The following is a 72,089-nucleotide window of genomic DNA, read 5'->3' on the forward strand; positions in this document are numbered from 1 at the left end:
ATGCTCCCGGGACCAAATTATCGTATTTTATAATTGTTTGAATGCAGCAGAAGCCAGAAGTCTTGCTAAAAATGTTATTGCTAAAACTACGAAATGGCGTTCCTGTGCTTATCAATTAATTAATACAAAATTAATTAAATAGGCTACTGGTAGTATTCTCAGCAGCAATAATATGTAAGTAAAATAATAATAATAATGTAAATGTATAATTGATTTTTTTTTTCAATTCATTACTATCCTCTTGAATATAAAATAGGTACATTTTAAAAACCATTTAGGGCTTGCAGGACTCCTAGGATTTGCACATGGAACACATTTTAGCCTAGAAATGTTGACCTATCATATGCCAGTCGTGAGAGTCAACATGTATAGTTAGCTTATCATCATCACTGCAGAGATAGGTTGCTATGCATACAACGAATGTCCTGACAACAATGGAAATAGTGTGACACTGGTTTCATTACGAACGTGCTTGTAACTGCAGATTACTACCCTGGAACAATAAAGTATCGCAAAACATAGCAACATGAAAACAAAGTAATTGAGGTAAACAAATAACGTATGACATGTATTGCTTTATCGGTATATCACTATAATAAGAAATTGTGGACCTGAAAGGACGTGATAAGAACGCACATATGGATAAGCATTATTTAGAAATAAACGAAATGGAACAACAGAAGCGTTCAACTCCAAATACATCCAAGAAAAAAGATCGTGTGTTACGTATAGTACCTGAAACTGATCAGTGTGTCCAAACTAAGGTTTCGTCAGATAAGAAAACTCGTGGATTGCGTAAAATAGTCCCCAAGAATAACGAGTTTTCGGATATAGATACCGTAACAACAAGCAGCGAAGATGCGAAACTTCAGAATATTCAGGTACAAATTATATCTTCATTCGAAATAGATATATTTGTAATAGTTCACGATTTGTTAAATACGTACACATATTGAAGTAAGTATTGGGTTGACTCTCTCTATAAGCTAATTTGAATTCTGTTAGGCCTAGGCATAGACTTTGGTTGTTTGTGTTGTCTGAGAAGTTGGTTTGGCATTGACTATGCCACGGAATTTTGTCATTTTCCATCGAATAAGCCAAAAAATGGGCTATGGGTAAATCCTTGATAGGCCAATGCTGTGTAGCTGTTTGTTTTGTCGACATTCATTAGGTAACCAATTGATAGCTTATTTTGTTGCATATTAATTATCGGTACCGTAATAACTTGATAATTGTAAACTACATATCATTTCAAATTCAAATTTCTTGAAGCTCATCTATAATAGATTAAGCTAGTACCGTAACTTGTTACAGTACCAAAAAACTGCATTTGTGATGGACTTTAGTGGCGTGGCTCAGTCGGTTAAGGTGCTTGCCTGTCTGAAGTTGCGGTCGGGCGCGGGTTTGATCCCCGCTTGGGCTGATTACTTGGTTGGGTTTTTTCCGAGGTTTTCTTCAATCATAAGGTGAATGCCAGGTAATCTATGGCGAATCCTCGGCCTCATCTTGCCAAATACCATCTTGCTATCACCAATCTCATCGACACTAAATAACCTAGTAGTTGATATAGCGTCGTTACATAACCAACTTAAAAAAAATAAACGAAGTGGCTGTGTGATAGTTTATTGTCCTATTCCGCTATATCGGTTACTTGTGTACAAACCGAGAAAAAATTTTAATTTGGAAAATTCAGATGGCCCATATTTTGTTTCTGTGTCTGTACAATGATTGTGTTAATTAAAAAAGACTTGTTTTTTTATTGATGGTACAAGGTTAAATAAATAAGTACATAAAAATGAGATTCCTTGCACCAAAAATAAATAATTCAATAATGCAATAACAACATAAATGTATTACTTACCTAAGCGATAGGCCTATTCTGAAGTTGTTCCGTCTTACTTTTCTTTGTTATAGTTTAGACCATTTAGGCTGTGTCTCAAAGCTACATTTTCAGCTGAAGTGAACTAGATTGTTGACTAAATAGCCGGATGTGACGTCAGAAGTCATGATCCAAAGCTACATAGTGCATAGCAATCAAGTCCGTAGTAGCTAGTAAACGAAAATGCTTGCTTGATTGATGACTTGTTCACTAAACAAACATGGATACCTAATCAGCAATTGGGGTTATGACATTTGAAAATGCTTTGGAAGTGAAATAATGTAAATATAATGTAGAATAACACATTAACTTTGAACACTGACATTGTTAGTACCTTCTGTACAATGTTTTAAACATTACTGTAATATATTAAGCCCTTATCTTTTCCACATAACTCGTAATGAAACTGCATTAGGACACTGCCTTCTTAATTTAGTGCTGCACCGTGATGTCATGGTTTTTAGAAAAATAATCTATGAAGAAGGCCGTGTTTCAAGCATACATGTCCAAAGCTGCCTAGTGTGTAGTTTACAAGTCACCTAGTTGCTAGTCACTAGTGTGTAGTATGGACTTGAGCTTTGAGACACAGCCTAAGTCTACTGGTATTAAGATTTCAGAAGGTTTTTACTTATTATATCCGTTTTGATATGAGAATGCTCTGGATCTGTATCCTATTAGCCCAATTTATAAATTAAAATTATTTTTGAAACAATCTTGAAGATTGTCAGTAGTTTCAATGTCCCATAGTAGCGTTATAAAGACTATGCAGGGTATGTTTGTTCATGCTGTATATCCTAGATGTGACTATGGCAAACTAGTTCACTTCACTTCACTTCCGGTTTAACGACACTAGTGCCTACTTAAAAGGCTACTGTGTTATAAATTCAATATTAAAAGGATCCTTGTTGAATAACGTAATGCTTGATACTATTGAACATATTTGGATAATTAAAACTTCCAAACAATTAAAAATCTAATAAGTTGAAAAAAATCTAATGTAGTATTTCTTAAATCTAATGCAGTACTGTTCCTCACTCGAACTTCACTGAAACGGAGAGGAAACTCAGCAAACTAATTAACCTATACTTTTCTGAAATGGTCCTCTGATTCATTGAGCACTGAGCACTCCTACCAAGGTTATTTCCGAGCACTTTAATTTACCCTAACCACTATTGCCCCAAAGCAATGTATGCTTGAGTAACTGTTACACCATAGATATGGGTTTCGAGTAACGGCAATGTAGCCCACCACTTTGGAATAATGATTAAACCTCAGGCTCATTTCACCTTCATATTTCAATAGTTTCAAGTCGACAGAGAATGCAGCAGGATGTAGTATCGTGACTTGCTTACAGATGACATCAATCTGAGGAAACTGTCAAAGTTGGCAGATGGAGTGGCCTTTGTAGCGGACTCCATCAGAACTGGGTTGTGTAGTTGGATCAGTAGAGGGCACTAAATAGTGAATCACAATGCCTACAAAAACGCAGTCTTCAGATCAATAGAGGATGCACCAAGATGTAGTACCGTGACATTGATATAAATGACATCAATATGAGGAAGCTGCATAAGACCCAGGGGGACTGAGGGCTCTCGTAGCAGACTTCGTTGGAACTGGGTGATGTGTAGCTGAATCTATGGATAGTACTAAACAGTGAATCATGATACTTTCAGGAATGCTGTTCTACTGGCTTAAATCAATCATCCCTATTACAGGAGGTAAGCACAATAAGCCTTGGGCTGCAGTATAAGTCTTCGAACCCTCCTACTTCTCCATAATAATAATAATAATAATAATAATAATAATAATAATAATTGTGACACGAAGTGACATTAACTCGCACTCATCATCATCTGAACATAATATTCTTGAGAGAATAAAATGTAGCTTCTAGCAGGGGCGAATGCTAGTCACAAATGTTAGGCTTGCTCTTTTATTCATAGGGGAAGATGGAAGGATATAATAATTCATAATTAATAAAAGTAATCAGACCCACATAGCCTAAATAATTTATTTTATAATTATGAAATCATTATGAGTCATGGATCATATTCGCTTATCAGATGTAGAAGTTCGATATGATATAACAAACATGGCCAACAAAACAGTTTAGTTTTTCGGACCCTGCCAACCCTGCATATTGTTGTATTGAGCTGCACTGAACGAGCGCACATATTCTCTATAATGTCTATCTTCCCTTGAATAGTCCTTAAGGAAAATGGATTTAATAATAAGGTTTCAATAACACACAATTCCGAACTTATTGCAATACTTCAAATTAATGTTTAAGAATTAATAATACATGCATTCCGCTCATACAATTACATTGCACTCACAAATCGCAGCACATTCCCGCTGCCAATACTGCTCTGTGTAACATTGGTGTAGCTCTCGGACCAGAGCTTCAAACAACACATAACAGAAGCATGTGCACCTAGGACGGACTAAGGAGGAAGGCACTTGCGCGCGCATCATATTCTCGCTATTTCTACGTCTTTCCTGTAGCTCCGAGAAATGAGCAAGCGTTGCGATACTTGTGGTATGCAACCTGCGGATGGTATTACGCCTATACAATGTTACAAAAATCAAAATAAAGTTTAATGTACGTAATCCCATTTTGAGAAATACACATTCTACGAAAATATTGGGCTTGCACAGCAAGCATAGCATGCCCTGAGAAATCGCCCCTGGCTTCTAGTTACTTTTTTAACTGGTAGTAGACTTAATGGATATAGTTTACAATAGAATGATGGCCGGGGAAACAGGAATATTATTAGAATATGTAATCCACTACCGGTACGTTTTTATTCATTATTAATGTCTTGTTAGTCACTCTGCACAGTCTGCTCCTATGCTTGTTTATGCACTAGCTGAATTGACTTCACTATAAATTTCGGATGTTCATGAATATAGTAATCATAGTAATTTTGAATATGAGACTAAAAGGGAAGAAGCACTGCTCACATTTCCTAACTAAAGACTTGTATATAATTAGTTTCATAGAAAATATTTCCAAAAAGTACCAGCACTAGTAATGTTTGCTTTCAGTGTTTTGTTTTATTTTTATACTAAGTTTTTTTTTTTTTCTGGAAAGTTAATAGATAATAAATGTATAGGGCTTAGACTATTGTTGTCGCAAGTTAACTTGAACTACATGAGCAGGGTCAGAGAGGCAGAGGGAAGGAAGCGGGTGATGGGGTGGAGCCAACAGAGCAGTATGCGCATTCTCTACATCATAATCTCTTGTCAAGAAATGTACGTACCTGTAGCATTTTAACATTGAAGATCGAGTAGCAACCACAGTGTAGCGATTATGGTGAAATCACACCACTGCATAGAAAAAGTAATTCTGTTATCCACAACGAAAAAAGAGAGAGATTATCGAAACTATAATTAAATGTTGTGAGGAGAAAATTTAAATAAATACATCTTGATTACACAAGAAAGTTCTTATCATACATATTCCGAAGTTTAAATAAATGTTTGCTGGAATCTCTTGGTAAGGATATCAGACAGCGGCTAAATACTCTGGCAAAAGTATTAGTTGTGTGAAGAGAATTAGGAAGATTGAATTGCAACCAAATAAACATCACACTACTCCGAGAAAGAATAGATTTGTAACGTTCAGAAGTATAACTGTTGCAATGGTTATGTTCGACAGTTTGTATACTGAGAACGACGTTATTATTTTAAGTAATTGATTAACTAGCGGACTTACTCGTGTTAATTATGTAAGTCTGTGCGGCTTACAGCTGTTTCGGTGCTTCATCATACCATGCCTTAAGCCATGACCGAAGCACTGAAACAGCTGTAAGCCGCACAGACTTACATAATTAACACGAGTAAGTCCGCTAGTTAATCAATTACTTATATTCAAGTGTTAAAAGCACTGTATGCAAGATTCAAAATGGGTTATTATTTTGTTATAGTTCTGCGAGTTTGATCAACGTGTCATTCAGGAAACAATCGAAAAATTCCATTTGGTTAAGCAGTAGTACTAACGGTTAGGAAAATGATTCTGGTTTTGTAATAAGGAATAGAGTGATAGTGCAGTTACCGGTATTCATTCCGTAATGTATTAAAAACCATGGGGGTTGTGCGAAAAGCACCAAGAATAGATGAAGTTCCTCATTGAAAGGGCAGACATTGTGGACTGGCGCACAAGATACATTGTTCCCATGCAGCAGTTTAGGCAGAAGAACAAAACTTTATTTTGCAGGACGAAACGTAGATTGACAGCAATATTACATTTCGTAAATGCTGGCAGAAGGAAGGTGATGTAGAAAGTGTAACAGAGTCGGGAAGTGCGTAGGGCAGATTGATGGTTGTAGGTCTACATGTGGGGTCAGAAAATAGTTTATAAAGTGGGCAGCACTTATGCAGATGAATTCAAGTAATTTTGAAAAATGGACTCAAAATCAAGTTCTGCCCAATTTGAACGAAGAATCTGTCATTTTAATGGACAACGCCTCATACCATTGCAAACAACTAGACAAACCAACCACCAAGTATACCATTAGGAGAGAAAGGGTTGCTTAGTTGCAAAGAAGAGGGGTGAAGTATAATGCCGCTACGAGCAGGGTCACACTTCAGGATTTATTAATGTGTAGGTACAACTTTTAGTAATTTTTTATTTGTTTCGGATATCTGACTCGAGACCTCGCAGACAGGTTGACTGCGAAGTATTGGTACAATGATGATCATGGTGAAAGGAAATGGAAAAACCCCGAGACGAACCCTTTGTCCCACTTTGTCCATTACATATTCCTCCATGACTCAGATGAGTCGGGCAAAGTGATTCTCGATAAACCGAAGACAAGCTTTTCAAATCACATGGTCATTGAGTCCTTCATTTACCTCCTTACAACTGTCACCTCATTGCGATTAAGTTGATCTGGGATAAAGTGAAACGCTATATTTGAACACATCATATGACGGGAGACATTTCTTTGTCTAACTTATAAATCTTGAAAATGAAATGACTTTGTGCTGTGGCTGCAGAGGATTGGAGTAGGTATTATAGACACGTCACTGCATTAGAGGAACAGTACTACAGAAGACCGAATGAATGGATGATGTCATTGACGAAATAATTAATTATAGACCATGTGACAATGATAACAACGATGCCAGTAACCCTAATGATAGCAATATGGATTTTGCCCAATTGCATATTAATATAGGCTAACTTGAAATAAGCCTGTAAAATATGGTTATAAGAATTTTACATAATACGTCTAAGTAATATACATATATATATATATATATATATATATATATATATAATATATAGAAATAACTATAATAACACAGTCATTGCCAATCCCCAGTCCGGATAAGAGAGGAGGAGTACACACGACTATATGATATGATATATTTATTCATCTATCATATATCTGTAAGACAGATCTGTTACAATTCTATATTACCCCAGATCTGCCTTACTTTACAATTTTAATCACCTATGCTAAGTCTCACAATTAAAAAAAAAACAAAAACAAAACAAAAAACACACACATACACACTATAAGATCAATTTAATACACCACTACTTTTAACTTTCTCTTCCCATTTTATCTTCACTATCATTAAAAATTTGCCCAATTTATCTAACTCTCTTATATTAGTTATATTACTTATTTTTTTATATGCTACATATATATTCATACTAAAAAATTTATTATTTATCCACCTTTTCCTTGTATTGCCTGTTACTTGACATTCTAATAATATATGGAATGCGTCTTCTCCCATGCTGCAAAGGGGGCAGATATCCTTTCCATATTCCTAGTCTCCACCAAGCTAAACCCATCCTCACTTTCCTATTATTTATTCTGACATATTTTTCTTGTTCCCATGACCTTTTAATGTCCTTATAGTTACTTAATGTTCTTAATTCGTTGAGATTTTGATATAGTTCCTGTCTCGTAGTTTCATTACATCTCTCTTTTACGATTTTACAAATTACATTTAAATTCATGACTCCAATTCCTTCCAATAACCATTTTAAACCTAATCTACTCACCTTGTTCTTTAAATCTTCTAGCCAATACACACATATGACTATATTTAAGTACTCATTACAGGTTAATTAAGACCTACCGGTACTACGAAATCATGTTCTTTTCTGAAAACTGGAGAGACGTGAGAAAATAATTACCTTCATACTATCAGTGGTTGAATCAAGTTTCTTTATGGTAGAGAGCCCTGCAGTGAAAGGACCAATGTTTTCTGAATAGAATCACGTTGCCAAAGGGAGAGGCATCCATACTGTGGGTTAACTTGATGAGTACATGCCATACCAAGCAGTTCGAAAGACAGACCTAGGGGATGTAAGATTTAAGATAACTTGTGACAACAGTACACCTTGTCAAAAAATAGTAAATGTCTAGAAAACTCCGCTACATTGGAGTATTTTACTTTAAATTGCGGGAAAACAGTTTGTTTTATGTTACTTAAATATATTTAGTTACTTCTTTCCCTCTCTACAATAATTTTAGATGTTTAATTATCTCGGATATGTTCTTTTGTTATTAGTAGGTTCCTATGTTTGGTTTTAGAAAGGCCAAGTCTCAGATCCTGATCAAAGTCTTGCAACTGGATCTTCTCCTCTGTTGCAATCAATGAAAGACCATCTGCTTAACGTGATTGAAAATATGGGTGAAGGGTCAGAGAATCAGAACACTGCCAGAGACGCTGACATTTCAGGTCTAGAGGAGACGTCTACATTTTCAGCTATAAGCTCTCTGATGGAAGTAGCAGTAGGAGACAATGAGGTGAGACTGGCTCAGATGAACATGGCACAGATAAAACAAGGCCGAAAAGATGAAGATAAACGCAAATGTGATAGAGAGAGACAAGTAACAGAAGATGACCACAAAGAATATGAAGAATGCACATGTGAACATGAAGACTTCTCCCACCGAGCATCACCGAAAGAGGACATCAGTAAGTTAACATTCATTGTTAATAATGTGTAGGCCGATATGAAATCATTTTAATTACAAAATAATTCTATAGAGTAAGAACGAAAAGGAAATGTTCTACATACCGGTACTATGATTGTTCCTTCCATGTCTGAAGTTTCATATTTTGTATTTGAACTAATAAGTGTTAAGTACTAACATTATATGAAGAGTTTTTAAATTTCCTTACCTCCACAAGTTCAGAATTATAAAAAAAAACATTGACAATGACATAAATCATATGCAAGAACAAATTCCTTTCTACGAAGATGTCTCTTGCACTTCGTATTTTAGAAATCCATATTTACAAATCGTTACTATCTTTTTACAGCTCTTAAGAATTATATACTTACTCCATTGTACCATTCCTTTTTTCAGAAAACATATCAACGTGTACCTGTAATCTTGTGCCAGTGGTCATTCCTTGTCCAGCTGTACAGAAGTGTCACTGTCACTGCATGTTAGTTTTTAAAGCTTCTTCAATTAACGATGAAAGAGTAATGGAACGGAGAAAAATTCTCTCCGGCGCCGGGAACTGAACCCGGGCTTTCAGCTCCACGTGCTGACGCTCCATCCACCAAGCCACACTGGACTCCACCCCAGCGTTGGACAGAATCGTCTCAGTTTTAAGTTCCAACTCTTGGGTTCCCTCTTGTGGCCGCCCTCTGCACCACGTCATAGATATCTATGAACCTAGGACCGAAGTCCACACATGTGCTGAAGTGCACTCTTAATGAGTGACTAGTTGGCCGGGATCCGACGGAATAAGCGCCGTCTTAAATCACGAAGTGATTTACGCATATCATATATATTATTTTAATGTACCGAAGTACGTATGATATTTCCATGCAGATATTCTGCGTCATCATACGATGAAAGAGTAATGGAACGGAGAAAAATTCTCTCCGGCGCCGGGACCTGAATCCGGGCTTTCAGCTCCACTTGCTGACGCTCCATCCACCAAGCCACACCGGAGAGAATTTTTCTCCGTTCCACTACTCTTTCATCGTATGATGACGCAGAATATTTGCATGGAAATATCATATGTACTTCGGTACATTAAAATAATATATATGATATGCGTAAATCACTTCGTGATTTAAGACGGCACTTATTCCGTCGGATCCCGGCCAACTAGTCACTTATTACGAGTGCACCTCAGCACATGTGTGGACTTCGGTCCTAGGTTCATAGATATCTATGACGTGGTGCAGAGGGCGGCCACAAGAGGGAACCCAAGAGTTGGAACTTAAAACTGAGACGATTCTGTCCGACGCCGGGGTGGAGTCCGGTGTGGCTTGGTGGATGGAGCGTCAGCACGTGGAGCTGAAAGCCCGGGTTCAGGTCCCGGCGCCGGAGAGAATTTTTCTCCGTTCCATTATTCTTTCATCGTATGATGACACAGAATATCTGCATGGAAATATCATATGTACTTCGGTACATTAAAATAATATATATTCTTCAATTAAGATTTTGTTATCTTAACAGTGTTAATTTATTGATAAGGCAATAATTGATAAATATGTTTAACAGTAGAATAATTTGAATGTTAAAAAGGGGTGTGAAAAGGTATTAATGTACGACTAATAATCTTAGAGAATCCTGTTGTAGTTTGAACAGTTGATTGTCTTTTTTATATACAAAAGCACAGCAGATTATGTGACAATTGTAATAGGCTAGAGTCTAGATCAGGCATCGCAAAACTTCACAAATTCATGACAGCATTTAAATACTACCTGCTACACGTAAAGTGAAGATAGATGGTGGGAAGGATCGGTTGCAGTAAGCTGGGCAGCAGAGGCAGTTTGTGATCGTCACTACCTTCCATGTTCATAACAGAGAAACAACAAGAGAAAGAAGGAATGAATGTCTTTTTAGGATTATATTATTTTCATTTACATTCTTTTATTTTTTGATTACAAGGTTTCCATTCGGTACAATCTCAAAATTAGGGTTTGCCTCATAAGTAGCCACTACCGGTACTGTACCAATTGTGCACAAAGGCTGTAATCTGTTAAATGTGTCCTTTTTGATTTTAATATGTTTAATTTTGAAAAAAAAAAATGTTCTTAAATATACATAGAACCAAACATAGCTGCGATTGTGGCAGCAAATGATCTAAGACGTGGATATTTAGAGCAATCAATATTTTTAAATACCGTACATCTAAACCAACACAATCCTTATGCTTGTTTTTCACGAAGTTGTCATTTTGGAGATAAGGAACTTAAAATTGTAAGTCCGGTCGTACCTTCGGAATGGGTGTGTTAGAAGGATTTACAAATAGAGAGAAATAATTTTCCATTTGTTCAAAATCACAAAACTTTCTATCTCTAAATTCTGAAAGTAATGTTTTCAGGATGTCGCAGTGCTGTATTTATCTATTCTTGAATCAGAAACATTTGAAAGTGACTTCAAACAAGAAAAATGATGAAACTAATTTTCTTTCATTCGCACTTTCCAAACGTTTATCGTCTTGGAAAAAGATTTCACTGCATCATGCATGTCAGCTGTGTTTATAGGTTTGAAGTCGGCAGTTTAGTTTGTTCAGCTGTTCAGAAATATCTTTTATGAACGCCAAATCACTATTCTGTTACTGGTAGTATTGGATAACAGAATGAGCCACTGCTGACAGTGCAGACAACGCAAGAGGAAAAGGCTCAGTGTGGAGAGAGGTGTTGTCACGTGGAACTTACATCAGAGTTCAGGCGCTGTTTCACAAAACACAATTTTTCGATGCCTGGTGTAGATGAAGCAGTTACAAATCAAGTCACCATTCTTATATCATCGTTTCCATATCATTATTGACCTTATCAACATAATTGATAACAGAAACAACAGAAGCACAACCATAATCATTACCACAATAATAATAATAATAATAATAATAATAATAATAATAATAATAATAATAATAATAATAACAACAATTTTGTTTATGTATTATTAACATTAATGTGCTAGTCAACAGCAGTTGGCCAACAATAACCTAGCTTAATACATACAATAATTATGCAATAATATAAGTAGAAAACATTGTTTACAATGATTACCGTATAATGTTGATTAATTGATACATAAATAAAAACGATAGTAAATGAAAATTCAATACTAATCAGTGATGTAATATTATAAACATAATAGAAAAATAACACTGAATTTTAAGCAGAGAAAACCCTCTAACCTTCGAACCAATTAACATTCAACTAGATTTAGAAGAACCAGTTACAAAATCTGAAACTTCAAAACCTGTACCGTAAAGTGGGGATATTTCGGACGCAGGGGTAACATCGGACGGTAATTCAATGTATCATATTTTATGTTGGTAACACCAGTTCTTAGCATCTTTTCCGTTCTTTTTACTATGTTCGTATGTTTCTGCAAACTATAAAACGTCTTTGCTTTCTAACTCGTTGGTTTCTGCACATTTTTAAAGACCCATTGGTGAACTGGTGTTACCAACATAAAATATGATAAATTGATGTTACCCCTGCGTCCGAAATATCCCCACTTTACGGTACTAAAAGCGCTAGCATTAGAAGCTGTGAACAATAGATACCCACCAGAAGAATGGTTACATATCTACACAGATGGGTCTACTATCGATAACAACTCAGGATCAGGAATTACGTGTGCGTTATTCTCATTTTATCAACCAGCAGAATATCATCTAACAAATTTTGATGCGGAAATAATGGCTATTCATATCTCACTCCAACATCTACTGTACAGAATAGATAAATTTCAAAATGCTGTCATTCTCTCTGATTCTAAAGCAGCATTATATGCAATAAATTCATATAAAATGATGTTAATCCAAATTAAAGAATGTCACAAAATGATCCAACAACTTCAAAAACTACAGAAAAGAATTCAAGTGCAATGGATACCTGCACATTGCGGAATTGCTGGAAATGAAACTGCTGACTTTCTTGCCAGAAAAGGATCCAGTTTATTTCAGAATACAAATACAAGCCTAACTTTTACATCCATCAAAAGACTAATTAAAAATAAATATAAAATCAAGCAAAACCAAGCACTATGTACCAAAGCCAAAGATAAAAAATGGAACATTTTAATAAAAAAAACCAGGAATTATTCCAGAAATCCCACGTAAATCTGCAGTAGCAAAATTCAGACTGCTTACAGAACACGATTATTTGGCCAAACACTTGAATAAAATAGGAATTTACACAAATCCAAATTGCCCTCTATGCAACAAAGAAGAAGAAATGACTGAAGATCATCTACAAACCTGTGAAGTTCTACCTGATGGATCCACCACAGAGAAATATTGGAGAGCAAGAATGCTAATGGCTTCATTGCCAAAGCCCGGCATTAGATAACAACAACAATACACTGAATAATTAAAAACGAGTAATACAGCCCTAGATAGAAATTGTTTACAAGAATAAATAAAAGATTATTACATTGCCACGAACAAACTAAGTCTATACATTGAAGGGATCAAATTCATAGTCATGCATGTTAGCGTATTTAATGCATTTGGAGACTGGAGAAAGAGAGTTTGAATTTCTGTTGTAGAAAAGTTTGTGAGCTCTCATGTCTTTCATCAGAATATGAAAGTTGACATTGCTTATGAAAGAGTCACAGGCAATATCCCCTTTGAAGACCTTACATAGGAATGCATAATCTAGTTCATGGCATGTAGCATATAAGCTTCGACAATTTAAAGCAGCATTTTTCAACCTTTTTGAACATGTGACACACTAAAGTTGTAATATGAAATCCTGCAGCAGACTCACACAATCTAAACCAGTGGTTTTTAATGAAGTGGGACCTTTTACATAAAAACATGTAAAATACGATATTTTTTAAGGTTGGTTCATAGTCATTGTGACGGGACAGGTCGCAGTTGGGTTTTTCTCGAGATTCTCCCGTTTCCACATTATTCTGTCAACATCTCTCCATTCCCCCATCATTCCATAGCATTCCCCGAACACATCAGGTGACGTGTAGAGAAAGCTGGCCTAGGGATGAGTGGGTTTTCCTGCTCGAAATCTGGGTATGCAGCAAACCTTAGTGTGGCTAGCCAGTGTGGATTGGCAATGCGTCTAGCTTGAGGGTCAGTGAAATAATTCTAATAAGGTCGCAATGATGGGTCGAAAAAAAAAAATCGAAAATCGAAAAAATCGAAAGAGAATTGGGAGGACAAATTTAAAAGGTACGCAAACGCGTCCTTGCAAGGGGTTGGGGGCTGTACAAAACTAAATACGTGAGCTCCAAGCCTGTTGGCCACTAGTCTCACTCCGGGTTATGCTGCTCCACTGAAGGAGCTCTAGAAAATTTTGAAGGGGAAGCCGAAATTGGAAGTAACCTCTTAGGTACCACATACGCCAGGGGGACTGAGATTTGATCGAGTGATCACAGAACAGGGCGGGGAGGAGATGGCTGGTGTTTGCCGTTAGGATGGCAAGACGCTGTCATCTGTTGTTCGATGACAAATCATGTGAAGGCCGTCGGAAGAAGCGCCGTGAAATCTAAATCTGCAATTTGAGAGGTCCCTGTCCTTTCAAATTGCGACTAATTGAGTGACCTCGTACATTTAATAGACAATTTATAGGTTCTGAACTAGGGCATACGTCGTTTACAAGAAAAGGGGAATATATATGGGAAAGGGCATATAGGTCCGTGGCCCATTTCTTATAGGGCTCATCCCGACATTTGTCTTACGCCTTAGGAAAACCACGGAATGCCTTAGGCAGGATGAGTTGTCTCATATATAAGAGACTAGTCAATTTGGCTATTATGTAGGAGGTGATTGTTGTCATGAGCCTTGTTGAATCGTCTCAATTTAGAGACCAGCCATTTGGCTATATGGTGGCTCAATTACGAAGAGAGGGGAGAGATGTAATTATTAATTAATTTAGAGTAATTAGGGAGATTCATGGGGATATGAGTGCAGGTCCGTGGCCCATTTCTTTTAGGGCTCATCCCGACATTTGTCTTAGCGCCTTAGGAAAACCACGGAAAAACCTTAGGCAGGATGGCAATGATGGGTCGTATGTCCTCTCCCTTAAATTCAAATTGAATTCAATTCAAGGTTGGTACGATATTCTAAATTTACTGATCTAGTAACTCATCAGTCATTCTCTTCTCTGCTGCTCCCACACTACACTGTGTTCACTGAAAGTTGATTCTTGTGGACTCACTTTTTTACTACTTTTTCACTTTTATTTTCACAATTTTTGCTACAACATTTTCTATTTCCATTGGATCATTCACAGCATTCTACTGTCCCGTGGTACACTGGTTGAAGATGTCTGATTTGAAGTACCAGTAATCACATTTTAGCTCATAGTTATACCATACCCAGAACTATTGGGCAGAAATCTAAATGAACATAAGAATATGAATTTTCTTTAAATATTTTCCAATTTAGCTGAATAAGTAATTCTAATAGTGTTCGAAGTTACAGATGCATATTCGAGTTTCGATGTCACTAATGTATAGTAGAGTATTAAAATAGAATTCGGCGTAAAAAAAGAATAAGTTATTGGTTATTGACTGTATTATTCCCAATATTCTGATTACGTGATTTTATATGTAAATAATGTGATTGTGAAAATATTAGTTTACTGTCTGTGGAGACTCCAAGGTCTTTCACATTATATTTTCAGATAAATAAATAGTTGAATTTTAATAAAGGAGTTTTTATAGAAAACATTATGACATTCATTTTGAAAACATTAATTTTCATACTGTTATTTTCCGACCATTTAGCAACTGAGTTAATGTCATCTTGAAGAGATTAACAGTCATCACTACTTTTAACGAACAATTTTTAGATCGTCAGCAAATAATAGACAGAACTTATTCTTTTGCATATATCGTCAATTTATATTGTATTAGGAGAGGTGCTAAAGTAGATCTCTACGGGACTCCATATATAATAATAATAATAATAATAATAATAATAATAATAATAAACAGTAACAATAATAATGATGATAATAATAATAATAATCATCATCATCTTCATCATCATCATCATCATCATCATCATTCTTCCACGTGTTAGTCCGTGAAGAACTGTTATGGTCTGAAGGAAACTCTGGTGTTCTCAAGTTATCTCTTCCTCGGACGACCCAAAGATCTTTTGCCACATGGATTGCTTTAGGGATCCATGTTCTAGGCATCCTGTTAAGATGTTCTTGCCAAGTTTTCTGGTAATTAATAATAATAATAATAATAATAATAATAATAATAATAATAATAATAATAATAATAGCTATTTCACTGAGTATGAATAACATTTTGTTAAATAAAAACTTATAGTTATAATATCTCAGCAGGAATTCTATGATGCCAACACCTTGTGTTCAGATGGCTGCATCCACTAGCAAGCAAGTCCAACCCAGTATTCGACAGATTCCACCTTCTAAGCAGTTCACACCTTGTATTCAGAATCACCTACTTCATACCCAGCAGCATTCACTTCGCATGCAGCCTTCATCTCATGTTCAAAAACCCCAAGACATTGCTGGTAAGTTAGTTCAATACTGAGAAACATCTGTAAACATATCTATGAACCTGAGTTATGTACGAGTTTTTTATTCCTAGGTACAACTGAACCTCAAAGTAAGCCTAAATTGATTTGGTATCAGAAAAAGAGATACCAAAAGAATCTGCGTAGACTGTTTGCGCCATGCAGAAAGAAAAAGAAAACAACTAGCGGTACACAATCTGACCAGCAACCAATGGTATGTAACAAGCATAAGTAATGTACAGATGTGTGTATTTTCAGTTTCATAAACTACTCGGGCATTAAATCTAAAATTCCGTACATCTTAAATATTCTGCTCACCTGCACATAATTTTCTAGCGTTTTTTTTTTTCTTTTTTTCTTTGTGTTACAGGGGTCTTCTTCAAGGATTGTGGAGGGAATTCCTAAAGTACACCATCACGGTAACACATGAAAATTTGTATCTTATTATAATAATAATAATACGATGAAAGAGTAATGGAACAGAGAAAAATTCTCTCAGGCACCGGGATTTGAACCCGGGTTTTCAGCTCTACGTGCTGATGCTTTATCCACTAAGCCACACCGGATACCCATCCCAGTGTCGGACAGAATCGTCTCAGTTTAAGGGCGGCCACTAGAGGGAACCCAAGAGGTGGAACTTAAACTGAGACGATTCTGTCCGACACCGGGATGGGTATCCGGTGTGGCTTAGTGGATAAAGCATCAGCACGTAGAGCTGAAAACCCGGGTTCAAATCCCGGTGCCGGAGAGAATTTTTCTCTGTTCCATTACTCTTTCATCGTATGATGACGCAGAATATCTGCATGGAAATATCATATGTACTTCGGTACATTAAAATAATAATCCCAGAGGTTCACTGCCGCCTTCACATAAGCCCGCCATCGTTCCCTATCCTGAGCAAGATTAATCCAGTCTCTACCATCACATCCTACCACTCCAAAGGTCTTATTCCCTCCGGCCTCCCAACTAACACTCTATATGCATTTTTGGATTCGTTCATACGTGCTACATGCCCTCCCCATCTCGAACATCTGGATTTAATGTTCCTAATTATGTCAGGTGAAGAATAAAATGCATGCAGTTCTGCATTATGTAACTTTCTCCATTCTCCCGTAACTTCATCCCTCTTAGCCCCAAACATTTTCATAAGCACCTTATTTTCAAACACCCTTAACTTCTGTTTCTCTCTCAAAGTGAGAGTCCAAGTTTCACAACCATACAGAAGAACTGGTAATGTAATTGTTTTATAAATTCTAACTTTTAGCTTTTTTGAGAGCAGACTGGATGATAAAAGCTTCTCAACCGAATAATAACAGGCATTTCCCATATTTATTCTGTGTTTCATTTCCTCCCTAATATCATTTATATTTGTTACTGTTGCTCCAAGATATTTGAATTTTTCCACCTCTTCAAAGGATAAATTTACAATTTTTATATTTCCATTTCGTACAATATTCTGGTCACGAGATATAATCATACACTTTGTCTTTTCGGGATTTACTTCCAAACCTATCTCTTCATTTGCTTCAGGTAAAATTTCCATGTTTTCCCTAATAGTTTGTAGTTTTTCTCCTAACACAGTCATAGCATCCACATAAACAAGGAACTGATGTATCTCGTTCAATTCCAAACCCTCTCTGTTATCCTGGAGTTTCCTAATGGCATATTCTAGAGCAAAGTTAAAAAGTGCAAAGTTAGTGCATCTCCTTGCTTCAGCTCGCAGTGAATTGGAAAAGCATCTGACAGAAACTGGCCTATACGGACACTGCTATACGTTTCACTGAAGATAAATTTTTAATTAATCGAACTAGTTTCTTTGACCAAGAGGAAGGCGAAAAATATATTTATTTTAATGTTGTCTGTCATCTGATACCTTCTTCTGTCCCGTTCACCATCCTTTCCAATGCATTCTTCAGTAGACAGTTTCTTCTCAGCCAGTGACCCAGTCAATTCGATCTATCTGGAAATGTATTTAGCTGCTGACACAATTCACCAAATCTGGTGTGTTTCTTCCAACCCATATATTAATATCTATGCCACATCAGTAAATTTAAAAATGCAGTTATATTGTCAGACTCCAAAGCAGCTATTCTATCAATAGTCTCTAAACACACACCTTCATCTCAAACAGCAGAAATAACTAAAATGCTCTCTCAATTAATATCACTCAATAAAAGAATTGTATTCCAATGGATACCATCCCATTGTGGAATCCTGGGAAACGAGAATGCGGATGCTTTAGCAAAGAAGGGCAGCACTGCTACTTACAGACCTGTTACTAAATCTACGTATTACTCTGTGAAAAGATTTGTTAAATCTACATACTTAGACTTCAACAAACAAAATTTGATAACTCAATCCCAAGGGAAAAAATGGAACTCTCTGCATCAGAATCCACAGTTGATTCCCGATTTACCACGAAAATCGTCTGTAGCTGCATTTAGATTGACAACAGGCCATGATTGTTTGGCCAAACACCTGCATAGAATTGGAATATATCAGTCCCCTAACTGTCCATTGTGCAACTCAAACCAAGAAATGGATTCGGAACACCTCAAAATCTGTGCTTCAGTGGCTGGTCATGATAATATCTTTGAAAAATATTGGAGTGCAAGAGGTCAAATGACTTTATTGTCAAACGCCTGGCATTAGAAAACAACAACAACATATATTAATATTTATTACATGAATTTTTCCCATCATATTAAACAGCGAGAAGCGTGGAGAGGTGAACTGCTTCATTATGTTCTGCTGAGGCGAGATGAACGGCGAGTGCCTACTCAGAGAGGCGAGATGAACAACTCCAACATGTTTTTATCCTGTCTTTTAATAAATGTATGCCAAAATACACAGGACTTACAAAGGCATGTGTCCAAGATCTGGTATCTGAAATAATAGGCCTACTACCGTATTGAATGACAGGCCTATATAAGAAATACATTAAAATTTGGTGAAACAATTTTTCTATTTATATTAACATGAGCATGTTTCAGGTGCCAGTCAAGAAACTACTATGGACCTCCCTCCAGAGCGAGCTGACATTTATTATTTTGACCATGGTAATTCTGGGTAAGAAAATATACATACATACATACAGTCCACACCTGTGGAGTAATGGTTAGTGCGTCTAGTCGCGAAACCATATGGCCCGGGTTCGATTCCCGGTCGGGGCAAGTTACCTAGTTGAGGTTTTTTCCTGGGTTTTCTCTCAGTTCAATATGAGAAAATGCTGGGTAACTTTCGGTGTTGGACCCTGGACTCATTTCACTAGCATTATCACCTTCATCTCATTCAGATGCTAAATAACCTAAGATGTTGATAAAGCGTCGTAAAATAACCTACTAAAATAAAAAATACACACGCACACGCACACACACGAACACACACACACGAACGCACACGCACGCACGAACGCACGCGCACGCACGCACACACACATATATATACCAAGTAGTATTACTTCAATGTAATGGAGCATGCTGAAATATATAAATAAACTAAATAAACACACACACACACACACACGTTTTTATGTGTGATGTTCCACTATCAGCAACTCCCACATTGCTCGTAGGCATAATCATATTCCCAGAAATGTGGCCTTTGCAAATGCGGCTATTAAAGTATATTGAGTGTTTGTGAGAGATCACTCGTTCAGGTATGTGTTCTTACATTCTGTACTGAGAGGTCATTGTAGCACAGGATTCTGCTCTCTGGCCCTGTGAAGAATGCAAGATACGGTACCGTACATGTATCAACTGTTCCACTCCAAAGCTATTTGAAACCACGAGCTTTCGAACTGATAATGTAATAAAGTACCAGCTTGTAGTTGGTTGATTCATTAGTGATATCTGTATTAATGTAACATGAAGTACCAATCCTATATTAGGATGGTTCCAGACTTCTAACTAACCTGTGTTACGAGTCACAAATATTTCAACAAATATTTGATAGAAATAGTCATTTTCAGCATATTCAAGACAAAATACAGGCTAATTATAGCAATTTGTAAGAATTTTTTAATTACTTTTGTTATTTGATATATTTAAATATCTTTGTAAGAGATTATTAGGTTCGGAAGAGTAGTATTTTGGAATTTTTCCATTGTTGGTACCATAATAGATAAGATTTCACAATGTTTACGCTCACTGTTGATATCTATCTACATAGACTATTGGGTTTTACTTCCCTACTCCAGACATCAAATCCGTTTTATTTTCCTTTTCTATTCTATTTATTCTTAGATTTCTGTCCTAAAACTCCATCACCAGTAATGAAAAGGAGTTCAAACTTCTCATCTTCTGAATAAACCGTTGCTTTGTCCCTTCTTTAGAACGAGATTATTGATTATTAGGTTGTTATGCAGTGTTTAGCTTAAAACACAAACAGTAATATTGTATTGTGTTTGCCTGTTTTAAATTAAAATTGCATCAATTGTGAAGAAAATTAAATGCTTCAGATATAAATGATATGCAAAAACACAATTCACAATTTCTTTCTTATTGAAAAGAAGTTTTTTTTTGTCATGTCAGCGCCTTTAACTTGTGATTATTCGCCTGGACTATACAAGTGGACTCGTAGATGTTGCTAGTGCTGAGAAGCGTAGACCATTTAGTTCGTCAGATACTATCCAGAGTGCACCACAGGTGGCGGGTCTACATTACACTCATAATTAGGGAGCGGATTTTTATGTGCTAAAAAATTTAAATATATTTATTTTTTATGTGCTAAAAAGTACGAAAATATTTGCTAAAAATAAAAAAATATTTTTTTTTAATATGACAAAAATACCTTACTTAATTTGAAAAAAAAAAATGTTTCTAGGTACTCACCAACCACACTTGAGTGCTAGTAGTTGGCCGAGAATTACAGTGAACAACAAAGGTCATTTCCAAATTCTCCATCACAAATGCATGCTGATTATCTCTGAACAACGACTTATACTGTGAAAACGATCTTTCCACATTACAGGACGTCAGACGTGCATATTTAAAGAGAGGAATGTCACAAACACATACACCGTCAATTTCACCTACAGGCACATCTTCCAATACTTAAGCAACTTTACACATTTTTTTATATCCACTGTTTTTCCCAAACACATTCTGGAATTTGTCCCTTAGTAATTGTGCTTCTGAATCTGGTAGCGAGTCTAGTTTAATTTCCACGGCACGCACCTCCCTGGTTCAGACAACAGGTTTTTGGATGTTTCGAGTTTTTTTATGGTGTCACACAAAAATCTTAAATTTGCTAATAGGAAAGCCAAATCGTTTTTTAAATAACCATCTTTCAGCATATCTTGAAGGATATCGATTGACAAAGCCCGATAACAGGAAATCACAACAAGATGTATTGCCTTACTTGATAGGCATGAGGGAGAGGCGAGAGACTTATTTAAATTAAATAATATTTATACCCGAGCTCTTATCTGTTGTGTTTCACAGACAAAGTGTGGAATGAAATCATCTTCAGCAACAATAAACATTCCTAATTATGTGTTACAAGATCTCTCCTCCTTGTCCATGTTAATTTATTCTCTAATAATAACTGTGATATGCTGCCTAGCAGTTCTCAGAACTTGAGGCGATACTATTACGAAAATGGATCACGGATACACCACACAGCACTTAGAAACACGAAGCAACCAAGAATTCTTAAAAAAGGTAACGTACTTCTGAGTGATATAATTGATTTAGTTTAAAATATTTAAAAGTACTTGTAAAAAAATTATTTAATTAAAAAAACTCCAAGATTTATGTGTTTATAATAGATTTCCTGAAAATATGTATTTACATATTTTTTGTGAAAATATGTGTTTTTATGTGAAATAAAATTCGGGTTTTAAACTTGAAACTTCATGTTCGGAATTTTTAACTTTGTTAATTGTGTTTTATCACATGCAAAAATAATATTTAATTACATAGGAATCCGCTCCTTACTCATAATAAATGATGATGATGGAGAATTGTTAGAATATCACAGGAGAACTGAAGTGTTTGGAGATAATCTGTGTTGCCAGGACCATAACACAAGTTATAAATTCAGGGCTGAGAGGAATTTGAAGCCAGGCTCCCTGCTTTAAAAGCCCGACTCGCTGGCACTGAGACATTGTGGCAGTCATTGGAAAAAAGTTAAATACCTATATAGATTGTTCGATTCTCAAAATAAGTGAAATATCCCAATGAAGTTCTCATTCCTATTTTACAGATATTATAGAACAACAGATCGTCCACCTCTAACAATGGTTGATATTTATATAGAATCTTCTGATGATTATGCCAATCACTTCTGGGCTGATATATTTGGAACGTTACACCTTTTCTTCACATTCATAACCCATTTCATTCTTCAATTACTGAGGTAAGTTTAAAGTAGAAATCAATTAAACAGTTTATTTCATTATATGAATATTAGATATTGAGATTTGGGTGTAGTTTAGAATTTTTTTACAATTTCCTCCATTTCTTAAGAGAAATTTAATTGATTTATTGTTTCAGGTTCCTGCTGTACAGTATCCTGCGTCCTCTCACTGTGGGGATTATTCAAATCTTTTCTGATTATTTCATCAAGCCTCTTCTCTCCATTTTGTTCAATGGTGTTATCCAACCTATTCTTATCTTGCTCTACAACATCGCCACATCATTTAGAGACTTTTGTGAGCCAATAGCTCAGGCTATTGGATATTTTCTACGAGAAGCAGCTATTGTATTCAGGGCCATTCGTTTAGTTGAAGTTTACAATATTAAAGAAGAGCAGTGTAAATGAAAAGTTTGTGCTTGTAGATTTAAAAGACAAATATCTTGTCTCTTTTGACATAGCATCCTGGATATTTAATTTAACAGCATTTATAATTCTTATTTAAAAGTAAATTTTCGGATACTTTTATGTACCAACTTCATATATTCAGAATTTTCTTAACAGTATTATATATATTGAAGAAATTATTTTATTAAAATCTACGTAAATTCATGATTTCTATCATGTATTTGGAAAGCATATCTGAGCGATGGAAAAAGAATATTTTTGTAGCACTCATTTTCAGATACTTATGTACGGTACATTTGTTATATTTTTTGGAGTATAATGTTTTAAAATTATAATGATTTATTTTATTAAAAACATTTTGTATAGTTGTTATTTAATTAACTGATTAAATAATATAAATTTATTTATGAAATAAACACAAAGATTTTGTATTTCAAACATTTAATAATTTCTCGATTAGTCTCTAGTGGAAAAGATGGAAGGATGTCTGTGTGGAAGAAAAACACATGGAAAAATAATAGTTTTCATGTACAGTACGTAACATCAGAAGTTCAATACAAGTGCAAAGAAACGGACCTTATGATACCTTACCCATAGATTCACCTGCATTTCTACTATTGGATGCTTTGAACGATTACAAACATTCCTGCAAGATGAAGTGAAAAGCAAGATTTTTTAAAATAATAATTATACAAATTAAATGAAATATAAATCAGTCACTACTGAAGAACACTAACTTAGCATCATCAGTTTAAGGACTAGACTATTATAGTTTTCGTAATTTTTAGTGGTCTCAAATATACTGTGCAGTTATTTCCTTGAATGCCAACAGATCCCACGCAGCAAGCATGAGAACCATGCTAAGAACATAGTCTATGCAACCGCGACAATTAGAGCATATTAAGTGTGTAGTTGTGAGAGGTTACCACACTATTACGTGTCTTAATTAAAGGGTTAAGTAGATTAAAGGGGGTATGTATCGAAAAGTTAGTTTTGAGATATTAGCTCTTTTTCACTCTTGTACTTTTTGGTAGAAATATTTTTTATTATTGTTATTGACATTGCTATTGCTATTTATTTTTTAATACTATAACTCTTTTAAATTTTTTAAGTATATTATAAGTTAGAAAGCAAAAAACTGTACATGCCTCTTTTTTCTACAAATAATGGTTTTATTTTGTTACCTCATTTTTATGGATGATAGAAATATATTCATTTAAGGTACACTATTTTTTTTTAATTGACTTTATTAATACAAAATAGTACACAGTTTTTAGGGATACTCATTTAGAATTTGCCAGTACCACCATTGGTGATGGTCTGTTACATACATTAGTTGCTCTCATAGATTATCAATTTTTTCAGAAAACGTATTATGTGTCTTTCACGTGTTAAATTTTATATTACCTTGTTAACATGTTTCGGCCTGCTATTGGCCAATGGTGATGGGTTTGCAGTGAAAGACCTGCCTTGCGCAGAACGCTGAATGCATGAATTAATTAATTTAAGTTTATTTTGAGCTAAAGCTTTTCTAATAATTACTAGGTGTGCATTTTCTCAAATTAAATCCGTGTTTCTCGAATTCTTCAAGAATTGTGCAATATTTTTTTTTTCTCTTTTAATCAAATTTTGAGAATTAGGGCACTAAATTATCAGAAAAGCCTAGGAAATTGATGAAAAAATAAATGTTATGTGTTACAACAACATTTCATTATTTATATAGTCATACATGATGAAAAATAATTCGTGTATCACTTCACCTCAAACCAAGGGATAGAGTGAGACACCAATATATTTTTAAATAAATAAAAAACAGCCATCCAGTCACAATATTTCAGTAATTAATTTAAGTTTATTTTGAGCTAAAGCTTTTCTAATAATAATTACTAGGTGTGCATTTTTTCAAATTAAATTCGTGCTTCTCGAATTCTTCAAGAATTATGGAATATATTTTTTAAATATTTTTTTCTTTTGATCGAATTTTGAATATTAGGGCACTAAATTAACAGATGCCTAGGAAATTGATTAAAAAATAAATGTTATGTATTACAGCACCATTCCATCATTTATATACTTAGTCAAACTTGAAGAAAAATAATTCATGTATCACTTCACCCCAAATCAAGGGGTGGTGTGAGACACCAATATATTTTTAAATAAATAAAAACGAGCTATCCAGTCACAATATTTCGATAATGAATTTAAGTTTATTTTGAACTAATAATAATTACTAGATGTGCATTCCCTCAAATTAAATCCGTGCTTCTCGAATTCTTCAAGAATTGTGGAATATATTTTTTAAATATTTTCTTCTTTTAATAGAATTTTGAATATTAGGGCACTAAATTATTAGATAAGCCTAGTAAATTGATGAAAAAATAAATGTTATGTATCACAGCACCATTTCATCATTCATATAGTCATACTTGATGAAAAATAATTCATGTATTACTTCACCCCAAACCAAGGGGTGGAGTGAGACACCAATATATTTTTAAATAAATAAAAAACAGCTATCCAGTTACAATATTTCGGTATGCAGTAAGAAACTAGAATACAAGATCCATGTTTTTGTTGCATGAAACATAGAAATAAACACACATTTACCAAAGATACAAGTAACTTAAGTTTGAAACTGTCTCACTTCACCCCATTCTACAGTAGGTAGCCATCTTCAGAATTCACAAATATATTCCTAAATGGATGCAGTGTTAAAAGTTGTGTAATTAAGATGTACAATTTATTTATATGTTAACATTTTCTCAACTTCTTGAAAATTTCGTCTGTAATTGCTCCATGGAGACTATACATAGAAGTAAATTCTTCAGTCACTTTAAAATCAGCACAGACTCCTCGAATAAATGCCAGCAATTGTGCAGTATCAGTGATGTCTGTCAACTCATCAAGAGCTAAGGAAAACCATTCGAAATATTTTGCTTTGTGAGTTAATTGTCTGTTGATGTTGCCTTCAATGTCCTCAAATCTTCGAGAAACTGTTCTTGCAGGTTGACATATTTAAACAAAGTTATTTACTCAGGACGCATTTATTTTGTTCAGCAGCAACAATCAAACATGATTCACCATCCGTCAAATAAATAGCTTTCCCTCCTTGACTAACAAATGAGCTACTCGTAAACTTACTTTAATTGCAGACTCATTTTCATTTTAGTAAACAAATGGCGTGTTGAAATATTCCGTTTTAAAGCTTTCTGAGTACTGCTCTCCTGTGAGTTGAGAATATTGTGTCGAATGTTTAGCCCTAGATCATATGATCTAGGGTTTAGCCTAGTAATGACGACGTATGTTGTAGCCTACTCTTTTAGCTATGGTGTCATTGTATAATAAACACAATGTTTTGTCTCCTAATTCAATTCTGCTTTAAAAGGAGGGCATTCGAAGTCCACTTTTCTTTTCTTTTCTGGTCTTTACAGAGACATGATGGATAATACAGTGCTTATAAAACAAGAACAAAATGTCGCAGACAGTCAAATGGTATAGCACATATTTTGAAATTTTAAAGAATTTGAAAATATCATTCATTCTTAGATCATGGTCCATACAAAAAGAGGTTGCAGGCCGGATTTGGCTTGCAGGCTGTAGTTTGCCGACCCCTTGTCTAAGGTATCCTGCCTAGGCCTGCATTATGAAATGCACTCTGGTTCAAGTCCTCATGGGGGAAGACATTTTCCCAAGAAATTTCAGCTAGTGTATGGGACTGGTGCCCACCCAGCATTGTGATGCTCTTGGGGAGCTACAATAGGTAGTAAAATTCAGTTAGGAAGGCTGGCTATAATGGCCAAGGAATTATTGTGCTAACCACACGATACCTCCATTCTACTTGGATGATCGTCCACCTCTGCTTTGGCATGTGGATATAAGGCCAGCAATCAGCTGATCGGTCATGGACCTTAAAGGGCTGTAGTGTCATGTATTATTATTATTATTATTACTCCAGAGACACAATGTCATCATTGCAAAGCTGTAAATCCAGCCAACCCGCCTGAAATACCTTCATTTCATATGTACCCAATGCATCATTTCTCAGACATTTTCACCGATAATAATAATAATAATAATAATAATAATAATAATAATAATAATAATAATAAAATAATAGTAATAAAATAATAGTAATAATAATAATAATTCATTCACAGTGTCCTGTCCAAGGGCAGGTCTTTTACTGCAAACCCAGATTTCTCCAATCTCTCCTATTTTCTGCCTTCCTCTATGTCTCCGCATATGATTGATATACTGTATCTTAATGTCGTCTATCATGATATCTTCTTATGCCACGAACTCTTCTCCCATTCATCATTCCTTCCAGTGCATCCTTCAGTACGCAGTTTCTTCTCAGCCAGTAACCCAATCAATTCATTTTCCTCTTCCTGATCAGGTTCAGCATCATACTTTCTTCACCCTCTCTTTCCAACACAACTTCATTTCTTATTCTGTCTGTCCACTTCATATGTTTCATTATTCTCCATATCTACATTTCAAATGCTTATATGCTTTGTCGTAATGTCCATGTTTCTACCCCATACAATGCCACACTCCACACAAAGCACTTCACTAGTCTCTTCCTTAGTTCTTTTTCAGAGGTCCACTGAAGATGCTCCTCTTTCTATTCCAAGCTTCCTTGGCTATTGCTACCCTTTTGACTTCCTGGCAGCAGGACATGTTACTGCTTAGAGTACACCCCAAGTATTTAAATCTGTCCACTTGCTCTACTGCCTCATTTAAAATTCGCAAGTTTACCTTTATATTGTGATCATGATTGATATACATAGAGGCGCACGAAAAACCGGCCGGAGTACAGACTCATTGTTGCCCACCAACTTGTCACCTATTGTTGCAACTATGTTTTGCATTGTATTGTCAGTATGAAATCCGTGAAGACTTGGTTCAGACGTGTGAAGTAAATATCTCAGCAAGATGTATTCTCTTCAAGAAAGAATCGCAATAGTGGAGGCATACGTGTCTACCAGTTCATTTAAGGAAACACGAGACATTTTTACAAACAAGTTTCCTGGAGTTTCCATATTAGCAAAGAGCTGTATACAGAATTTGGTGAAAAGTGGTGTACTATAGAATCAGTTGCAAACATAAAAAGGAATTGAGCCCCGTCTTTTCGTACACCTGTTATGATCGTGGATATTCGAGCATGAATGATCCAGAGTCCTAAGAAGTCAATACGTAAATTGTCCCAACAAGTGAACGTTTCGCATAGGTCTTGTCAACGTGTTTTACACCATGTAGGGATGAAGCTCTACAAAATTACATGTGTCCAAGAACTGAAGGAAGAAGACAAAGCAAAACGTGTGAACTACTGCACATAGCTATGTCAAATAATTGAGAATGGAATGTTGGATCTGCTGCTATATTTCAAGAGTGATGAAGCCTGGTTCCATCTGACTCCCAGAATACCAGATACTGGTCAACAAACAATCCCTATACGATTCATGAGGAACCTCTTCATGATAGAAAAATCGGAGTGTGGTGTGCTGTGTCAGCAAGTGGGTCCCATATTTTTTTAAACAATAGTAAACACTGATGTGTATATGCGAATCTTTGAGGAATTTTACGCACCGTTGGTGCTCCATGAACGGTTGCACGCTGTCACAAAAGGATGGAGCGACCTTTCACACTTCACGCGAGACAATCTCACGAATTCATGAAAGATTCATACAAGAAAGGACTGTCAGCAAAGGATTGTGACTGCCGCGTTCGCCGGACCTTACCACTTGTAACTTTTATCTGTGGGGCAGCCTAAAGGAAAAAGTGTACGCAAATAATCCAAGGACATTAGAAGACTTGAAGGACAATATTCGTAATGAAATTTTGAGAATTGATGTAGCAGATTTGCACAAAATGTACAGTATAACATGTTAGGGTGCGCCCAAAAGTGCACTGAAGCAGGAGGAGGTCATTTTCAGCACCTAATGTAAAAGACAAAATCGTATCAGTAAATACAGGCCTTTGCATCAGCTTATTTTTTATTTCTTTCATTTGTTGTTCGCATCTGCTAGTGGCGGGCAGGTTTTACGTGCGTCACTCTGTATACTGGTAATCGTCTAAACCGGAGAATAATGTAGGCTAACGGACTGATATGTGCGAATTGTTTATTGAGTGGAACTGTATAAATGTGTTGTATTAAACGTGAAATAGGCCTGTTTACTTAATTTGTGCGTTCTCTCTCTCTCTCTCTCTCTCTACTTTTTAGAGGCATTTGATTTCGATTTGGTAACTTTTTGGTAGTAGTAGTTGGCTAATTTGAATTTTATTTAGCATTTTGTGCAGTGTAGCCAATTAAGCGGTTTTCCTGCTAGATCTGGCGTCTTTTTGTATTAACTTAGCGGGTAAAGTATATGAGATTTCTATTGCTGCTATAGGAATTTAGCGGTTTTTTAGCATTCACAGTGGGAAAATGATTTCACTTTATATTGACAACATAGCAATTTAGCGATTCCTACACTGCTTCATAGAGAGTTTTTATGAATCGTGTTGGCAACACTGAATATGTGGCGCCGCGGTTATGAATGTTATGTCGTGGTGTTGTGTACTGTTTTTGTCATTTAACCTAAGGAATTTTAAGGACAAGAAGAATAATATTAGCAGTTTTAACTTTTATGTCAAAAGCGTAAAAAGAATCACCATACTTTATAACACTATAATAATATGAATTATATATTTGATACTAGTATCCCTAGAGTGACTACAGTAGCCGACAGGTACTTCATCATACTTTATAATACTCGAATACTATATATATATATTTGATACTATCTTCTGACACGTCATGTACTAACCATGGCTAACGAGAAAGCCACGTGTACTAACTTTGCATAACCTAAGGTTTGTTCCAGCAAGCAATTCAGAACGTGTTCCGAACTAATATTGAACTTCTTTCGACGCATGCGACAGTTGTGTAGGGTAGGGTGACAGAATTAGTTCCGGATTTAACGTTGCTGGAACGTTTCTTGAACTGTTCGTTCAAGACCTTCGGCAGTTCTTCTCATATTAGAATTATATTCATCTTCCTAACTTAATTCGCCATAAAATGTATCACTATCACTTTCCAAATCACTCATGATCAACTATTTTTTTATTTTAACCAAATGCTAAGTACAGGAACCCCATGTCGTAGCACTTTGCAAAATCACTCTGATAATGTAGAAAATGAAAGCTCCAGTGAGCGACGGTAATGTGTAGGCCTACTCAATTGTTTCATTACAAATTTAATATGGTCCTGGTCCATGTAAAATACTAATTTTTACTCCATTTATAGGCCTACTGCATTTTTGGTCCAGGAAAATACTAGTCTCACAAAAATACTTTTTTTTACTAGTATTTTCCCTGGACCAAAAAATTAAATTTAAATTGATGTCAGAATTAGCATTTTACAATAGACCTCACTGAAGATGTTCCATTTCATTTTTTTCCGTTACCAATATCCCAGTGTTTTCACAAAGTGTATGATACAGCGTTCGTGTGCTTATGTAATGTTCTGGTATTGTAGGAAAACACATTGGGCTACTGTGCTTGAGCGGGCAGTTCAGAATCAATGCTGAACCGTGTTGGATCAAACCTCTAACATAACCTATTGCATGAACAGCTTCAAACTGCGATGATAATGTAAGCTACGTAATGGAATGTTCCCGAAAAGGCATGCCTATTGGTAACGTGTTTTTTTAGTAGGTTATTTTACGACCCTTTCTCAACATCTTAGGTTATTAGGGTCTGAATGAGATGAAGATGATAATGCCGGTGAAATGAGTCCGCGGTCCAGCACTGATAGTTACCCAGCAAAAAACCCCGGAAAAAACCTCAACCAGGTAACTTGTCCCGACCGGGAATCGAACCCGGACAACCTGGTTTCGCGGCCAGATGCACTAACCATTACTCCACAGGTGTGGACGGTAACGTGTTGAATGACAGAAAATGGAGGATATCTAAGTGATAGGAGGCCGAGAATTTCGTCTAGAAACATGATGTGGCCATGTCTCATACAAAATCCCCGAATAATTTAATTATGGAATTTAATGTTGAGAGGGCGAGCGATCCCAGATGCTTCGAATTGATATATTAATATATAGAAACAAACCTATCCTAACACCGAAAGTTACCCAGTAAACACCGTGGTAATTCTGAAGCTATTCCTAAGTAAGGTGGAGGTATCGTGTGGGCAGTAATAGGTATGCTTACATCAGAAAAGTGTAATTTATAGACTTTAATTTTTTTTTTGTACGAAGGTTTGTCTTTCTTACATAGGCTTACACTGTGCTGTTATTGTTGATTGATGCCAACATTGACAGTGTTGTTTTTATTCTATGTAAATATTGGTGTTCTTTCAGCAGTGACGATAAATTAATTTTTTCTTAAAACTAGAAGAAATGCTGTTCGACCCCTTTATTTTAACAATATAGGCCCAAATTAATAACCAGTCGAAACTGATTACTATACGAATTAGTTACAAAGCATACCTGTTACTGACATACCGATACTGTAACATGTATACTTTTCCATTGTTAGCATCGACAATCGACATATGTAATGTAAACTGATTGTACAAATTAGTTACAAAGCATACCTGTTGACATAGAAAGTATACTTCTCCATCGGTAGTGCCGACATACATAATATTTTCGTATGTATTAAAATGTTATACAATGTGTTTGCATTCAGTGCTGTGACAGTCTTATTATCATGGCTCAGTCAATAATATGAACCATATCGCTCATAAGAATGCAGCTTACGCAAAAAAAAAAAAAAAAAAAAAAAAAAAAAAAAAAAAAAAAAAAAAAAAAAAAAAACATTCTCTCTCTCTCTCACTCACACACACTCTCACTCCCCTGCTCTCTCTCTGCTCCTTTTTATCTCTCTCTTTCCTTTCTCCTCCCTCTCCTTCCCTTTCCTTTCCTCTCCTCTCTCTCACTCTTCATCTCTATCCCTTTCTGTCCGTCCCTTTCCCACCCCTCTCATATTCAGGGTGAACCGTAAGTAATGTCATTAATTTCAGGAAGTTATTCTTTGCGATATTTAAAACAAAAAAGTTTAATACCATTTAGCTCGTTTTTGCTTCCCTTTTGAGATAAAAATTATTTTATATGAAAAATTCATAGCGTGTTTTGAGAAACATGCTCAGTCAATTTAATTTAATTATGATAAATGATAATAAATGTTTGAAAGAATTTTAGTTTTGTCCTTTTGAAATTTGAGCCAAACAAATGTAACATTGTAAAATTCCTTCGCAGAACGAACAATTTTTTTTGTTGTGTGTGTGTGTGTGCGCGTGCGTGCGTACGTGCGTGTGTGTGTCTCCCCCCCCCCCCCAAAGCCACAAAAGTGTGTTTTTTTTTTGTGAATTCACTTCTTATATCACCCCTTCATATATATATACACAATGCTTTTTTTCTGACTGAACTTGTCGACCATCGACTATTGACGGCTCTTTTTTTGTTGTTTTTTTCATCATGGAACTGAGAAATGTGTCAATAATTAGGTTCTTAACTTAATTTTTCTTTGAATTCCGCCAAGGCTATGGAAGTCTTAAAGTTTGATGAAAAGGAGGTTAAAATGACAAAATTCTCCTGCACTGCACAGTAATCATATCCCGTCCATTTTATATTTTACACAGAGTTCCATCACCTTTTTCTCCAAAAGAAAAGCACTATATGTGTGTGTGTGTGTGTGTGTGTGTGTATATATATATATATATATAGGCCTATGTATATAAACATCAAAATAAGAAAGAAATGATGATTTAAACATCATCAGCAGAAATGTTGATTTAATAATATAGTCGAATGAGCAATCAAAACAATTGAATTCATTTTGGTGTTACTGAAAACTGCATTTCTTTTAGTAAAAGGCGAGTTATCGGTCAACAATTACCTACATCAGCGTAACACTACAATTGCCTGCAAGACAGATATACAGGGCCATTAAACTTTACATTACCGAAAATGCAGTGTGTCATGCCATAAACCCTCAGGCAGTCGTGACTTTTTCGATAGATCTGTAAAGGATATCTGTTTGAAGATACAATCCTTAGTGGATACAGCTGCTAGGCTACTTGAAAGTGTTGAAAAAGCTTAAATACCCTTTACAATTTTATTAATGATGTAGCCTAACTTGTGGTAATGTTTAATAAGCGATCAGTAACTTTAAAAATTCTAGTGTTAGAGGCATACTGGTAGGGCCTATATCTATTACAGAGCATTTAGAATAGGAACTGTGGTAACTCAGCAAGGGGTCTAATGGGATTTTTAAATCCTCTGGTGTCGCCACGACAACTGAGCGAAACATTGGCATGACGATTGTTTTAAGACTGCAGTTTTCCCAATGAGTTATATTACTGTAACTCGTTGAGTTTTCCTCTTCATACTGTGGACAGAGCAGGTAGAACAAGCTTTGCTATGGAATTAAGGACATATTTCTTGTGGTGTTTGGGTAATTTTTATTTTGCCGTTTATATGAGCGAGTAGTAATATGCCTAATTGTTTTGTTCTGGTGTAAATCCGGTTATAGCCTATAATCTGTAAGGAAGTAAGACGTTTCTTTCTTCCACCCGAAGGCTAGGCTATTTTTCAGAAGTGGTGTAGGGCAATTCCACGAAGACAGAAAACTGTATGCTCGTTCTTAAATCTCTGATATCCATATTTCTGCAGTTTTGATAGTAAGAGTTGATAAATGTATTATTCATGGTAAAGAGGTAGAAGAACTGGCTACTAAAACTGAATGTCATAGCACATATTTTCCCGAACTAGGGTCTAACACGTGAAGGACATGATGATTATGATGATGATGATGATGATATCTGGTTGCCTTCATTCCAATGCTCTGGTCTCTGCTTGTCTGAGCGTAAGCTGAGAGTTTAGACATACTTTTTCTCACAGATTAGTACAACCTTTTGCTATCTCTTTTCCCCCTCACTGCAAACTGTGACGTTGCACAGAGGCAGAGCAGTATTATTTGTGGGAATTAAATGACAGGAAGCTTGATTTTACCATATTCTGATATTATTACCCAGCTCACTGAAGGTATACCAAAATCATTATGATGAAGTGTAATCTAAAAGATATCCTGTTATACTTAATACTGTACAGTATTACTATTCTGTGGCTAATTCATATTTCATATTTTGGGTTTTGGCATTGTATTTAATGATGATCCTTGCATGAATTTTTATATGGTCAAACTGTACATAAAATGCTGTATATTGTAAACATGTCATTTGATTAATTTTTCAGGCCGCTTGATACGGATGTTACAATACCATTCACACTTCCAAAAAATTTCATCCGCAGTCGAATGGAAAGCTGGAGACGGTTAATGGAGAAATATGAGAAAATGGTAATAATATAAATGTGATGAGTGAATCAAAGTACCATAGTCTTTATGGTCTTCAGCTCATTCTGGTAACTGTAGTATGTTTGATGTGTAGCTGTGAAGAAGTCAAGCTTTGAGTGCTAAAATTAGGTTGTTAAAGGGGAACACAACACAAAAAAATATATATATTTTTTTAATTAACCCATTTGTGCCCATAACTTTTTCTTGTTGAATATTTTCATAATCTTCGCACCGTCACATGAAACTGAAATGGAAGTTAATTATTGTGCTGCAGGCTCCTTTGATTCTTCTAGTATACACTACAATGATATAAAAGTTAATTTTGTAATTCATTCCTTTGCATTTTTGCAGAAAAATAGTTAATGCAGATTGTTGCGAAAGCACAACACTAGGCAGATATGGGTTAATGTACTCGTCCTTCAAAGCAACATTGCAATAGTTTTTACTTCCAGCTCACCACCGTTTTCACAGGAGAGCGATTCTTAGAAATAAAATGATGTCACTTTGCCAAGTGGTCGCATAGCTGTAGTAGTAAGGCACGTGTCACAGTGAGTTTCTTCCTCATTTTGTACAGTCGTTAAAATGCCTCAATGTGCAGTTTATGGATGTTCCAACATTTCTGGATGTTAAGGCAAGGACAGAAAAGAGAGAAAATTCTTCTGCTCATTTCCTAAAAGAGATTGTTCTCCAAAGCACTCGGCCTGGATGCACTTTTGTAAGAGAAAACATTTCATCCCAACATCTAATCCAGTTATTTGCTCTGACCATTTTTTACCATCTGATTACAATGAATCTGAGGTTATGAAGTTTAAATTAATGCCCGATAAAAGAAAAGGACCTACCCTTAAATCTGGAGTAATACCAACATTAAGAGATGTGAATATATTGAGAGTTGAAGAAAAGAAACAACGAAACTTACGACATGAGACGAAAGAGAGGAAGAAGACTGTTTCCACACTTCTTCAAACACGTATATCTACTTGTGACGTGATAGTTAATGAGGAAATTTCATCCCAAGATCCAGAAGAAACATGTGGATAAAGAAGTTCAGTGCGAAATGGGAGCTGAAATGTTTAAAAAATTATGTATCGACGAAACATGCGACAGTAGTAATGATAGTGATAGTGATAGTGACTTTGAAGACAATGATAGCGAAGACATAAACAACGAAACTTGTATTGAAGTAACATGGTTTCTAATTTTATGGAGTTGTTTAGATAAACTATTTAAATTGATTTTTAAGAGTGATATAAATGCTCAGCATGGCTTCCTTCGAAAAAAAAGTAAAGTTGAGAGCCAATGTCATAAATTTACCGCACATATAATAAAACCTGTCCCTGAATGAAAGGGTTGCAGACCAAATTTACCAAACATTTCTCGCTCATATAATAATTTGGAAGTAGCACAATGGGCCCACGTGAATGGCACAGTTATTCAAAAGCCTTAACGAATTTTGAAATTTAATCTGAATTTATATAAAAAAAAACATCAGAAATGGTCACAATCAACATACAAATAATACAAACGCAACATTTAAGGAGTACCAATATGGACTATCAAACAGCTTTGTCAAGACTGAAAAGTGTACATCTTAGAAAAATTTAAATGATAGATTTTGCAAAATGCTGCTCACTCTGCACCACAACCTTGGAGATTTGGTCTGGGGATCTTGCATTAAAACAACACATGAGTCAATTTATTTGGGAAATGTGCATTAGTGGTGGGGTGTAATTTGAAGACCTGTGATTTTGTCGCAGGTTCAGACTGTGACTATAGTTCGAAAATCACAGCTCTGAGAAATCGTCATCTCCGCCCATTATGTGACTCAGGAAGCTATATCTGAAAATCCAGATTTGTATAATACACGTTATTGTTTTGATAACAGAAGATCACAAATTTAAGTCACGCAGTAAGTGTGCACTCAGTGCTGTGTTCTGATGATCCGTCAACACACTTGTATGTGGATAAAATTGAGCCGAGGTCTGGTATAATTCCTGGGTAGCTCAGTTGATAGGGCATTGGCGTGCTCAGCCAAAGGTTATAGAATGGAGAAAGTTACAGAACTCGGAACTGTATGCATTGTATTCGTCACCTAACATAATTAGGAATATTAAATCCAGACATCTGAGATGGGCAGGCCATGTAGCATGTATGGGTGGATTCAGAAATGCACATAGAGTGTTAGAAGATCTGAAGGAAAAAGACCTTTGGGAAGGCCGAGACATAGATGGGAGAATATTAAAATGAAGTTGAGGGAGATGGGATATAATGTAGGGTCTTGCTGAGGATAGGGACTGATGTCGGACTTATGTGAGGGTGGCAATGAACCTCCAGGTTCTCTAAAAGCCATTTGTAAGCAAGTAATCAAACCTAAAACTTCTTCAGATATAAGGCAGCTGTGTATCGTGAGGCGGGGCTACAGAGCTGCATTGGATTTTAGGCAAAATACGAGCAGGTATGTATTCCTTTTTGTCTATGCCTCAGGCGAACTAGACGGAATGTTGTAGCATAAGGTTAAGTTCGTACTGTGCACCCCTGTAGCCCAGTATCACAACACATGCCTGGTATAAGGATTTTTCTGTGCAAAAAAAATTTACTGACACAGCAGAGTTACTTTTAAGTGATGGAGTTATTGAGCCACCATTCCTGCCATTAATCATTTAAACCTGTAATGTTTTTGCCAATTTTTGTAAGTAATTTTAATATTTGTTTAAATTTATGAACAAATATGTGCAATTTACAGTATAGCAATTTCATTTCAGGTACCTGAAGATGATGCAGACAGTTGTAGTATAACTGAAATTGGTCTTGAAGAAGAAAATAGAATGGGATGTAATAATATTATGTCAACAGATTGTTCAAGAGTAAATGACGAAGGAATGGATAGTTCCATATTAATCAAAAACAGATTGACTAGTAATGTAGAAACAAAACTGTTGAAGTTGAACAGTCCTGAGACAAATAAAATGAGTGGCACAGAGCCTGGTATGTATTCCACTTTATGGTTCAAGTTATGATAGGTGGGGAGCAAAGGCTAATTGGGATTTCCCAGTCTCTGATCAGGTCAAAAACCCTGATAGAACTGATATTTAACCCTTGTGGTGAATTTCGGTGAAGTCCGGAGGGCCTAATTAGTGAAATCCACTCTCCTCACCTCCATGCTGGGGCCCCGTGGGATTTTTTAAGATGCGAAATAGAGAGTGGTGTGCGGAAAGCAATGGGAAGCTACCGCATTTACCTTTCCCAAGAAAAACTGCAAACATGGCATGATGAGTCTCTCCACGGTAAAAGATTTCGGACGTAAACTATCTCTCCATTCGGATGTCCGGGAGGGGGATGCTGGGGAAGGACACATTATGAAGCAACCCAACAGAGAGAGGAAAAGAAAGATTGAGGATTGGAATGTGGAATATAAGGACTATTCTGCAAGCAGATAAGTTGGAAAACTTGAAGGAAGACATGAGAAGAAACAGAGTATCTGTGATGGGAATATCAGAAGTGAGATAGGAAAATAGTGATGAGTTGGTGAGTGGTGAATTTAGGTTGTTTTATTCAAATGGTGAGTGCAAAGGAAGTCATGGTGTTGGTGTATTACTGGGACCACGTGTGGAAGATAAAGTGATAATGCCTTATGTAGATGACCGGATGATACTAGATTACTAGGGAAGAAAATGGACTTGGTGCTAGTGCAAGTTTATATGCCACATAGAGGATTGGCAGATGAGGAAGTGGAAGAAAGCTATGACAAGATAGAAGAGATAGTTGTCAATATGTAAAGTTCTTGGACAATTTCTTATCACCTGTAAAATTGTAACTTTTATGAAAGCTGCACAAAAAGTTGTTTTTTTAAATACAGTTATCGCTCTAGAGCAGTGGTCAGCAATCCGTGCTCTTTGTGCAAGAGTGCTCACTGCTGCACCTGAGTAGTTTGCGAGAGCAGATCCAAAGACATTCGAGGGATAGATAGGCTACATGGCTAAGCACTGAAGCACCTCTGTCACCACTCTTTTGTTACATATTCTATCTGTACTGAGTGAAAATGCTATTTACGTTTTATATTTACTAACCTTTCTTGGTTGTAGAAATAAAACAATAGCATGGAATCTTGCCTGTGGTTTCTAAGGTCAACTGTTTACAGTACATGACCAACTGTTCAGTTTTTCTGAATCGATTCTTGTTTTCTGGCTCTCTCTGTTTAGGTGAGACATACATCTATTGTTAAGCATTGAGGAGGGTTGAGATAGGTACGTTCCCAAGATTTTACTGATTTGGGAATGTGATTTTTTATATGCGTACATCTTGATTACACAACTTCTAACACTGTATCACTTTGGAATATGTTGTTGTTGTTTTCTAATGCCAGGCGTTTGACAATAATGTCATTTGACCTCTTGCACTCCAATATTTTTCAAAGATATTATCATGGCCAGCCACTGAAGCACAGATTTTGAGGTGTTCCGAATCCATTTCTTGGTTTGAGTTGCACAATGGGCCATTAGGGGACTGATATATTCCAATTCTATGCAGGTGTTTGGCCAAACAATCATGGCCTGTTGCCAATCTAAATGCAGCTACAGACGATTTTCGTGGTAAATCGGGAATTAACTGTGGATTATGATGCAGAGAGTTCCATTTTTTCCCTTGAGATTGTGTTATCCTGTTTTGTTTGTTGAAGTCTAAGTATGTAGATTTAATAAATCTTTTCACAGAGTAATACATAGATTTAGTAACAGGTCTGTAAGTAGCAGTGCTGCCCTTCTTTGCTAAAGCATCCGCATTCTCGTTTCCCAGGATTCCACAATGGGATGGTATCCATTGGAATACAATTCTTTTATTGAGTGATATTAATTGAGAGAGCATTTTAGTTATTTCTGCTGTTTGAGATGAAGGCGTGTATTTAGAGACTATTGATAGAATAACTGCTTTGGAGTCTGACAATATAACTGCATTATTAAATTTATTGATGTGGCATAGAAGATTCCTGAGACTTTCACTTATTGCAATGATTTCTCCATCAAAACATGTTGTTCCATATCCAAGAGATCTATAAAGTGAGAAGAGACAGCATGTAACACCTGCACCGGCACCTTGTCCTCTGGAGATCAAGGATCCGTCGGTGTATAAATGAAGCCAGTTTTGTGGAGGGTACCTAATATTAATTGTCTCTAAAGACAATTGTTTCAGTATTTCAGTGTTTACTTCTGATTTCAGTATTTCTTCTGTTAAATTTAGATTATATTTTATATTTAATAGAGTTAAAGGATTTGGTTTAATTTGTAAGTTTTCTTTTAAATTCGGAATATTCATACTTACTTTGTTAACACAAGAAAGTAATATAATACATATTCCGAAGTGATTTTTTACTTTATAACATTAATTCATGGTTCACTTACTTACTTACTGGCTTTTAAGGAACCCGGAGGTTCATTGCCGCCCTCACATAAGCCCGCCATTGGTCCCTATCCTGACCAAAATGAATCCATTCTCTACTATCATATCCCACCTCCCTCAAATCCATTTTAATATTATCTTCCCATCTACGTCTCGGCCTCCCTAAAGGTCTTTTTCCCGCCGGTCTCCCAACTAACACTCTATATGCATTTCTGTTCACTACATGGAAAAAATGACAAATTTTTTTAAGGCCTACTGAGCCATACATAGTGAATCATAATTTTATGAAGTGATAGAGAAATATTGATAATAAATCATTCAAAATAGAGTTATACGTTTTATTGAGAAAACCATATATCATAGAAAATACGGTATTAAACTTTTAAGATCAGTTTAACATAAAGAATCCTCTGTTACACTTTGCGCACTCTAACTCACTCTCTGTTATCTAGTTACCTTTATAATTAGGCACATCTATTGTTATTAGTGTTTAGTTATGTATATGTACCTAATTAATTTAATATTTTTCAGATGCATCTTCGGAGGTGGTTATGCAAAAATGCCTCAAGTCAGTAACGGAGTATGATGACTATGACGAGAAGAAGGACAACGAGAAAGATGAGCGGGAAAAAGACTTTTCTACTACACTCTTTCGTTGTAACAACACAAGCAACAAAGATGTTATATTTGATCCTGCTGAAAATGCCATCATTGAGCTTCAAGACCACTGTGGTCAACATACAAATGGCTTACAATCTAAACAAGAGGAAATGAAAACATTTAATAATAAGTATTCAGTTCAGATTTTAGAGAAAGAGATTGGTAACAAAGACATTTCAGTTTCTGCTAAGGGAACTGACAAAAACATACTATCTACACAAATATCTGGAGTAGAAAACTGCCATATCGATTGTGAATCAGGTATTATATATAAAAAATCTAGACGAAATACAAGAGATTGGATTAAAAGTTCGAAATTAAGTAGCGATCTTAAAGGTGATGTACAGAGTAATGCGATCTCGAGGAAGGTGAGACTCACATCAAGTTCTCATGAGAAGCAGGAATACGAATTCAAAGGCACCTGTGATTCAGGTTTCAGGAATGAAAAATGTTTAACAAATCTTGAACTTACTGTACTTGCTCCATCGCGAACTGAGGTGGAGGATTCAAGTCAACAGGAAAATGATAAAGATAATATTTCTTCAACTGGAGAACATATTTTTCAGTCTTGGGAAACTACCCATGTGGATCCGAGAAACTTAGTACATCCAGTTATTTTAGGGCCCAACTTCACTTCATATGATGAAAATACCAAGTCAAATTATCATCATCCACTTTTGCACTGTAAGTATGAAATTTATTTACTGGTATTAGAACTTAGAAGTTAAATAGAGAGTCCGTCTTCTTTGAACTCTCTAAACCATCTGAAGACTGTTGCATGAGGTATTGCATATTACCATATTCTTACTGCAGCTTTTTACTACTTTCTGCAGCTGTAAGCCTGAAAAAAAATAGAATCTTACTATTGCATAATGTTCCTCCTGCGTCATTTCCATGTTGTTACATAAAAGAGCACTGCTGTCAACTACAGGCTAATACTATGCTGCCATCTACAAATATTATATAGAAGCCTGCTGTTTTCAAATATGCAAGTTTGAAAATATAACTGCAAAAGGAAAGTTGCAAAAACAATCAGTTTCAAATATTATTGATCAGTCCTTGTATGATTTGTCTTTGCTATATCTTTCCTTAGATTAACTTCCATCCAAAACAGTTAATCACAATATTGATGGTCCTAAAAGTGTGCTTCTCCTTGTGACAAGACATTGCTGTGATTTACATTATGCATATTTGTAGAGAGTTTTTACTTTTGTAATTTATTTATCAACTTTAAATAGGATGCATGAACTTGGTTTTATATTATGAAATGTATTTTATATAGGTATTTAGAGATTTAAAACATTTAAATTAGTTCGTAACACAACCTATGCCTAAAGATGCTATATTGGGATTTTCGCAAAGGAGACAGAGGAACCATAAGTGGTGAAATTATGCCCAGAGAAGATTAGAGATAAAGGGGACAAATAAATGTAATTAGGGTAATATAAACAAGTGGACTCTTAAAAGAAGAATTTGAATAAAATGCAAGAATTATTGCTGAAATAATGTGAATCTGATAATAAATGTGAGGCAGTGTTAAGAGTCAAGAGTAGCAACCTGGGAATTATAAGTTTAAAAGTGTTTAAGATACAAGTACCATCATTTCCCATAACTATGGTCCTGGAACACAACTATAGTTCACAATACAACCATTCAAATTTTGTACTCCATAACGTAATACCTCGTTTATCTATATTTTTGCTGTATTGTAGTTTGAAGTCAAGTCACTGCAACTATCTATGAACGGTCTATGTTACTTATACAGTGTTCTTTGAATGGTTGTATCATGGACCATAGTTGTGTTCCAGGACCATAGTTATGGGAAATGACGGTATACGAAAAGAAACGGTAAAAGATTGAATTAGAGAGCAGTGGAAATGGTGGAAAGGAAAGTATGTGCAAATAATTATAGGAGAGAATAGTTTGGAAAGAATAAGTGAAGGCAGGTAGATTTGAGAGCTGATAATAAAAGAAGAATTCAAATAATTAAAGAAAAGAATATATTATAATTGATAAGAGGGTCGAGAAATGGAAGGGAGGCAGTATAGTGATTGGTTAGAGTAGAAGAGGATGGATTAGGGAGGGACGGATAGCAAAGCAGCAAAACAGGGTCATAGGAATAAATGAGAAAGTAATTAGCAAATAAATTTATAAATGTAAGATAGTGGAGTATAAAAAAGATCATAAGACGATTAAGTAACATTGAAGAAGAGAAAGTGAACTAGAACAAAGATAATAAACAATGAACTTATGTGGAGAAAGTGTGAAAAACGTTGAAGTGATGATGGACCAAAAAGCAGAAATGTGAAGGTCTACCCTGAGTAAAATTGTAAAGCTGGCTAACAATAAATATCATATCATATTATATTGGGATTTTTAATGTTAATGATGCACATTCTGATTTTACACAGTAAAACTTATTCAAAGTGGAATCGCAAGGCACTGAAAATTTTTTTTCGGATTTCGGCAGTTTCCACCAGAGGTCTGCATCGGACGTTTTCGCTTGAGCGCTAAGTAGTTGATAGCGTAATCTGATAGGTAGCGCACATGCATGATGGGTAAAATTGTCGCGAGCGATAAATCCTCAAACGGTATAAGCCGAGGGTTAGACATGCGTTCTTGTTACAGTGATGAACTGTGTATAACATCATAGATATTTATCATTTCAAAACTTTGCAGTGTTTAACTAACCTCTTCATAGTACAACTACAAAACTTGCTTTAAAATGTAATATAAATGTTGTAAGTAAATTTTTTTTTTCTTTTTTTTTCCACACAGGAGTGAAATCACTCTTACAACATTTATATTACATTTTAAAGCAAGTTTTGTAGTTTTTGTTGTTGTTTTTGCCACATCTGATAGATGTTATTGGATTTAAATCTAATTATTATAAACGGAGGATACAATCACGATAATGCAAGAACCGCATCAAGCTTTTTAGTAATAATAATAATAATAATAATAATCTCTAATAATTAGTGTATCAATCTTTGCGTCTGTAACAGTTGTGCAGCATGATTATTCGTTTTATTATATTTTCTGTGACGTTATCTCTGTACTAATATTGTTATTTATTTACTGCTATATCAATGATATTCTGTAAAATGTTTCTACATCGTCACAGTATATAGGCGGAACAATATCGTCCCTCCTCTGGCAAACTAGCGAAAGTGGAAATAAGCGCCCCTGCACTTAAGGTCTATATTGTACTTAGTACTTAATACAATATAGACCTTAAGTGCAGGGGCGCTTATTTTCACTTTCGCTAGTTTGCCAGAGGAGGGACGGTATATATGGACCTATCATATTATATATGTGGTAAATCAAATATTGAATAATTATTAATTAGCAGTAATAACTGTATATCGAAGTTTTTCATACTATTTTATTTATAGATTCATGTTACTGTTTTGGTACGTTCTATTAGACATTTGTCATAAACGCAGAAAATAAAGCCTTATTTTTACCGTGTGAGCAAAACATACTGTATGTGTATCTTATCTGTTGCCTTCCATACAAGATAAGACATGTCGGTGAGACGACCTTATTCTGTGCTTCTATTTATTACGAGTGTATCACGACCGATCTTATCTCACTCGAGGGTGCAACATTCAACCAAGTTCAAGTGAGCGATTTAACTCCAATGTAGTACTCTGGTTTCCACATTATACAAAACTACTTAAATCTGAAATAAATTGTATTAAGAACCTGTATAATAAAATCATCATTATTACATAGCTTTGTTTGTGAGTGAACTTCAGCAATGCTAGGAAACTTTTGTTATTACTACAGTAAAATTACTACAGGCACGGCTCATGCTATGTGTTCAATGGTTCATTGAACCACCTATAATTTCCTTTTTAAAAATAGCACTAGAGGACCTGTGCTGCTCTGCAGCATTCATTTACACAAAGCTATAGAACTTGTTCATGACTTTGTCTTTTTATTTAACCCGTAAGCACACGCGCTGGGGTAAAAAATACCCAGGCGTTATTTTATTTGCTGGCAACACTGTCCATCAATTTTAAATTCATCCCGCATTTTCAGTATCTTTCTTTCAGATCTTTGTGCATTGTTGTATATATGATTGAGTTAGTTTTCTTGTGGCTGCACAAGTTTACACATGTTTATATAAAGACCGGGTAAGAAATACCCCGCGCGTGTGCTTAAGGAGCAGTAGTAGCGAATAATTTTGATAGAGTTCCATTTGTATTTTAAATTTCAAAATGGACTTAGAGTCTACGCAAAGTCGTCAAATAGTAGGCTGGCTGGATGAAGAGGACGAACAAGAAATTATTCAAGGTGAATCGGAAGATGAAGATGATCATATTTCGGAAAGTGAACATAATACCGATACAGAACAGGAACAAGGAACAGGAAGCAGATAGTAGTGATGACGACTGTGATGACAACGCTCCACTATCTCAGTTTACTACTTACAAAGGTAAAGACGGAACTTCTTGGAGGAAGTGTGTACCACCTCGAAATGTTAAGACCAGAGCGTGCAATATAGTTACTCACCTTCCGGGCTGTAAGGGACAAGCTCGCCAAGCAAAGTTACCATTAGAATCCTAGTCGTGTCTTATAGATGATAACATCATAGATGATATTGTCAAGTACACAAATATTTACATCAGATCTATCCAGAACAACTTCGTTCGCGAATGTGATGCTTCGATAACTGATCAGAATGAGATAAAAGCACTTTTTGGTCTGTTATATTTTGCTGGTGCACTGAGGGCAGCTAAACTCAACGCTAAAGATTTGTGGACAAGTGATGGAACAATGGGAATAAACAGTTTGTTCTTTCTTTTGCGGTGCCTTCGTTTCGACGACATTACTACAAGAGAAATTAGAAAAGCGACTGATAGACTCGCTCCAATGAGAAGTGTTTTTGACTCTATCATAAAGAACTTCCAGAAAAGTTATACAGTTGCTGAATATTGCACTATCGATGAAAAATTGGAGCCCTTCTGAGGACACTGCTTATTCAGACAGTATATCAAAAGCAAACCAGCCAAATATGGCATAAAAATATTTGGACTAGCTGATTCCCGCACTTTCTATGTGTTGAACTTGGAAATATACTGTGATATGCAACCAGAAGGCCAATACCGTCAATCAAATTCTCCATCTGATGTAGTCAAACGGCTGATTACTCCTATTAGTGGAACTGGAAGAAATGTTACATTTGATAACTGGTTTATGAGTGTGCCACTTGCCAAAGAACTTCTCAGTGATCACAACTTAACATGTGTTGGAACTGTAAGACTAAATAAACATGAAATTCCTCCTGAATTTGTGCAGAAAAGGCGTGAACAATTTTCCAGTGTTTTTGGATTCCAAGATAGACTGACTCTCACTTCCTATGTTCCAAAACCAGGAAAAGTGGTTCTAGTAGCTTCACTATGTCTTATGATGATGCCATTGATCCAGACACCAGAGAGGAAAAGAGACCGGAAATAATAACGTTTTACAATGCTACTAAAGGAGGAATTGATGTAGTGGATGAACTATGCGATACATACAGTGTGTCCAGAAAATCCCGACGTTGGCCACTTACCGTGTTTTTTGGTCTTCTCAACATTACAGCAATTAATTCTTTAGTTATTTATAAAACTAACAATGCTACTTCACAAGGACCAATCATCCGCCGATCATTTCTGAAGGAACTGGCTCTTGGATTGGTGAAAAATCATTTGGCTCATAGGTTGACATTGAAGAATTTGCCTCTGGAAATCAGATCCACTGTTCGAAGAATGAATGGTGTGGAGGAACTAACCCAACCAACACAGAAACGAATGAAGATGTCCTCAAGTTGATGTGAGGTATGTCCTAGGAAGAAGGATCGTAAAACTAATACATCATAGGTGCAACAATATGATTTGTAAAGAACATTCGGTGCCTTCTTGTGATGAGTATGCTGATACCAGAAGTGGTGATAGTGAATGAGTGGACGAGTGATGCCCATAAATACTTTTTCTTCCATTTTTACATTTGTGTTAGCACTGAGATCAAAAATATAATATTGTGGTGTTTTTTTGTGGAAGACTTTCACTCAAAGTTAGTATTCATATGATTAATTGTTAAATTAAAAAGAAGTGTTCAAATTACTTTAAAATATTCCTAACAAATATAAAATCATAGCATTTCAGTATTAATTATATTTTGTTGTTAGTAACACTTTATTTGTTTTGGGGTAAAAAATACCCAACGCGTGTGCTACCGCTATAAAATAATGTGCGTGTGCTGACGGGTTAAGCATGTCGTAAATTTGCGTTTTTTCGCACTTGAACCTCATCATTATTTCCTATACTGAGAGTTTACCTTTTTCCTTTGCTTCAATGATTAATTTTTTTCATTCAGTTACAGTGTCACATAGGAGTTCGTCATGATGTCTGGCAGGGGCTTCAGTAATAACTCTTCTCCACGAATTGGTAGCTGTCATCCCCTTTATCTGTCTCTCTCTTGTGCTCCTCCGCTAACTGTTAGCACACTGAATCTTAGCATAATCAGTGATGCATAGTTAACTAGTAATTTGCCGTTTTGTGCTGTATGTATGTGTTTCTTAATTCTCTTCTACAATTTTCTGAGAACATGTCAAATAACTGTCTTTCCTTTGATACAGTAATACTGTACTATACTCACCTCGTTCAAATTTTGCGTGATATGAAGTTACCTGTCCAAATAATTACTCACTGGCATTAACAACCAGGTTGAGTGATTAAAAATACAGTGTACAAAAACAGTACATTTTTTTTTTTTTCCACATTATAGAAGTAGTTTTTGATACGAGTAAATTCCTGTACTATTGCCTTCTGTGTCGGCATTGGACAGATTCTGCATTATGTAAAATATATAACACTATTCCATCTGCTGGAACTAAAAAAAGTGTTCAAATTTGAAAAGTTTCTGCCTTATTCACATTCTGCCTTGCATACGTTTTACTTTATCAGAATTATTATCTCTCAGTATTCATGTTTTTACAGTAATAGTGTCAGTTACAAGGCAGTATTTATATTTTCTGTAATTCATTTGCGGTTATTCTGAAGAAATGAGGACACTTTCACGTTTGTTTAACCACCAAATTTAGATAGCTGACAGCTTCTCACCAAAGAAACCAAAGTTTGATTCTTGGAAGATTTATGGTACCGGTACTATTTTTGCCTTGTTACAAAGATAATTAATTAAGAAAAATCTCATCCCATTTCTGTATATTATTATTTAATTACCTTATTTCCATTTTATGCAACTTCTATATAGGCCTATATATATATATATATATATATATATATATATAAATTAATTATGATCATTTTAAGTTGTTGTTTTTTTCGAAAGTAAAGGTAAAAGTGTCCCATTTTCCCATTTGCATGCTATGACGGTGAATGGGGGGTCACGGAGGTAGAACTCTATGGCTTCATGACCTCGGCACTAGGATCAGGTGGTGTGGTCTGTAACATGCTCTGACTGCCTTTTACTACCAGGAAAGACCTGGTCTTCAATTTGGTAGGAGACTGTGTGGCCCAGGGACCATCTGAAAGTTTTGACATTGAAAAAATTCTTCTACATCTGGGATTGAACCCAGGACCTTACAGTCCGTAGCCAGTTACTCTACCAACTAAACTACTCAGCCCAACTGAGCTATTCCACTGCTAATTTACGATAATAGTTAGATTAATTATGTGCTGCTGTGAGAAATCTTATCCAGTGAATACAGTAGAATTTCTCATATCCGGCAACTGTGGGACAAAGCCAGTGCCGGATAATTGCAAAATACGTTTATAGGTTATGTAAAGACATACTGTACTGCACAAACAATTTTTTCCATGTTGAAATTTAGTAATTTTCGTATAGATATTTAAAAATAAAGTTTTGAAATACATACAATCTTTATTTATAGTACTGAATACGGTAATATACATTCATCAGTTCATAATTATTGTAATACAGTAATACATAATAGCGTAAAAAATAAAAGTTTTCGTAACTTTATGACAATTTTAAATGGCGGCCATGTGACGTGAAGAACAGTGTAGCCAACGTCGCAGCTATGAAGACAATATGTAATGCTCGATGATTTGAACCTCTTTAACATATCTCTAATGTCTGCTTGTTTATATAATACTAGCTATCACTCGAATTAAACTTGTATGCACAATAGGAACAGAGAATTTCACATTTTTCTATTTAGACTCATCCAACACCCCTTCAAAACGGGCTAGTTCAAGTGGTAAATTTAAAGATACCGTCTCTGCACATTGTTTGCAAGGCCCAAGTGATAGCTTACCGATGCTATCCGATTTACTCTAGGGACATAACAGGGGTTTCAGTCAGTGTTTTCATGTGTGAACAATGTAAAGAGTAAACACAATATGGGGTATGTACAATCCACGAAAACCACTCACATTTTTGTCTGACTTTTCCCTTTCACTGAACGACTTTTTTTTTCTGCTGTTTTGGTATTGCTGGTTATTAGGATGGTGGATACGAGGGATTTTACTGTATCTACATTTTGTTTTACATCTTTGTATTGTATTTTCAGATACACTTGGGCAAACTGATGGAGATATCAGGAGTTCTTTACCACAAAATATGAGAAGAAATAGTGCCTTCCAAATGTCAAAAAGAAGTGATGAGGAATGTGACAGTGGTGATGATGGAGATGATGACGACAATGTGTTTTATGAGAATTCAACGATTTCTGAAAGCAAATCAGGAGGAAATTTGAAATATACCAAATTCACTAGTCCCTTGAAAATAAAGAAAAATGTGGCAGTATGTAAAAATTTAACTACAAATATTCTGAATAAGGAAAATAAATATGAATGTAAAAAGGAGTTAAAAGAGGGAGATATCATTGAAAACTGTGATAAGCATACTTCAAATAATGGACCTCCACTTTTGAATAAGAAACAGGCATCTAAAAAATTAAAAAAACGTATTAATGCAAGAGTTTCTGATAATCTTCAATTTAAAAAGAGAACAGAAACAAACAGGCGAAAGGGACCAAAAAGCAATAAACAATACAATAAAAGTGAATTTGAAATAACAGATGAGGAAAGAAGTGACATATTTTCATATGAAAAAGCAAAGCATTCATCACTGCTGTGTAAAAGTGATATACACGAAAACTTCAGTGATGAAAATAACTATTCATCAAGAAATGAAAGAAAGAGCTACAAATACCTACATAAATCACTTTCTTTTAAAGAAGAAAAAAATGCATTGGACAATGGCAATGCTATTATATCTGAAAGTACAACTAAAAACAGAGGCACAAAGAAGCTACAGCAGAATGTTACTACTATTAATAGATCTGTTTCTCAAGGTCGTAAATCATTTCGACCAAAAATCAAGAATCGTTCCAATAAAAGTGAATTTGAAGTAACAGATGAGGGCAGCAGTGACAGCAGTAGCATATTTTTAAACAAAAACTTTATTGATGAAAATAACTACTCGTCAAGAAATGAAAGAAACAACTACAAACACCTACATAAATCACTTTCTTTCAAAGAAGAAGAAAATGCATTGGATGATGGCAGTGACATTATATCTGAAAGTACAACTACAAACAGAAAGACAAAGAGGCTTAGTCTGAAGCTAAAGAAGAATAAGGGCAGTAGTGACAGCAGTAGTATATTTTTAAACAAAAACTTTATTGACGAAAATAACTACTCGTCAAGAAATGAAAGAAACAGCTACAAACACCTACATAAATCACTTTCTTTTGAAGAAGAAGAAAATGCATTGGATGATGGCAGTGACATTATATCTGAAAGTACAACTACAAACAGAGGCACAAAGAGCCTTAGTCTGAAGCTAAAGAAGAATGTTAATAAATCTGTTTCTCAGAGTCGTAAATCATTTGAACCAAAAATCAAGAATCATTCCAATAAAAGTGAATTTGAAGTAACAGGTGAGGACAGCAGTTGCATATTTTTATACAAAAATTTTAGTGATGAAAATAACTACTCGTCAAGAAATGAAAGAAACAGCTACAAACACCTACATAAATCACTTTCTTTTAAAGGAGAAAATGCATTGAATGATGGTAGTGACATTATATCTGAAAGTACAACAACAAACAGAGGCACAAAGAGCCTTAGTCTGAAGCTAAAGAGGAATGTTACTACTATTAATAGATCTGTTACTCAGGGACGTAAATTATTTGAACCAAAAATCAAGGATCGTTCCAATAAAAGTGAATTTGAAATAACAGATGAGGACAGTAGTGATAGCAGTAACATATTTTTATAAAAAAAAAAAAAAGCATTCATCACTGCTACGTAAAAGTGATACAAAGGAAAGCTTTATTGATGAAAGTGACTACTCATCAAGAAATGAAACAAAAAGAGCTACATAGACCTGCCACCTACATACCGATAAGTCACTTTCTTTTAAAGAAGAAAATGTAGTAAATGATGTAAGTGACATTACGTCTGAAAGTACAGCTACAAAGAAAGGCACAATGAGGCGATGTCCTAGTTTGAAGCTATAGAGAAATGTTACTGTTAATAAATCTGTTTTGCAAGATCGTATATTATTTGGACCAAAAATCATGAATCATTGCAATAAAAGGAAGGGACATTTCCTCTGAGCCATCCTCTGAATTAATTACTGCATTGAGAACTTCTTACCTAGTTCTGATTTTAGAATATTGCAGATAACTGATGTGTAACATAATATTACAATAAATATTTTATTTATTTATTTATTTCTCATCAATCTTGTCTGGACAAGGCTGATTTGATGTTATTACAATTATTGTTCTGTGGGTTCATTATGCCAAGGTAGCTTTGATATCTAGCATTGCATTTTGTGTTACAAATATTTTGCAAATTAACTATGTAACTTTTTAATCGTTGAAAATGTGTGTAAATTGCTTGTACTAACTTTTTAAACCAGTTTCGCCATTTTTAACTCTTGCTCAGTAACTATTTTAGCAAAATATATTTGAATTGTTACAGTACAGATAACCAAAATTAGCATACATATAAATAATTGTAAGAGTTTTTTTTTTTAATAAGCTAAAAGAAAATTTCTGCTGTAACGTCATACTGATCAAGTTCATATTTTATGGGCTACATACAGTACAATACGTCAGATTTATAACCTTACCACTAACCAACACTTCTACTTTCTGCAGCGGTACTACTTGCTTTTGTTTCCAGCATGCAGCCTGCAAGAGCGTTACACAAAAATGTCTCTTGACCAGTATCATTACTCCGAATTATTATTATATTAAAAATAATAAATAGCTTTATTTAAGAATGTTCTGCATGAAATGTTACATCATTTAGTATTTATTTAGTCGAAACATGTTGCCCTCTCCCACACTTTTTGACTTGTGAGCCCCTACATCTAGTCTCTCTTAATTTTCTAATATGATTGTATGCACTGTAGAATGATTAAAACTTTGAAAACTGGAAAATTCTCTTCAAATGATCTTTATTCTTGTCGAACAGAGTTGAGTACCATACATAAGAACCATAAAAACTATTGCTGTTGTAGTAAATTGACAAATATCCATTCCAGTCACATAACTGCCACAAAAATTCTGTCTTGTACTGACAGTCAGATCCAGCAGGAGACTGGATGAGTCCAATTGTCTTGTTTGTCCTTTGTTATTTTATTGTAATGTTGGCCCTTGATTTTAATCGGTGTACACATGTGAGACATGTAAGAGAAAGTCACAACACAGTTGCGGCTAGTGAAGGTTATAAAACAGGCATGTTGTATTATAAAACATTTTAAAAATAAAAAGATAGGTGCATAGTTTTTGGTGTAAATGTAGACATCAAAATAACAGTGCCATGTAAATGACGCATCAATTTTGTGTTAATAAAAATAGTTTTTAGTAAAGTACTGTTGAAATGTTGTGGTTACCTTTTTTCAGATTCCTATGTTCGTAACTATCCCATAATTATGTCACAGCCAAACAGCAACTGCACATATAGTTTCCTTTCTCCACCCCTAGTTAGGTAATGGTTAACCCTCCACATTGGCTAAGTGGTGGGGGAGGGGAAGAGGTCTGTTCTTGATGTAGTCTGCTTCACGTGCTATGTAATATGATGATACATTAAAATAATTTGCATAAGTATGCTAACTATTTTTCTTTTTAATGTCTAACTTTACATAAATTAACTGCTTTTGTACATATATTATGAATTAAACATTTTAAAGAATATACAAATAAACTACCATTATATTTGGAATATAAAGTTTGGTACTTCATGTGCATATGCTCACAAATCACTTTCAAGGAATGATTAAACTATGTCTCTTCAGGACAGCATACCCTTCATTTAAGTTCACCAGACGCCAATGATTGAGAGTAGGGAAATACACTTTCACTACGTCATACTACTGTTGACCAATAAAACTGTACGAAAGGACTTTTCAACCAATCATGGCTGTTTATCCTACAATTTTATCACTCCCCTAGCACTTGTTTGTTTGCCAACATTTAAAACTGAAAATTCTTCACGGTACTATGAAACATGCTTTGTGATCGGCATTTGTTTCCCGCATAGATAGTCGACTGAAAAATAGCGGCTCTGTTCAAATGTTTTGGTGAGGGTAACATAGTGAAATAGAATTGTAGTAATTCAATTAATATCTGTTTTATTGTATTAGAGACTTTATTCCTTCTAATCTTTATATATTTTCTTTATTTCTTTGTTTGCCAACATATTTTCAAACTGCAAATTCTTTACGGTACTACAAAACGTTTTGTGGTCGTCATTTGTTTACCGCACAGACAGTCAACTGAAAATGGCGGCTCTATTCAAATGTTTTGGTAAAGCTAACATTAGTGAAATAGAATTTTAGTAAGTCAGTTAATATTTTATTGTATTAGAGTACTTTATTTCTTCTAATTGTGTAATAGTCAATTAAATCTCACTTGAGTTTTGATTTTCTCTAGATAAATCAAAACCTCTAGTGAGATTATTATTGAAAAATTGTACCAATTGATAAAATACTACTCTCAAATGGTAAAGGTGTCATGTTACTAAGAAGAGGCACGACCTCTATCATCACGTACATTTAAATAAAACTGTGCTAAAAATGTTAGTATAGTAATTTATTTTAATAAGGTTACAGATGATGCAAAGTGTACAAAACAGTGTACCAGAGTTACAAAATAATATACCATCAGGCCCCTTAATTAAATGCATCACGTATAAAAATAACATATTGAGTGAAACTTCAAGTATGCCACTGGATTTATAAAGCTGTCTTCCCAACAAGGTCACTTTCTGCTCCCAGCATTTCACTCTTATCAATCTGATGTTCTCAGGCAATCAAGGTTGCACAGCCAAAAATTGCATTCAGTTAGTTAGTGGTGACTTGCAAATGATGGATTCTGGGGTCGACCTGGTTGGCGAGTTAGTATAGCGCTGACCTTCTATGCCCAAGGTTACGGGTTCGATCCCGGGCCAGGTCGATGGCATTTAAGTGTGCTTAAATGCGACAGGCTCATGTCAGTAGATTTACTGGCATGTAAAAGAACTTCTGCGGGACAAAATTCTGGCACATTCGGCAACGCTGATATAACCTCTGCAGTTGCGAGCATCGTTAAAGAAACTAGAACGTTTAACATGGATTCTGGGATAGCATCCTCCCCAAAAGAATGAAAAATATAATATGTAATGTAGGGAAATGCATACTTCGCAAGTAAGCAATTTATCAGTAAACTGTAATGTTGTTGGCGTGAATTTTTTTTCCTCCAATTCGCAGAATCACAGAATTTAATGTTTTCAAGTTGATTTTGAACTCTCATGAATCTTCTGAAACAGTGTGTTTTAATTTAAGATGCGGGTGTTGCACAGTTAGGGGAAGTAATTAGCTTTAGGTGCACACTGTGAGTTTAGGAGGAATCTTGAGCAGAGTCAAATATTTGCCAAGTTGGCTTTTAAGTTAACATGTGTATTGAATCTGTTCATACTCATTATCATTTTCTTGTGTGTTTGTGACTGTGTTGCGAGTTAATATTGTGATCCCTCCACATTGTAATAATTCTGTGAGCAGTATTTTAAGTGCTGGTAGCAGGAATCTGACTTCTGAACGGAAGAGGCTAGAATTTCTGAGACCTGATTTCATAAAGAGTAAACAATCCAAATGTAATCCATAAAAAGCAATTTTATGCTGGAGCGTCATTTGCTTTCTGAGCTAAATCAACAATTTTAAAATCAATAAAGCAGAATTTTCGAATGTTAATCAAATATGTTTGATTTACTGCTTGACCCAACATTCACTATAGACTCTTGCACGCCTGTTTTTAGCTGCTAGTAAATTGTAACTCATTTTTGCAATTAAGTATACATACTGAAGAACATTCCTTAAATTTTACAAAGTGATGGCCATTCCAATCTTATTATATGGGTGCAAAAGTTGGGTTTAAGGTTAGACCATTCAAAGGGAACGGAGTGGCAGAGATCTAGTTCTTTTAAGCAGTAGTTGGATACAAAAAGAGAAATGACGAAATAAGGAATGAATTAAGTGCTGACAATCTGAATAATATAATCCAGAAATACAAAGCTGAAAGGATCATTTATCGAGAATGCAAGGCTATGAACTATCAAAAATAACAAAAGAATACCAACCGAGAAGACAGAGGACCCAAAAAATCTAAAATGTGTTGGAATGACCAATTTTAACCAGAGGTAGAATAGGCCAATTAGGCCTAATCTTTGAAGTTGATGAAAAAGATGATGATTACATACAGTTAACCTCTTACAGTATAATGTTCGAAAAAAATGACGTATGTCTTATGCATGCTTTGAATTTCTGGAATGTTTCCCTGAAGCAAGACAAATTATTCACGTGAAATATTAAGAATTTCCACAGATGAATATCATAGATTCAGAGGATCTCAGAAGTAGCCACAAATGATGAGTCTCAATGTGATTACCAAAGACTTCATAAACTGAAGTCATTAAATAATTGATGGTGTATGCAGTGGCGTTATCCTTGACAAAATACGTGGAAGGTATGGACAGAGTGAATAGAAGTTGTATGACTTGAGGCTTTCCCAGCATTTGGCGTAGAATAACTCTTCTGGGGTTCTCAGCCAGGTGTGTTGGATATTTGTTTCCAAGCTTTTGATGACTAGCTCTGCCATCTTCTTCAGGGAATGAAGTGTCATGGAAGCATATCTAGCTGGTATATATGTCAGTAGGGCTTCTTGCTATGAGCCAATCAGGAGCTAGTTCCTGGTTCCGACTGCCTGCTGCATTCTGGTTGGTCGAAGCCATGGCCAATCAGAAGCTAGTTCCTGGTCCTGACTGCCTGCCGTGTGCTGGTGGTCGAAGCATGTTGATAGCAGTTTCCATGCTGTATTCAGCTGTAGGCTCCGTCTCTGTTGAAATTATTGCCATCTAACTGGATTTTGATGGCTTCCTTGATGATTGGTCCCATCTCTTGTTCGAGACGGTGGTGGTGCCGAAATCTATCTTGTAGCCTGTTTCCAGGCTGTGTTGCACTACTGCAGACTTATCGGGGAATCACCTGCCAAGGAACAAGAGGGGACGAAGGGCATGGCATACATCCCATGCTATGGCCCCATAGCAGACTGCTAAGAAAACACGAGATTAAGACCATCCATAAGCCGCCTACAAAGATTCAGAACTTGCTGAGACCAGTTAAGGACGACCTTAGTCTTAGGACACCTGGTGTCTACAAAATACCTTGCGAGTGTGGGAAATGCTACATTGGGTAGATGGGACGCACCATTATGGAATGCTGCAAGGAACATCAATGCAGCATGACTATATTACCTGCAGTAGCACAACACATTCAATGCGAAGTGGCAAACTCACAAAACTACCTTGTAGCTTAATGGGTTAGGTTCCATATCTCTCATAAATTACATGTTTGAAACTAATTTTCAGAATTTAAACTGTACGAAATTGGTTAAAATCTGGTCATTGTTCTTACACTTCATTCTACAGAGTCCTCTGTATGGTGCCATGTACACAAACATTGTCTTCCACAGTGCTCCTATTGTATGCGTCGAAGTTCAAGGACGTTTGTCGGGTGTTACATGTTTGCAGTTAATCTCAGTCTCTTGTGAGCTACTGAAGGGATTACTCAATCGTACATAAGAGTGCAAGCTATTTTGTTTTTTCTAATTGTTTGAGAATGGTGAATGGATTACTCGTTCATGCGTAGTGTAGTACAAGTTATTGTGATTCTTCTGTTTCAAAACACTTTCGTGCGTAGTGTAGTGCAGGCTATTGGGTTTTTTTTTCGATTTCCTTGAAAATGAGAGTTTTTATAGCTTTAAGTAAGAAAATATCTTACAAGTCATTTCGAACGCCTTGCAAAAAAGAGACTAATCGAGTATTTCAGAACAGTATTTGGGGATATCGAAAGTATAATGAAGCAGAAGGAGAACATCTCTTGTGACACAGGTAAGATGCACTTGTGTAGGCTAATTTGTTTATATAAACATTTTCCCTGCTAAACAAGTTTTAGGAATTGATGCACTACCATAGAAATGGCGTCTAATTTCGCAGTAACTATGTGATCTGTGTAATAGATGCTGCTGAGCTTGTCAGGGTAGTGTCATTTATGGAGGACTCTCTGTGTGATAGGGAAAATGAGGTGTGAAGTTCTTATCAGTGTAATTTATTATTGATGAATTTTGAAATGCTATATGGTCCCTTAGCGACGATTTCTTCTTCTTTTCCTCAGACTTTTTCCTCTATAGGAGTTTTATTTTTTGTTTCCAGAGCAACAATCACTCTAGTCCCATAATTACAGACCTCGGTGTATCATTGCTGTTGATATGGTGTTTCCATTTCATAGTAGGTCTTTCTCTCCTCATTTTTTCCTGGGGAACAATGAAGAACTTGCTCATTTTTCTCTTTGGAGATCAATGAAGAAACTGTTTTGGCCCCCTTGGTGATTTACTAATAATAATTATATATATATATATATATATATATATGTATATGTACAGATTGATTCAGGAATTTTGGCCCCTGCAAAAAGTAAGAAGATACACTAAGAGCGAGTTACTCATCACTACTGGCGAGCTGGGTTACACAGGTCAGGCCGCGCAGTCATAACACCTAACACTTCCTTTTTATCATGTCGCGGTACACTCCATCTTAAAACACAATATTCTTCCACACGTCCCGTTACTAACTACTATGTCTGCTGACTAAACAATGTCATGATGACTTATATTTTCTTGACATGGATGTCCTCAACTTCGAGCATAGATATTATTTTCATTCTTCCTTTCCCTCTTCCCCTCCTATGCACATTTGTGATTAAATTTCTTTCTTATGACGCAACACACAGCTCGCTCACTAGCCAAACAACCAAGAACAGGGGCCATTAACACTGAATCGAGCTGTATAAAGTATAGTAGTAGAAATTATAAATGAAAAAAAAGATTACAAAGGTACGGGCATGTAATGAAGATGGAAGAATACCGAGGGAAGTGATACAATGGGAACCAGAAGGAAGACCAATTGAAAAGTTGATGGAAGTGAAATGATGTATGGGGCAGAAAGGATTACAAGATGCAGATGCATTGGATAGGCAACAATGGAGGAAAAAAAAATGAATGATATTTCATGGTTTACAAGTTTATTTGGTTGAGGAAAACTACAGCATTGTAAAAAATCCTAAATAAAAAATATATATATTATATATTTAAGGACAACATTTGTAATGTTGGTGAGAATATAGTAACATGGTGAACTGTCATGGAACTCTAAAAAAACAATTCGCTTCAAGAAATTGTTCAATGAGGAATTAGCCACATGCTTGGTGACATTACAAGACTATGAGACACATTTTCTGGTGGCTGGTATTTAGTAGTTCACAATTTGAGGTTCCTCCACGCAGGCACATGTGAAAAAGTCTTGTATCGTACTCTGAAAAACTAGGCTATATTATTAATAAATTGATTTCAAAAGTGTCCTTGAATTCTTATCATTTTATTGCTGATCCAATGACATGAGTTCTTATGAATCTTGAGAACATATTGTGGTCACTGCTCACTGTGATAAATTGATATGTGAGATCAGAAAACTGGGCAGCTTTTATGTCCTGCTCTGTCCTTCGATTTAAATGGCAACCATCAAAGATAATAGGCCACAGTTTTGTGATTGTTAAGATGTTCTGTACCTTGTGAAGGAATGTGTTTTGCGGTTCTGGATTGTGCTCCAAAAAGAAGTAAAGACCCTTCTGTAACAAACGAGATAGTATGTGATATAATATCAACCCAGTAAATCCATAAAAATTGAAAAAATGTTTTTATTAGTCCTCTAAGAGCTGTTTATGTTGACTATTACACTCTTACTACGTCATACTACTTTTGACCAATAAAATGGTACGAAAGGACGTATTTCAACCAATCATGGCTGCTTATCGCACAATTTTATCGCGTCCCTAGCATTTGTTTCTTTGTTTGCCAACATTTGAAACTGCACTGGTCTGGACGTCAAAAAAAAAATATATATAAAATTACAAACCACTCCAGTTGATGCACAGCAGTTTCAAATATGACTCGCATTGGCATTCAAGAACAAGAATTAATAAAAATCACTGATCATACCTATGCATCTTCTGAAATCCGATTTACAAATAAATGAAGAGCACCATTCGGAAATCCTGAATAAGTTGAATACACCATATAGGCCTAAATCAACGAGTTCCACTTCTATTACGCACACGTCCAATATAACATCAATTGAACCACCAACCACATTCAAATTTGAAAATTGTACATTCAATAATTATTCCTTTTAAAATTATTCATTCGGAAATTCTGAATAAGTTGAATACACCATTTAGGCCTAAATCAACGAGTTCACTTCTATTACGCACACGTCCAATAACATCAATTGAACCACCAACCACATTCAAATTTGAAAATTGTACATTCAATAATTATTCTTTTAAAAATTATTCCTGTTTATTTTTTATGTCATCGTCGTTAATTAAAACTTTTCTAACACTTGTGTATATTGGTTATGTTATAGCTTCTGCTATATGATATTATGGATAGTCACGTATCAGAGATTGTTTAATATTAAGATTTATTGAAAATCATCTATCAAGTGACGTTGATTACTGGGATTCGGATAATTGAAGTAGAATGTTGCATTTTAATAAAAATGAAACTGAATCAACAAAGCCTTCTTGACTAGTAACATTGCCATCGTGTATAATAGATCGAGAACTTCTCGACGAGAAGGCATTGCTCACTACTGCCATCTGGCATGCATCTAGCATAATATTTGTAATGCTGAGATGGTACAATAATACATTTGAAGACAGTTGTATTTTCGTAAGTCAATTAATATTTTATTGTATTGGAGTACTTCGTTACTTCTAATCTTTATATACTTTCTTCTAATCGTGTAATAGTCAATTAAATCCCACTCGAGTTTTGATTTTCTCTAGATAAATCAAAACGTCTAGTGAGATTACTGTTGACAAAATGGTACTGCATTTTAACGATTAGGGGTACTTTATTACATAAAAAAGTGTTAGAAGATTAAAGTATTATCACAGTCTAGTATATACAGCCGCGAAGCTCAATACGTAGTAAATATGCAAACATTAGATAGTTGCTCACCACTAGGATCGCTAATATCGCCTCATTACAGGCAATGCAAAATAGTACCGTCACAGTCTACTGTTTCTAGCACCCTCAAAACTCAAGCTTCGTGGCTGTATATAGTAGACTGTGGTATTATTTATTAAATGAAAGAAAAATAATTATATACTGTGGTATTGTTACCGGTGTCAGAACCCTTTTTATCTCGCTGAGAAGTTGATCAACTCTAGTGGCTGTACATAGTACATAAGTTCCAACAACTGCATCCACACTGTTGTCTGAAATGGCTTTTAGGCTTTCTCCAGATAATACAAATACATTCTCTAAATTCACGTTATTTGTGAGATTTGGATTGGAGTCCAGATAAGATTGAATGTATACATTGCGGTCAACTACAAGCAGGTGACAGTTCTTAGGGTAGTACTTGATATTTTCGCCTGAAAAAATAAATTTCTATTACAATCAATATGCAAATAAACTCATTACCTCCAACACTGATCTATCGAAATGTCTATCCCACATACATACAGTCACGGATAGAAGTATAAGCACAGAGGAACCCCAAACATTAACCTCATGCTAACGTTTATGTATCTATAGATATCGAAAAATTTTGCTGTTAGGATACTTCACCTTTTTGTTGTGCAAGATAGTATATACAGAGAAAACAAACTGAAAAAAACAAAGCAAATAGTAACTTACATTAAAATATCTGTTAGAAGTGCTTTATGATGGGACACAATTATAGGTATAGGAAACAGGCATCAGTACTGTCTTAGTTGTGGAATACACATCCAGTAAGTTATTACTTCATAAACAAACACTAAGTACTATTGAGCACAATGGGGAAGAAGGGAAAAGAGTTGACAATTAAGGAAAGAGAAATTATAATGAATTTACATAAACAACAAAATTCTTACAGTGAAATAGGCAAAGTTGTGAACAGAAGCTGCTTTACAGGAAGAATAATAATCAGGAATTTCAACAAAACAGAAACATTGATAAACAAGCTGCGAACAGGGCATCATCTAAGTTACACAAAAGAGAGAGCAGAAAAATTATAAAACTGGTTAAATAAAATCCCAGGATTACATCAACACAAACAGTAGCAGAATTAAAAGAATATTTAGGAAAAGACGTACATCCCCATACAATAAGAAGAGTACCTACTACATAAAAATGGGTACCACGCAAGAGTGGCAAGAAAAAAATCCATATTGTATAAGAAAAATAATAATTATGAAGAAGAGAGTGCTGTTTGCTAATAAGTATGTGTTTGAAGATTCTGAGCTCTGGAAAAAAGTTATATTTTCTGAGAGCAAATTTAACATTTTTCAGAATAATGGCCAGACCAAAGAATAGAGAGGGGATTTGGAAAACATTCCATCCACTGTAAAACTTGGAGGTGGTGGTGTTGTGGTATGGGGGTGTATGGCAGCTAATGGGGTAGGTGAACTTGTGTTTACTGATGGGACAATGGATTTATATACAGGGTGAGTCGTAATTGTGTATTATAAAGTAGTGCAGAGTATTCTATACTAAAAATGGAACGTATTTTTTCATATACACTTAGAGTGTATTCCGAATCTCAGTGCTGCGCAATCTGATGGCATCACGTTGTTCCGAATTTCAATGATGATGTCACTGATGCTCCACCGATGTCGCACCGGTTCCATCAGCTTGCAGAGGTGGTGGCAGCCTCCATCAGCTGCCATCCGTGAATGTGATTTGTTCTTGTATAATGGTGGGAATTAGCAGACGAATGACATCGTGCACTGTTGTGTCATGGTGGTGTGTTCTGCTTTGGTTCTGCTGTATTGTTTGTAATGAGCAAAACATAAAAGCAGTAGGTTAATGGCTTATGAGCGAACATGTCAATGGACCAGTTATTACTACCGGTTCAAGAAATAAATTGTTTATGCTCTCTTTTCTTTGAACGAGATGACAGTACGGAAATTTCGCAAAATCTTGCTAGCGTAGCACAGACAACAACTTGTACAGCCGCCATGACAGCCATCGAACCTTCCAGCAGTTTTGTTCCTATTTTGCTGCAGCGTGACGTCATTGTTGTCCACTGGTCCGATGAGATTCGGAATACGCTGTTATGGTTCTGCCCACTTCATTATGGAGATATTGATTGGAACAGTTAGAAAAAGAGAACAGCTACTTTTCTAAGAGTGTTGTTTAATGATGTGGTTATTTACATTGCAAGTTCACAGAAGATGCTCAAAATGCCCACCATTCACTTCATCAAACAATTTCTGCCCTCCTTCACCGTGAATGTCTTGCTCTTTGAACAATGCCCCGAATTGCATTTCCTGCAGCCACAATTGCATTCAACAGATGCTCTCTCGTGGCATGTCGTTGAGAGTAAATTAGTCCCTTCATGTGATCCCACAACCAGAAGTTGCGGGGATTGAGTTCAGGCGATGGCGTAGGCTATGCAACAGGCCTATCCACTCTATCTGCCTGGATACCATTCATTCAAATGACGTTTCACTTCACGGCGGTAATGCGCAGATGCTTCATCTTGAAGTAGCCAAGTGTTCAACCGTGTTGACAGTGATACCGTTTGTTGTGGTAGTTCAGTCTGCAGAAAGTGCAAATATGCAGCACCTGTTGACTGATTTAGTGTTTCTCTCTCTTCAATAACAATAACCTGTACTTACTGTGTACTGTAGTGTCTCGTCTGAGCAATTGATGCATGAATAGCTTTGACGTAACGCCAACTTGCGCGTCTCACAGTGATGCCATATCTCAATGACAAAGCTATATGTTTATATTGGAATATAGAATATTCTACAATACTTTAGCCTATAGTACACAGTTACGACTCACACTATATAAAGATTTTTGCAAAACAATCGAGAAAAGTGCAAACAAACTGGGCCTAGCAGACAATTACTACTTCCAACAGGACAACGATCCTAAACATACAGCAGAAATTGTTCGTCTGTAAATCGCCTACTGCACATCAACTTTACACTTCTCCACAGTCACCAGACATTAACCTCATCAAACATCTTTGGGATGAATTGGGCAGAAGAGTGCGTAAACACGCCATTACCAGCAAAAAAAACAATTGAAGGAGATGCTTCTGAAAGAATGGCGAGAAACATGGGCTGAAGTCACTGATAAGTTTGTTGGTTCCATGAAAAACAGGCTTAAGATAGTTATTCAAAGAAAAGGGAAACCAATTAAGTACTGAACGAGTGATCATTTAGCGTGTGGAAGCAAGAAAACTGACCAAAATTGTATTGTGATTATATTTGTGTCCACCAATATCAGAGACAAAAAGAACAATACAGTAATTATTTTATTTTCTGTGTTAAAGTAACTTTTATTTTTATTTCTAAAATATTATTTTATACTTAGACGACTGGTGATTAATTTATTTTCAGTTCCAATGTTATTATGTATAATATAGTGAAATATTAAATTTGTAAGTCTATATTATGCTGATGTGCTTATATTTCAGTCCGTGACTACCTATAGCCTATAATAGTGAATCCTATGCGTAAGATCTGACTAACCTGTTCGAAAGCCGATTTCCAAGATGCGGATGAGGCCTTTGTTTCTGAGTTCCCAGTCTTTTGATTCAATGTTATGAAGAGGTAAGAAAAGGTTCCTTTTGTGATCAATCATTATTTGCTCATATGAAACATCAAAGTTAAACACAATTCTCGTTAGTAACCAGTTTCTCACAGTCTTAAAATTGTTTACTAACAAGAGAATGAGGCATACTGTACATAGGATTGGGATACCATACGTTTTTATATAGTATAACACTTCAAGATCAATTGCACTCATTTTGTACACTCAAATTTAGATTCAAAACAAAGTTGCAACCCTAACACCGAATAATTATATGTAAAGGTGATACAATATGTCTATGAAATAGCATGTAACTTTATACACATTCGTCTTCTGTATTACAATATAGCAGCCAGTAACTGAAGAAATTAAAAATTAATCTATGATCAGTGACTAATAACGGACTTTGGAACCCTTTACCTTAGATCTTTGGGGCTACTTAGAAAAAACCTAACATGAACAAAAGTTGTACAATTTTACAGGTTTATTTAATAAAATAATCAGTACACTAACAGGCCGATCTTACTGCTTAGTACTTTAAAAAGTTGTAATACTTTACACATATGTAATAAAAAGAAGCATGTTTATATTCACATAAGTTAGTCTATACCTACTCCATAAAGGTGAAAAGTACTTGGGGTAAGAATCTACATACAACCTCTAAATTGTCATTAAATCCGATATATTCATATATCGCCAAATAATGACAAATTGCAACAATTAAATTTTATTTTACAAATTTGACTTCCTGTACTATGAAGTACTTCATTTTGAGACACCTTGCTTCTTTCGCACAGTACAGTATATATCGAGATATTTGTATCGAGTTCCTTCTCGCTTCTACGTAGAGTGAGTGTGAGAACTTGAGAGTGAGGATAAGTTTCGAGGAGTCTTTGTTGGCCAGGCTTATCTGCCATCTACAGACGATTCTTGTAATTATTACAAATACCTCGATGGACCAATCGATTATAATGATTTTTTAATTGTTTGTTTTACAGCGCCTTATCAACTGTATCTAGCATCTTAATGAAATGAAGTTGATTATACCAGCAGAATGAATCCATGTTCCAGCGCCGAAAGTTACCTAGCATTTGCCCTTGTTCGGTTGAGAGAGAACCTCGGAAAAAGACTCAACCAGGTAACTTGTCCCAACTAGGATTTGAATCGGAGACCGCTCGTTTCACGGTCAGGCATAGGGCTGCCAGATTCTCAAATTGAAAATAAGGAACAAATTTATGACTACTATGGAGTATTAAATTTGTCTATAGTTCAGACTAGAATAGGTGATTACAGATAGTGGAGTCCGACGGGGAATTACAGTATATTTCCTTTAAATGAAACTACAATAAAGTTCATTACTTAAACAAAACTTGCATTACTTAAACTTTGCTAGTTTGTAGATTAGCCAAGCATTCACAATGCTCATATCTAGTAAAAGGTGCCTAATACCATTTTTTTCCTCTCATGGTGACATTACACTTAGAAATCAGCCAGTCATGTTGATCAACTCCACCTATATTTGAACTAATTCTTGATAGCTTTTGGCTGTGGAACAAGGATTCTTTTTCTGCCTTTTCTACTGAAACGGCTTACACTATTCACTGGTTCAACATAATCATTATTACTTGCAAGAGTCACAACACTTTATTGTCATGCCATTTCAAAATCAAAATTTCTTCATCTTTGCCAAAACGAAAATCGTAAGATCCTCTCTCTGTTTTTCTTTATTACTTAACCAGTAAGCAAAGGGCATTTGTGTTCGATTTGAGCGAAATATACTGCTAGCACGGAATCTTACATTTCTCAAGTATACCAACAGAGAATAATTTGTAAAAAATTTATCAAAGTATATATCATGATTTAGTGGATAATTGAAATTGACTACAGTAAGTAGATATTCTACTACACTTGTTCCCAAACTTACTTTCTCTTCAGTATTAGGGCCATCATGTGCTTTGCCTGTATACAAAACTGTATACAAAACTTGAAAAATAAGATTATTTAGGGCTAAATTAAAGAAGTATCTAATTTTTTACGCCTTTTATTCTGTAGGTGAATTTATGACATTCAGCAATGCTTCATGAATATTTCTGTCTTGTATTAAGTATTTATAACTAAACCTTTGTGTTGTACGAGTATTATAAACTCTTCTGTATGTATTTCAACTAGAATGTGACTATAATTAAGATCTACTTCATTCCATCCCTCTTAGGTGGTCGTGACATTTTGAACGATATTCATCAATTTTATCTAAAACATTCAACTTATTCAATTCTTCTCTAATAACATCGTTTCTGACATCACATTCTGCGACTCCATTTCGCATTTCTACCATCTCTACACGTCATGTTGTCCCTTTGTTTAGAGTCCAAGATTCCGGTCCATAAAGTGTAAGTAATTGATTAATCGATCAATTTTTGTTGTAAGATTAATCGATCAAAAATATTTAATCTGATAATCGAGTCGATTAAAATTAATCGGTTGTACCTAGTTGATATTAATTATTATTTTGTTAATACAAACTCATACTAAAAATCCGACAATATTTCTCTCTCGAAAATTGCTTACTTAAAAGCACAATAGTACTGTTATTTTCTAACTGTAAACCAGGTAGCGTAGAAAAAATCTTTCCACAAACACTTCACTTCAGAAAGAGATAGAGATCATGAGGACTGTGACCTAGCCTATTTCTATTGAAAGTTGAAACACAATGCGAAACTCTTATTAAGTTTTATGGTTTTCCAAGAAAACTTCCACCTTGTTGTCAGCTCATCTACCTAGCATATGAAATACATACTTTTCTGGGTTTCGTCCCCCTCCTTCCTTATAAAATAGTCATGTCTACACTGTGTGCAAGTGAGAGCGTAACTATCTTTTTCTTTTTCTAAAATCTGGTAATTCGGATTACAATAGGGGCTAGTCTTCTGTTTCGACCGCTGTATTTTTGCAGGTGCTTGCAGTTTCTGTACTGAGTTTGTGTATGAAGGTTGTGTGTTTAGTTTGATAAAGAAAAAAAAAATCACTTTTCTGTGGTCTGTGAAAAGTGTAAACTCCCTTATGTCATATGAGAATTTGAGAGGTAAACTCGGTGAAACGTTTGGATTTAAATTGAACGATCGTGGAGAAGTGCTTGACAAAAAAATTTCTCGTGTTTAGTGATACAGGATACATTGTTACTAAATGTAGATAAAGGTAAAGGTAAAGGTATCCCCGTAACATGCCATGAAGGTACTTGGGGGGGCATGGAGGTAGAGCCCCATGCTTTCCATGACCTCGGCACTAGAATGAGAGCGGCACTTAATTCGGAGCATGTGAATGCACTCACATGGTTAAAATCATGGATGAAGCAGTATTAACTAGGTGAGTCTTCATACTTTTTGTTATTTATGTTTGTCTCAAAAATTCCCGGAGAAATTGACACAATAAATTATAAGCCTCATAATAAATATGTTAGTAAGTAATTAAAATACTTGTTTTTTAATATAACGATACGATATATACAGACATACAACATTTAATACTTATGCTTATCACCGAACACAAGTTAAATTTAACAATAATTGTGTATTACAGTATATTAAAACATTTTTTCAACTCGATCAAAACTCGATTAACCTATCGATTAATCGATTAAATTCAAATAGTTAATCGATTAAATATTCTGATCAATCGACAGCTCTACTTATAATTGTATCAATTCTTGCTTTCGTATGTTATGTTCCTAGTATTGTACACATCATTTGGAAATTAAAATCGTTAAAATTATTAGATATATTATATCCCAGATATTAAAAAAAACTGACTTGTTCAAATGGGGGAAATTTAAAGTAATTTTACGTCGTATAAGTTCTTTCCTTTGGAAAACCATTATTTTTGTCTTTTTATTTGATATTAAGTTATATTATATTTCCCTATTGTTATGTTAAGTATATATAGAAGAATTTGTAGGTTATCCTCTGCTGAATTTGTTGTGATCGCCTGGTGGTCAGCAAATAAAAGAAGCGACATCGAGTTATTCACAACAGTCCCCGCTATCCGGGGGTTCATGTTAGGAGAACCTCTAAATTTCTGACAATCTTAAATTAGTATATTTTTCCCCTCTGTTTCTTGTATTATAAAACTGATATTGCCCTGTATGATAGCCTATAAGGAACAGACGACTTGTATTTGTCTAAATGACGATTGTGCGTGGCGAGCATCCTCCGAATTGCTCAATACGTCACCACCTGTAGACCTTACTGTTGGCTAATATTTCTCCTAAGATAAGATACCGAAATGTAGCGACTTATAAAACTGAATATGACATGAAAAAACAAACTCGACAATCTAGTAAGGGATCAGACGTGTATATTTGCGTACAGGTTACTGCGCTTCAAGAGTGTGTTTTGTTTCATCACAACGTGAGCTTGGCAAGGAGGATTATACTCCTGTTACACTCATTTACATGCACAGCAGCAACCAGACGGATTGGTACAGCATCATGTTGCCACCTAAAACGAACATCCTTGGTTACAGTTTCTTTATGAAATGAAAAGCTTGATTTCCTGCCGCGAGTACTAGCCAATGTCAAATTTTCTAAGCTTGTTGTGTATTCCAAAACTAAGATAGGTAAGTCTATTGCAACAATAAAGGAACATGCAGAGGAAGAAATTTTCTAAAATGGCATGCAATAATACACCGCTGTGGAGTAAAGGTCAGCGCGTCTGACCGTAAAACGAGCGGGCCCGGATTCAAATCCTGGTTGGGAGAAGTTAATCGGGTTTTAGAAACAACGTAACTCCATTTTTTTCCACAAAATTAGTTTTCTGTTTTAATGCATTCAGTGGACATAGTTGCATAGTTCTGTGTAGAAAGAACACAACTTTCGGCTATTATTTTGCATATACTGCCAGTGAAAAATAGTGGTAAGTTTAGAAACAACGCAACTCCTGAACTTTTGGGCTTAAATTTAATACATTATATATTATATTTTGTATTTGCATTAGAGCCTATATGAAAATAATCTGTTTAACAGTTCCCTTAACAGTGAAAAAATTCCACTGAAGTAGATACCTGCATATTTTCATAAATTAGTTTTTTGTCATTTGTGAAAAATTTATGTTTGTGGAGTTACGTTGTTTCTAAAATTACCGATTCAAATTACCAGGTTGGGAATTTTTCCGGGGTTTTCTCTCAACCAATTGAACCAGAATTGCTAGATATCTTTCGACGTTCGACCTCGGACTCATTTCGCCATCATTAATTTACATATCATCATCATCATCATCATCATCATCATCATCCATACCATAGCCCGGGTTAAGTTCATGGTGCGGCGTGCTGTACTTGTATAAGAGCGCGGCCGTTCGGCTACCCAGTCATTCACAGAATAGGAGTGGTAAGCACAATAATCCTCAGGCTGCAGTGGAAGACCTCGGGTCCCTCCTCCGTACAAAAGAAAAAAAAAATGATATACCATAAAGACAATAAAATTGCTGTTGTAGTGTATCTTTTAGGGCTAATTATAACTTTAGAATACACTACTAGGCCTATAAAAAAAGTCCCGTCGCTCTAATTTCCGGCAGCCAATCACGTTGCAGGTCGGCTACATTTAAACGTGTGCGTCTTTTGATTCGCTGATGAAGACGTTATAGGCTCGATAAATACTTAACATAATCGCCCGCCATTTTGGCTCTTTCGTTGGCGTTCGCAGAAAGGACACGAGGACGTTATTTGCCGCTCAATTATTTGCTAGATTACAGTGCGTTTGATTTATTATCATAGGAGCTACGACATGATAATATTTAACGGTGTGGCAAATAGATCCCTCGTCTGGTAGCTCGGCAGCGAAAGAACAAAAATGGCGAACGATACTACCTATCTAGACTTTATAGAGCCTTGACTTCCTAAGACGTAAGCAAAGAGGAGGAGTCACGCCGGGAATAACAGCGTCGCGACTATAATTGTATTATCATTATATTACTATGCATTTTAAAATCTTTACTCATGTATTACAGTGTTGAGTTTCGTAAAATCGATATGAAACACCGTCACATAAAATTGTTAACCTATTTCTAAGCGCTAAGTACCGCATATCATGATTTTTATTGCTTTAAGTAAAACCAAGTAAAACCACAATCTTACTTTTCGGGATTATAAAGAATGGCTTATATGTGCAATCCAGAAAACGTAAGTATACGATATCTTGTTACTTAGTGCATAGTAGCCTAAATTAATACATTAACTTTGTGTGTTCTTATAGTTCAAGAAAATTAATAATGCATTATTAATATTCTAAAAATAATAAAGGGACTGAATTGTTGCGAAACGTATTAGAGAAAGTAAAATATATAGGCCTAGGCCTACCATTTTCGTGGGATGTGCGTTAATTCTCAAAAATAGGCATGGGAGCCAAGTGAGGGAGGAGTTAGGAATACAAGCCATCGGTATATAAGCCTTTCTTCCGTTGTGCGCAGGGTAGCATGTTTTTGTTTCTGCACTTGTGAGGTTGCCCCGCGACAGAGAATCCTTATACGTGTAATTGACAGGCAACAGAGCCGCATAATTCATTATGGGAATCAGTACAACAGCCCGACTGTCTGATGCCACACTGCACCCCGCTAGAACACAGTTCTTCTTGTAAAATATCCGTCACAACTATTTTATAGTGGCCTACGTGTGTCCAATTTTACATTAAATACATTTAAATTATTTAGTTTCTTGTCATCATCATCATCATCATCGAAAACGACAACAAGAACAAGAACAAAAATAAGAACAAGAACAGCAACAAGGCGGGAAAAACAACAACAACAATAACAACAAAACGAATTATGATGAAGGATGGATAGAACAGAGAAAAATTCTCTCCGGCCTTCATCATATGGTAACACAGAATTCCTGCATGGAAATATCATATGTTCTTCGGTACATCATAATAAAAGGAATTATACCTTTCCATCAGCTTATTTTTTATGACTGCCCCTCACGAGTCAACTTAGAGTGACTCAATGGCAGATTTTCCCATTCACGATAAAATGGCGCGATGGAGCGATAAAGGGATCGGATGGATTATGACGCTTATCACGCCACGCCAGTGGACTTCAATTTCCACATTCACGGTACAGTTTTGCAGAGTACTTTTTAAATTTTTTTAGTACCGTAGTACTTAATTAGAAAATTTAATACATTTTTGCTTCGCTTATTCTTTCAATTTGTTTATGCCTGGGAGAAAGTTTTCATGTGACCAGAGATCATGTGATGTACGTTGTCTCGGAAATTCCAACAATCACGTGAGGCCAGACGCGTGACAGTTCAGTGACTAGTTTCCCACGCACAGTTATTGCGTCTTCTAACTGACGAATGAGTTCGTTATCTTTTTGTCTTAGGGAATATCCCACGTTTTTAAACTTTTGAGAAAAAATACAATTTTTTCACCAAGAAGCAGTGAGTTATGCTTCTCCTCTTCAGTAACAAAAATAACAAGGTTAGGCATATCCCACAACAAAAACTCGTGAACGTACATACTAGATGGTGCCTACTACCATATTTTGCAAAAAAGAAAAACAACTAATTTGATGGAAGAATTGGATAGGCCCTTATTCCACCAAGCCATTCAATTGTTGAAAGGAGAAATGCTGGAATATTTCCATTTCTACTCAGCTCATATGGACTTTCTTCGTCCTCTCTGTTCCATTTGGTAACATCGTCTGCGCTACTTCACTTGAACATGGCTTTGTCATCAATGTTAGAATCGCCAACAACATTTGTAATGATATCTGTAGGCCTACACATTCCAACATCATTATATTTTGAAGCGTTGTCCAGGAAGATTCTTTTTTGCATTTTCCAACAAAACGGGACTAATGGGCGTCCAACAAGAACTGTCGGGACACCGTGTCCTATTCAAAACAGAACGTCTGGTCACATTCTAGTACTCAAAGCTATCTGTCGAGTGGTAATAGCAACGAGTTAGAAAGAGAAGACTATAGAGTGGCCATGTTGTCCTGTACAGCGCTCTTTGCGGTGCCACCGCGAAACACGGCAGATCTGAGCTAAGCGCCCACCTTTGTAAAAATTCGTCTGCTTACAATGTTGTATAACGGAGGTGAGAAGTACAAAAAAACGAAGAAAAAACATGCCTGTTGTGTGTGCTGCATATAATTGCAATGTCAAAAGGAAAAAGACAACTGATATATCATATTTCATGTAAATTTTATGAAGTTAAGTCCATAGTTTTGTTAATTAGCAGCATTTTTTTTTCATGCATAAATGTGTAACAACGCCCGGCATAAACAAAATAAATGGTTCACTGGTAATGTTTTTAAACTAAATACGGATAAAACCAATACAATTCCGTTTCATACCCAGTGAAAAACAAATAGCAATACAATATTAAAACTGTAT

General features: G+C 35.6%; 3 protein-coding genes across 5 annotated transcripts; 2 read left to right on the top strand and 1 right to left on the bottom strand.

Annotated features, from left to right (window-relative positions):
- Positions 1-415: 415 nt before the first annotated feature.
- On the top strand, positions 416-24,165 carry LOC138696654 (uncharacterized). Of its 2 annotated transcripts, none has more exons than XM_069821874.1 (9): positions 416-881; positions 8,440-8,827; positions 9,223-9,304; positions 16,158-16,351; positions 16,429-16,568; positions 16,725-16,773; positions 19,348-19,423; positions 22,562-22,714; positions 22,852-24,165. In XM_069821874.1, exons 1-9 carry the CDS (start codon positions 639-641, stop codon positions 23,117-23,119), a joined length of 1,593 nt encoding a protein of 530 aa, XP_069677975.1. In that variant the 5' UTR covers positions 416-638; the 3' UTR covers positions 23,120-24,165. The 2 variants fall into 2 exon arrangements, with proteins under 2 accessions (XP_069677975.1, XP_069677976.1); XM_069821875.1 differs by having other exon boundaries at positions 16,161-16,351.
- A 5,475-nt stretch (positions 24,166-29,640) lies between these two features.
- On the top strand, positions 29,641-53,580 carry LOC138696655 (uncharacterized protein DDB_G0286591-like). Of its 2 annotated transcripts, XM_069821876.1 has the most exons (5): positions 29,641-29,850; positions 34,372-34,474; positions 37,234-37,456; positions 40,394-41,206; positions 49,068-53,579. In XM_069821876.1, the coding sequence occupies exons 1-5, from the start codon at positions 29,798-29,800 to the stop codon at positions 50,780-50,782; spliced, it is 2,907 nt and encodes a 968-aa protein (XP_069677977.1). In that variant the 5' UTR covers positions 29,641-29,797; the 3' UTR covers positions 50,783-53,579. The 2 variants fall into 2 exon arrangements, with proteins under 2 accessions (XP_069677977.1, XP_069677978.1); XM_069821877.1 differs by lacking the exon at positions 37,234-37,456 and having other exon boundaries at positions 29,835-29,850; positions 49,068-53,580.
- A 4,532-nt stretch (positions 53,581-58,112) lies between these two features.
- On the bottom strand, positions 58,113-64,525 carry LOC138696656 (thiol S-methyltransferase TMT1B-like). Its single transcript, XM_069821878.1, has 4 exons — positions 64,319-64,525; positions 63,644-63,738; positions 60,294-60,547; positions 58,113-58,732 (listed from the first exon to the last, which is right to left on the bottom strand). The coding sequence occupies exons 1-4, from the start codon at positions 64,321-64,323 to the stop codon at positions 58,478-58,480; spliced, it is 609 nt and encodes a 202-aa protein (XP_069677979.1). The 5' UTR covers positions 64,324-64,525; the 3' UTR covers positions 58,113-58,477.
- Positions 64,526-72,089: the final 7,564 nt, after the last annotated feature.

This window comes from Periplaneta americana, chromosome 3, assembly GCF_040183065.1.
Source record: "Periplaneta americana isolate PAMFEO1 chromosome 3, P.americana_PAMFEO1_priV1, whole genome shotgun sequence".
Taxonomy (NCBI): Eukaryota; Metazoa; Arthropoda; class Insecta; order Blattodea; family Blattidae; genus Periplaneta; species Periplaneta americana.

Bases quoted from the DNA above. Each gene is read 5' to 3' on its own strand.
- LOC138696654 (XM_069821874.1), top strand. From the start codon at position 639: ATGGATAAGCATTATTTAGAAATAAACGAAATGGAACAACAGAAGCGT. The intron at 882-8,439 runs GTACAAATTATA...GTTTGGTTTTAG, and splicing joins CGAAACTTCAGAATATTCAG to AAAGGCCAAGTCTCAGATCC. The intron at 22,715-22,851 runs GTAAGTTTAAAG...TTATTGTTTCAG, and splicing joins TTCATTCTTCAATTACTGAG to GTTCCTGCTGTACAGTATCC.
- LOC138696656 (XM_069821878.1), bottom strand. The intron at 60,548-63,643 runs GTTAGTCAGATC...TTATTTTTTCAG, and splicing joins GGAAATCGGCTTTCGAACAG to GCGAAAATATCAAGTACTAC. The intron at 58,733-60,293 runs GTAACAATACCA...CGTTTGTTACAG, and splicing joins TAAAAAGGGTTCTGACACCG to AAGGGTCTTTACTTCTTTTT.
- LOC138696655 (XM_069821876.1), top strand. From the start codon at position 29,798: ATGAATTATATATTTGATACTAGTATCCCTAGAGTGACTACAGTAGCC. The intron at 34,475-37,233 runs GTAATAATATAA...ATTTCATTTCAG, and splicing joins TGGAGAAATATGAGAAAATG to GTACCTGAAGATGATGCAGA. The intron at 41,207-49,067 runs GTAAGTATGAAA...TTGTATTTTCAG, and splicing joins TCATCATCCACTTTTGCACT to ATACACTTGGGCAAACTGAT.